Below are 71,452 nucleotides of genomic sequence, written 5' to 3' on the forward strand. Positions count from 1 at the left end.
CGAAAAGGGAGATTCTAAGAGAGCTGGAAATAACTGAAAATTAATGTTCATGTGATTATATGGAAAGTAAGATGAAACTAGGAAATTTTAAATGATTTGGTGCAACATAAATCAGTGGTTTCATATGGGTGTAACTGGATCTTTTAAAATAAGGATACATATGAACAAAAATTGCTATAATTTGAGGTTTAAAAGCCAAGGTTTTTATTGACAGGAGGATACAAAGGTGACAAAGATGGTTATGCCATTCCTGCTGGGACTGATATCTTTGTTTCTGTGAGTTTAACTAGTATTTGCTTCTTAATAAACCCTTTGCAAGTTTCTTTGCTTGTTTTGAGTTCTATATATGTTTTTATTGACATCAATTGCCCAAAATTCGATTCTTTCAGGTATATAATCTTCATAGATCCCCATATTTTTGGGACCGGCCCCATGATTTCATCCCAGAGAGGTTTCTGATACAAAAGAAGAGTGAAGGCATTGAAGGATGGGCAGGTTTTGATCCATCTCGGAGCCCTGGAGCACTATACCCTAATGAGGTTTCTTATCATAAGCTCCATGCTTCAATCAAAACACCATGCTCTAATTTATGTTTCTTATATCAGGTTTATCATTTCAATTATCAGATAATATCAGATTTTGCCTTCCTACCTTTCGGCGGGGGACCAAGAAAGTGTGTTGGAGATCAATTTGCACTCATGGAGTCAACTGTAGTATTGGCCATTTTGTTGCAAAAGTTTGATGTGGAGTTGAAAGGATCTCCCGAGTCTGTGGAGTTAGTGACAGGTGCAACAATTCACACAAAAAAAGGATTATGGTGCAAGCTAAAGAAGAGGTCTCATGGCCATTAATATTTTCCCTTTACCAGGAATTGAGCTTCCACACTGCAGTATCAACTTACAGAAAGTATATAACATATTCTTTCAGGGATGGAAAAAGAAATGTAAATTTGTGGATATGCTCTACAACTATTGAGACAGAAATAAAAATCCATATATTTCGGTCACCTTACCTTCACAAGACTTAAACTATCAGCAGGAAATTTCAACTTGACCTGTTGTCATTTTTTAATATTTGTGGTTGCCAGAGATGGAAACCCGATCACTAAAATCAAGAGTCTAGCGACTTTCCACAAATTTCAAGTTGACCTGTTTTCCTACAACCCTCCACTTGTATTCATTTAACAATCTATGAGATGAGATTGAGTAGACATATTGGGAAAGCATGCAAAGAAGAGGAAATCAATGGCAGAGTGTTGTTGAAGTTAAGGAATATATGACTATCCAGGGAAAAAGGGACAGGAACAGGGCTAAACAAGTCTATAAAACATTATACGTTATCGAACATCATTAACAGTTTTTGTAAGCATGAAGCCTCAGGAAGAGGCTAGTAATTCCACCGTTTATAAGGTGAGAAGTTAAAATCTAAAGGCAGCACGCTAACCTGGGTTTTCCATTTGTGCGACAACCTTAAGAATCTCATTCTACCTGAACGAAGGAGGTTAAGGAAAAGGTCCAGCCTGCTCCAAATGGCCTCAAGTCATTTTGTCATTGCTGTTAAAAGAAATGCATAAAAATGAAAGTCGTGCTTTATTTTTTCCAATCCTTTTTGGCTGGGGCATATCAGAGTTAGCAAAGACAAAAGTTGCCCGGATTTCAGCTCACAATGTACCACAGAAAACTGTAGATGACTTATATTTTGCTTTGGATATCGATGAAATTAGCTGATGTGAATAACAGAGCAATAAACTGTTTCTTGGATTCACTTTTCCTATTACTATATACAGCCCTGACTCTATTGTTAACTGTCTCAAGATCCAGTTCCAGGAACCATAATGGTGTCTCTTCATCATGGATGTCTTGAAACACCACCATGCAATTGTGTTGATCTCATTTGGGGCTCATCCTGCAATAGGGAAATACAAAAATGTATAAAGAAATGCCAGCTCAAAAATATTATCTGACTAATCTTTTCCAAACTACCTGCAAAGCATTACTGAAACTTGCTGAAGGCCGATAATCCAATTGTCCCTACATGAGAAAGCACAATAATGAAAATTTTAGCATCATAATCATTTTCATATAACCAAATTTATCAACAAAAAAAAAAATGGCATTACAAAATTTCATACCAGTCCATGCATGCTTTGTTGAGTGCCAAAAAACTGTCATGGTTGGGTGCTCTAGAGTTCAACTGTCCCTACATGCACAAAATGCAACCCAAACTATAACAGAACTATAACTACTTATAAGAAGCCTTGATGACTAACAGTTCAGGCTAGGTGCATCATTTTGGGTCAATCAGGTTATCATTGCCTGTTTTAGCCAATTTGGGTCATGCTGGATCAGGTTTTGAACAGCTGAGCTAGGTTATCTGGGTTCAGATTAGACCAAGTTCATGGTGTTAACTTCTCAAATAAATTGAGGTATATGATTTCGTTCGGGTTGGAAGCTTGTTTGGTTGTGTCAGCTTTTCTTCATTCCATATCTCCGTAAAATTTTCATGCTTCTCACAGTCCTAAACTCCAAATGTTATGGTTCCTTGATCTTCATTTTCCCTTTTGGGATGGAAGCCGACTACACCCAAGACCTCAACCTGGAACTTTTTGAATATTGCATGTGAATAAACAATTGACATCTGTTTTTCCCATGGTGATGCAGATTTTAGTGCCAACTGTTTCTGCCATGTACCAAAATCAGCTATAGCTTCCTCTTCATACCTATTTTGCAGAATTGCCCCATATTGTTTCACAAACTCTTTCAAAGTAATTTTCTTATGGATGTATTTATGAAAGAAGGAGTTCATTCTTTCAAAACGCTGACTTGGAGACATTCCGGCGAGAAACACATTGTCCATGAAAGTAGGTACCCATCTTTGCGGTCTTCATACAATGACTGAACCCACTCATCATCTTGGAGTTCAAATCGAGTTATCATTTTCCACCATCGCATACCAAAGTCTTCATCAGTCCAAGATTTGAAAATGCACTTAATGAATTTAGGCAAAAAGTTCTTATGCGGTCCAATTACATGTGCTAGAGATTTGGGGATCTTTTCTAAAATAGGCCAAAGAGCAAAGCAATGGCATGCAGTTGGGAAGACCTCTTCAACTGCGGCCTTTAATTCTTTGTCTTGGTCAGTAATTATAATTTTGGGAGCTTGTCCACCCATTGATCTAAGCCATGTCTTCTTCAGCCAAACAAATATGGGCTTAGTTTCATCAGCAAGCAATGCACATCCGAGTAACATAGACTGAAAGTGATGGCTAACCCCAACAAATGGTACAAATGGTAATTTCTCATTGAATTTCACATAGGTGGTATCAAAAGAAACAACATCATTGAAACTCGCATGGTCATTCCTACTTTTAACATCAACTCAGAACAAATGTCTCAACTTGCTCCTCATTTAAATCTATTGCATAGAAGCAGTCAGGATTCTGCTTCTTGATACGCTTAAAATACTCGACCATAATTTGAGGATCTCCCTTATCCACGACCAAGTGCCTACCCTTATCAAACTGATTTTTTATGTCATTCTGAAGGAAGCTTACATTTTGACATCCACCGGACTATCTAGACATCTCAACATAGTGACATACATCTTTCTATTCGGTTCACTAACAGCATTCAGAATGTCAATATTATTCTTTTCAGCCAATTTTACATTCCTGTAGATTCGAAAATGGTAAGCAAGGGTTGGCAAAAGCTCATGATTGTGCTCCTTGATGAATTCATGAATAATCCACTTGCCATCCGGCCTTCTTTTCACTTGCATGCTGGATATGCAGTCTGTCTTTTTCACACTTGATCTTCTACTGCTACCAACATCTGATTCTGGTGTGATTCCATATCTGGAACATGCAAATTTAGCATCAATAAATTCCTTCGATTTTTTTGAATGCCTAGTGTTTTTAATGCAGGTAGTAAATCCAATAGACTTGGCGTATTCCTGATAAAAGGCATATGCTGCCTCGTGTGCCATTACGTAGCTCAAACTCTGTATCCTCTTCAAATCCCATAACAGACCTTTTAAAGGAATCAACTATCCTACCATCTCTACTATGTGCCGCTTCAACCAAAATATCAACCATATTTTCATTCACTCCATCGTTACAAGGCAAAGCGTCTCTACAATCCACCATATTACTAATTGCATTTTGGTTTTTCCCAATCTTTAACATGACCACCAATTGGTAGCTTCCTCTCTATTTCCATGAGCTTGAAAAATCCACTTTTCCAACAGATAACTCTCAGTGGCACCTGGTAAACACCACAAAAGAGGACATCTTTTACAAACCTACTGTCAGTAACAATGGGAAACCATTTGATCATAGCACAGTAAACTAACCCGAATTATAACCCTATCACGACCTATTTAGGTTAATTTGGTTCGATTAGCATGCTTAAACCTCATCAGTACCTGGCAAAAGGGAAAAAAAAATTAAAAATTCATCAAATACAAAGTTCTTTCTAATGAAAACAACATTCAAAAACACGAAATGCTGATGAATTGAATAGCCATATTTCAAAAGAATATTTTTAAACTAAAATTAATTAAAAAATATTTTAGTTTGTATTAAATTAAATTAAATTTATATTTATTAAATATCTATGATATATAATTGCAGTTTTGTGTCAATTCATAAAAAAAAAAAAAAGTATACTAATAATAATAGAATATAGCATTAACCAGCAAAGGTTATACCAAAAGAAAAATATTAACTATTTAAAGTTATATTAAGGGAAAAATTACAACTAATATAATATATATTTTAAAATATTGTTGAGAAAAATGCATTAAATACTATTCAATGTGTTTAAAAATATTAAACTTAATTCTCAAAAATATATATTAAAATAATTAAGTTGTTATTTTAAAAAATAAAAATCATTTTAATATATATTTTCATTAAATTTATTTTTATGAATAGTTAAACTAATATAATCAAATTATCAAACACATTCTCTCATGTTCTTATTGAATTGATGAATAATTTTTAAAAATTTATAAATTTAAAGGACTTAAGCACCGACTTAAGCAGATAAAACTTGAGAGGATGAATGAAGATTAAAAATTAAAAAATATATATTTGCAAGAAAATGAAAACCAAGTGTAGAAAAATAATATTTATAAGTATTTATTAATTGATTACTGAAATCTTTAAATAAATGGTGCGTAGGCGCGGGGATCACACCCGCAACAACTGAAGGGGGTGGGTAGGTAAGAAGCAAAGTTGAAATGGAAGCTCATGCCATGTCGAGAATTACAGCTATTAGCTACCATTACCAACTACCCTTTAATCCTTGGCTTCTCTAATCTTTGTCTATATAACTGTTGATATAAAACTTCCATTTCCACCTTCCTTGTTCACTTCTCTAAAGGTAAGTTTCAATCTTCTTTTGCTCTTTTCTCCTTTTATTTCAAGTTTATGTAAATTAATGAACATTTCAATAAGCAACTTAATTTCAGACCTCAACCTCCTTCTCTTGCTGTATTTCTTAGGATTTGTGGGTTTCAAGTTGAATAATCTGTTCCAACGATTCAAATGGCAAAAGAAGTTGTTAACCCCGATGAACCTGTAATCTACCCTTTTAATGATTCAATTTTACCGGTATTTCATGGGTTTTTTTTCTTTTCTTTTCTTTTGGTCTGTGGATTAATGGTTTTGTTACTTATTAAGGTTGTTGTTGGGGAAGAATTAGACCATGTGCGACTGATCACTTTGAACAGGCCTCGACATTTGAATGTCATCTCATCCAAAGTGGTATGTAAATGTGCTGTTCAACCATCAAAATCAAATTAAAAGGAAAAAAAAACAAACTATTGGCTTGTTGTATGAATTCAATCTGCATTGTCTTTGAGCTTTTATTTAAGTTGGCGAAGTCAAATCTTCTGAAATTATTGTTTCTTTTACTGCAATAGGTTTCCCTGCTAGCTGAATACTTAGAAAAATGGGAACAAGATGAGCAAGCAGCGCTTATTCTAATCAAGGTCATTTCTGATGCTTCCTATTTCTGGATTTCTCATTCAATATGTCTCTTGCTTGCTATGAGTCATTAAAACTTAGCGTTTTTCATTTTATGCAGGGATCTGGGCGTGCCTTTTCTGCTGGTGGGGATTTAAAAATGTTCTATGAGGGAAGGACATCAAGTAAATACTCTATCCTGATATTGAACTTTTGCATATATTCTATTCTGTTTTAAATTCTATTACTTCCACCGCAACACCAATATTTATGACTGTGCTCAGATGCGTGCAAATCAATATGAACTTTAACTTGTAACTTGTAATGAATCATTCTTCTGGCAGAGGATTCTTGCCTTGAGGTGGTCTATCGAATGTATTGGCTTTGCTATCACATTCATACCTATAAAAAAACCCAGGTTCATTTTTTTCCACACTGTATTGTCATACCATTGCACAAGGAATTCACTGAATGTGGGATCTGCATCACTGAGGAATGTACCAATCAACTGTTTATATGATTGACAGGTTGCTCTTGTTCAAGGAATTTCAATGGGAGGTGGTGCATCGTTGATGGTCCCAATGAAGTTCTCTGTTGTAACGGAAAAAACTGTGCGTATCTAGTCGTCACCTTGATATTTCCATACATAAATCAATGCTTTCAACTTTACTTTTCTTTTCTTTTTTTTCTTTTATTCTTCAAGGGCAGGGGTTTATAAGAGTCTTGATATATGTTACTGCATTGACATTGTAAATCTCCTTTCCGGTGTGCTTTTTGAATATTTGTACTTAGGTCTTTGCAACACCAGAAGCAAGTATTGGTTTTCATGTGGACTGTGGTTTCTCATACATGCTTTCCCATCTCCCTGGGCATTTGGGTAAGCACAACTTGGCATAAAGATACTGACATCTATAAATGAGAAAATTTAATGTGTCTGAACTTTGGTGTTTCTTCTTCTTCCAAAAAGGAGAAGTATCTGACATTTTTTGGAATCACCTTTCCTGATTTCCTCAGGGAGGAATTTGATTATTTTATTTATGAAAAATGAAGTTTGTTTTTGTTTCTTTTGGAATCCAATTAAGACTATTTGGTCATTCGTGCAGGGGAATATTTAGCTTTAACAGGTGCTAGGCTAAATGGCAAGGAATTGGTTGCAGCTGGACTAGCAACCCATTTTGTCCCCTTTGAGGTGAGTGTAAATTGTATTTGGTTATAATGCTTTCTTTCCTGTAAACGTGTTTTGGAGTAAGTGTATAAGACATTTTGTGCACATGGTAATTAAAATGCATATGGTTATCGGTTTGTACCAATAAAAAATGGAAGGTTCCTCGTGTTATACTTGGTATGAACACATTTTTTTCTCATTACGTCCCTGTCTATTTAGCTGAGGTATGATGTATAATATAAAACATATTTTTATTAAGCTATGTATATATAGTGATACGTTAATCAATGGATTATCATAATTGTGAACTGGAATGGAGTGTTTTTCTATAAACAAGTTTCCTTCTGTGTATTTGGCTAGAAGTTGATTGCTTCTTACTGCTTTGGCGATTCAAGGAGGAAGGTATAAGGAAAAATATGCAATTCACAATGCAAAAATCTATTCTTGTTCAGATTGTTTTCAAGGGAATATATAATGGACTTATTTTGTGTACCACTATGGTTATGTAATAGCTATGAGATTGATTGTGCATGGAAGCAATTAGGTATGAAGTTCTTCATCTCCTGTCAAATTCACAACCCAATCAAATCTGAACTCAAGCCTGTTTCAAGAAATTTGATTTCTCAATTTAATCTACTCCCACGGATCACATGACATCTGTTCTCATCATATTTTGATCCATTTTCTTTTGGTCCTTCTGCTGGCGCTGGCTATGATGATTGACCTAACATTTCTCTTTATATCCTATTATTAGCATTCACTTTTGGAACAAGTTTTGTGAAGAAGTAATAGCTTAGGACGATTGAATGTTTGGGGTTCACTTCAAACAAAACATAAGCTCCATTTTCTTTTAATTGCAAGAAGTATCATACATTTTTCAGTTTGTAGGGCAGAGTGCCTCGGGTCGGAGGCTGCTTCCCAACTTTGTTCTGATGAAAAATTAAACACTATATGAAATCAGTTAACTATGCTGAAATTGGTAAAGTTTTGACTATTGAGGACATATGAAAGGAACAATAATCTACTAACAAATTCGTTATTGAACTTTCTTGATGAACTTCATTTTCACTCTCTATTATATGCCTCATTAATTTCAGTACCACAAAGATTTGACTTAAATTTGAGTTTTTCATCTTTTAGCATAGTTTATCTATGGACTGAAATTAATGAGGTGCTGTAAGTGCAATGAAGCAATTTGATGCTTTTGTATCATCAATTTGTTTATATATTCTTTCTTACATTTGAGTAATGTTGAACAATAACATATTAATTTCTATTGTAATCAGAGACTGCCTGAGCTAGAGAAGCGTCTGATTAGCTTGAACTCTGGTGATGAGAATGCAGTCAAAGCTACAATTGAGGAATTTTCTTTGCACGTGCAGCTCGATGAAGACAGTGTTTTAAACAAGTAAGGATATGTGTGTCTGCTAGAATATGAATTAGGATAGGACCAGTGACTTCAGCATTTGTGAAACCTGATAGTTTTTATTACTTTCAGGAAGCCGATAATTGATGAGTGTTTCTCAAAGGATTCTGTTGCAGACATTATAAAATCATTTGTAAGTTCTTTGTCTTTCTTCCTTTAATCTTTCACATAGAAAATATATATTACAGTTTCAATTGGCAAAATTCCTCATAATATTCTGTAGCCCCTTGTATTTAATTCACATAATTCTCTTGGTTTGAATGTACTCTAACAGGAAGTGGAAGCTAGTAAAGAGGGAAATAGGTGGATTGGTCCTGTACTGAAAGGGTTGAAAAGATCATCGCCAATAGGATTGAAAATAACGTTGAGATCGGTAAAAGTTTTTTGCTTTATTGCACCATTCATTCATATGTTCCACCGTTTGCAGAAATTGGCATATATTTATAAGCATTGGTAGAGATTTAAATTAAACTTTTGTAGAGGATTGAGGCTTGTGCTTCTAGTGCCAGCAACTCAAGTTAAATTCATTCTATGCTACATGTCTGAATTATGTTCATCACTTTTTCTACTAACAATATGTTGTCTAATCTTGACTTTTTTGCATAAAAGCATATATCTTTTATGTTAAAATTGATGCATTGTCTTAATCTTGAACATGAGATCAGTGATTTCATCAAAATCTTTCTGATGTCTATACACAAGAGTGTATGTGCTGTCTTTCCAAGTGGTAAAACTACTAGGTACTGCTTCAAGAATTTTTAAAGCCTGGTGTTTTAGCTTTACAAGGTAACATTTAATCTGTATGTTGCAATATTTGTGCTAGAAAGAAGGTAAAGCACTCAACTCGTCTATTAAATCTATAGGTGCTGCAAGAGTAGTCCATTTCGTAGGATAACTTTTCTGTGTTATTTTCCTTTTTTATTAAACTTTCTTTGGTTTTTCCCTTATGCATTGAATAGCAAGTAGCAACTCACTTGATAAGACACGGTGCTGAACCTTTACCTCTTGCTTTGTATAACTATGGAATTGGTATCAACTTAACAAAAAACAACTAGATGATTGGTTTTGTCCCAAATGGTAGTTAATTACTGGGTTTTATGCATGTCTCATTAGTTATTGGGTTCATATTTCCAGATTCATGAAGGAAGAAAGCAAACACTGCCTGAATGTCTGAAGAAAGAATTTCGACTAACCATGAATATTTTGAGGACCACAATATCTGAAGATGTATACGAGGTAATTGTTTTGAGTTTAACCACTTATGAAAACTTTTAATGGAAGAACCCTAATTTTAAGGAAAATGAGTTCCTTCTAACTTCCTGAATGGGTTTTCTTCTGTTTTTTTGAAAAAGGGTATTAGAGCTCTCACCATTGACAAGGATAATGCTCCTAAGGTACTTCTTTTTACCGCATCTTTATGTGTATCTTTGCATGTGTTTGTCTATCCATGTCAGCCTGGATGCTTGGTGAAATAACTTGTGAGATTTTTTGGTTGCTTGCTAAAATTTGAAGTTGGGAAGAATTTGTAAATCAATTATTATCACTGGATGAATTTTTCAAACCTCTAAAGTAGGTAAATTTTTCGGGAAGTGGTTTGCATTTAGCATGTCATTTTTATCACTTCTCCCATGTCAAACTACTGCAGTGGAATCCACCAGTTCTTGACCAAGTGGATGATAAAAAGGTAGACCAAGTATTTCAGCCATTTAAAGAGGATTTAGAGCTCAAAATTCCAGAACAGGAACAGTGCAGGTAGGTGTGACTTTGGGGCCTTGAGCACTCTTATGTCATATAATAGTATAAGGAGAGCTAAAATGGCTGATCTTTTATTTCTTTGTCTTTTGTTGAATTATCCAAACCAAATTATAGGTGGGATGGAAAATATGAGGACTCGCCATATGCAAACTGAAAGGATGACGGAGGATGTATGAAGCACAATAAAAATTTATGGTCAGGAGCTGCTTCTTTCCTGAAAATCCTCCATGCAAGAAATTATATCACTTTATAGTAGCTTGTATTATCCATCTACTGGTTGATTTTGTGTGTTTCACTAACGAATCTTTGAATAAAGGTAATTATTTACTAAAAATTCACACGCGTGTCAGTCTGTTAGATGATATGGTAAAATTTAGACTGTTCCATGTTTTTGTATAATGAATGAGTTGGGGTAAAGTTATATAGCTAGTTAGGTCATAACAAGATTGTTACAAAGGAAAGACCATGCAATGCTTGAAGTTTAATAATTCATTCTTGGCTTTTATCCATCAGAGTTCTCTATATGATAGGTTCCTTTGTACTTGATAATCAAGAGAATCACATTGCTGATATTGCCAATGTTCTGAAAAGTAAAAAGCAATTGGTGAGATGCGAAGAAGTTGTTGGTGTCCAAGAAGAATGGTCTCTATACATTAAGCTTATCTGGTACTATTTTTTTTTTTTTAATCATTTGGAGAAGTAGATTGAAACTCAATTGTTCTGAGTAACTAAATACAAGCAATTATTAAAAAAAAAAAAAAATCAAATGTTGGGGTACATTTATCTACTTTTAGAACTGGAACTGATTCTTTAAAGTAGCAATCGCAACTATTGAAAAACGGCCATTTTGTGGTGAATCTCTTGAAGAACTAATTTTGCTAATCCAATGTGTGATCAAAAGATGAATTAATATGAATTCGAGATTTAATTTAATTTGTTTTAAGAGATATATCTAATAAATTTGAAATTTAAATTTTAAAATTTATAAATTTTTAAAAATTTTATATTACAAATTTTTTGTAAAAAGAAATAAATTAATATTCAATAACATATGTTGAGCAAAGAATTTAAACCGAACGATTTATATATTTGTATTATATAAAATATTAAAATTTATATATTTATATTTTATTTTTAAAAAAAATTATATATCGTATTGATACAAAAATATAATAATTAATTTTTTTGATTAAATTATATAATTATTATTATAATTTTAAATTATTTTATTTTTATATTATATTTTAAATTATCAAATTTAATAAATTAGATAGTCAGATCTTGTTTTGTAAAAATGTATATAGGACAATTTTAGCAACAAAATTATCGTGTAATAACAATTTTACCGTGTAGTGAAAATTCCACTAGTCGTTGAAAGGGGGTTACTCAACGTGGGTTAGGTGGGTTAAGTGTGAACAGCTACCACCTTTTTTGTTTTTAAATATATATTTTGGAGGCCGTGACGAGAGTAGGGATGACATCGGATCGGGTTCGAGGTGGATTTTATTTGTATCGAATTCGATTCGATTTTATGCTTTATCAAATTCGACTCCGATTCGATCTGAATTTTTTAATACTCGAATCCGATCCGATCTGATAATCTGTAAATCGTATCCGATCCGATCTGAAATTAATAAAATATTATTTTTTAAAATATAAAATATTATTTTTTAAATATAAATATTTTAAAATATAATTATATATATATAAATAATTTATTAATTAATTAAAAAATAATTTTTTAATAATATCGGATCGAGTAAGATCGAATTTTATGTATACTTGAACCCGACCCAAAATCTAAAATTCAAAAAAAAATTTGATCCTATAGGATACGGATCGAAACCCGTTGGGGACGGGCTTCATTGCCGTCCCTAGGCGAGAGTGGTGGTATGTCCCCCACCCCCAGCTGTAGTGCACTGTCCTCGGCAATTCTTGCTCCTCTCTCGAAGTTGGCTCATCACGACTCTGAAAGTTACTTGTCGAGTCTACTTCAATTAAACCGTAGTATTTCTGGTGTTTTATCAAATGCGCCGAAACTGTTCCCACACAGAAGAATAATGCTTGTACTTTTGCTTCTCATAAACCCAGCCAAAGCATATTGTATAAGTAGCAATGTAAAGGAAACTTCTTTTTGGACCTCAATAATTGCTTATACATACAATTTTTTTATTATTAAAATACTTCTAAATAAAATTATTTAATTAACTTTTATTAAATTACGCTTCAACCCTTCTATACACCCATTTTTTTCTCTTTTTTATTCTTCTTCTTTTCTTCATCTTCGTCACAAACTCCAAACCATTAAAATTACTGTTATTATCTTATTTATTGGGAAAATGCATATTCAGAACATAAAAAAAAAAAAGAAAATTTTGCACTTCTACAGGCTTTCGGATTTATATTTTCAAGAATTTTTAAAAGTTTTTAGATGTATATTTTGAAAAGTTCTAAAAATTTTCAGAATGTAAATTTGAAAGCTTGCAAAGTCATATGAAAATGCATTTCATAAATTATATTTTTACATAAAAAAATTAATATAGTTTACGATATTCAATTCCGTTCAATTACAAAAAAATTAAAAATTTCTCTATGTTTGAAATAATTATTTAAAATCGCTAATTTCTTTTGAAAATTGAGATTATTAGTGTTGGTTCAATTAAGAATCGAATGAAAAAAGAAAATTAATTTAAAGTTTGGGAATAAAAGAATAAAGATAAAAAATGAATTATAAATTTAGTGATGAGAAGTGTAAAAAAATAAAAATAATTTTGTTGAATATGAATTTAGGACATAAAAAGCAAATTTTGGAGTGCAAATAAAAGCCCTCAATGTATATTATAAGGGGTTGGGGTGACAATTTTAGCCCTTGACCTCCCATAGTCCCATGCAAGCTTCAAAATTTAGCAGTCCATGGACCATGGATGCCCAATTTGGACATATTCTCCATGGCAAAGCTGATTCTCTCCCTTCCCCTTTTCTTGCCTAATGTCCCCACTTCCACTATAGTTGGTTGATGTGGTCCTAAAGTGTTCCCATTCAAGTGATAGTGTCAGCTTTTAGGATTAAAAAAAAAAAAGAAATAGTATAATTACATACAATTTATTCAATATTTACATAATAAAAAGGGTAGATTAAAAAAAGTAAGTGTATGTTTTTTTTTTTTTGTTAAATGGAGGAGTTCAAAATTCTCATTTTCTTTTAATCCCTGTATATTTTATCATTACTTAAATCAGGCAAAAAATGATTTTTCAACTAAATTATTAAAAAAAATAAATTATTTATTTTTTTAGTAAAAAAAATCTATAATAGATAAGTTATTTAGTTCTTTAAGTCAAGATAATATCTGTTATACTTGATAATCTAAAACAGTTGACTGTTAATCATACATTTAAGATGATTCCAACAAATGATTACTGACAAAACTCGAATTTAATATTTTTTTATTAAAAATAATAAACTTTAATAAATTAAATCAATTACTTATTGATAAATAAATAAATTATATTTACTTTATTAAGAACCCTTCACTGCCATATAGAATTCTCAATTTATAATTTTTAAAATAAAATAAAAATATTCACAATAAATTTTTGAGAGATTCAGGTGTCATGTTTATCAAATAAAAATAATCTATTTAAAATTTATGTATTAGTTGATCGATTATTTATATTTGAAATTAATTTATAATTAAAATTATTAATTCAAAAATCACAAATTATTTTTTAATAATATATGTTTTTTATTGTCAATTTGTTTCCTAAAATTTAGGTATTATAACGGTAAATAAATTTAATTAAATTGGTTTTAGGTTAGGTTGCCAATTTTAAATGCCACCGCACTAGCAAAGCACGAGCGCAAGTGCGGGCTTTGTAGCAGCCTCGGCCTCAGCCAACGCTTTTGGTTGGTCAGTCTTTGAGAGAACCAACAACCGAGGTATTGGTGGGATCCACCCATACTACACCCAAAATTAAACTACACTAAATTTTTTTTTTATTCTTTTTCCCAACATTTAACAAAAAGAAAATAAAAGTACTCTACCTAATGCACACATGCTTGCTTACTTTTGTTAGAGAATAATGTACATATTTTATCTTAAACAAAAAATAAAAGAAAAGTTCGTTTCTTTCTATTTAATCAAAATAAATTTAAATAATTTATGTATATATATTATATTTATTTTATATTAAATTATATAAAATATGAAAATTATTATATTATAAATTATTTATAATTTTTATGTTATGTTAAAATTATTAAATTAAAATTTTTTTATTGATTTGAAGAAGAAAAGGAAAATATTTCAATTTAGTTATTAGTTGGAAGATATTATTGCAAATAAAATAATACAGCACTGGCTCTATTACTCTCCGTCAACGATTTTCTCTTTTGTCCATTTCAGGTTTTTGTTCTTCTTTGTCAACAGTTTTTCGCATCCTCTTCTTTTCATCTCTCTCACCCTTTCCTTAAAGTATGGGCTCTGTTCTTTTTTTTTCTTCCTCAACTTTATTGCTTTCATTTTCTATTCATATACTAGCTCTGACTTCCTACGACTAACCGTTTACTATCATTCTCTCATTTTTTTCTTGTTTTCCCACTTTTTTTTTTGGGGGTTTTTAAAGAGGGAAACTCACTCTCTTTCTCTTTTTGTCTCTCTCAAAACTGTATTTTTTTTGCCTTTTTTATGAGAGTCTCTCTCTAGGGTCTTCTTTTTTTTGTAGTTAGGGTTTGGGTTTTCAGGGTAGGGTGGGTTGTGAATTTTTGGGGGGCAGTTATGGTGAGGAAACATGGATGGCAACTACCTGCTCACACCTTTCAGGTGATGGACCTTTTTATTTCTTATGCACCAAAGATGTTTCAAATTTTCTTTTTTATCCATATTTTCTATCTGGGTTTTGTTTCTTAGGTTTTTATTGCTTAATTTTATGAGAATTGCTTCCAATTTAATTTTTTTCCTCCAATTTAGTGGCAACATGTACTGCTGAAAATATTTATTTATTATGTTTTAGTTTGTTGAAATAGCACTGCCTTTCTTCTACTCGCTGGGTTAGCATGGCTCATTGCATGTTTTCTGGTGTATTTCTGTCTTAGCTCGGAGTAGTTTTTAATTAATGGATTGATATTGCGGGGGTTCGATTTTTATGAATTAATTCTGGGTTCTTGTAATTCAGTAGGGTAGCTTTGGATTTTAGAAATGTTCTATTTGATAATTGTATGGATGGGGAAAAGATAAAAACTACTCTCATTGTATATTTATATGGAAACATGCTGGGTTCCACAGTTCTGGCTTGTTCTTTAGAATTGCTTGTGGTCTTGAACTAGAGAATCGTACTTAAGAAAAGGGGGAAGAGAAAAGGTTGGTGCTAGCCAGAGAGCAGTATTACCTGTATTTTCAGTACGATTGTCAAGGTGTGTGCTATATGAATGGTTGATCTGTCTGGGGGTGTTTAGAAGGCTTCATTGTTTGCTCACAGTGGCTTATTAAGAATATTATCTTTAAGTGGATTGTGGATAGACTAAAATGAGGTTGGACTCACAAATGGTTCCCAACCTAGTCTCGCTTCTGGCCGCAGCTTTCAACCTGAAAAGAGCCCACCTCTATATGTTACCTTGACGAAAGGGGCCATTTCTGATTTAGGCATACTTCAATTTAATGTGTTAGGAAACTTGAGGAGTGGACCCTCTATCCAACACCTGGAGCATGATTGTTGGGGTATCCCCATTTTGAAGAGTTGGATCTGTCTTGAAGTTCTTTAGTAGTTTTCTTGAAGTTCTTTAGTAGTTTTCCCTGCCGTCCTACGGTGGCTTATTGTGAATATTACCTCTAAGCCTAATCAGGAAGGATGAAAATGAGGTTCAATCCATGTCTTATTCTCAAACTAGTCCCACTTTTTGCCAGTTTCTTTCAACTTGTACCACATTTTCCTCCAAGACACTTTCTGATTCTCTGATTTTGGCACACATCAATAGTTTTACCCAACCACCCTGATGGCAGGGGAAGAAGAAGACAAACCAAGGCACATGTTAGGTAAACCAAGGGTCAGCATTCAAGAGGTTCAGAGGTAGGCATGTTTCTCAGTTTTAAAATAGGTGACTGTTGGAGGGAGGCTTAATGAGTATATAATATCCTTTGAATGATGTCAACTCTTTGTCTGATCCTAATCAGTGGGTCTGACCAGTACTATTCTTGATGACTAACATGCTTCTAGGTTGAATTCATTCATTTGGGTTTTCAACTTTGTTATCTGATTTATTCGCTAGTTGAGGGATCAAGCCTAAATTTCCAAGAGAGGTCAGTCTCTTCTTAAGAGGAACCTCACTTGAGAACAGTAATAGACTAAATCTGATATCAGGAAAGGCCAAGAAGGCATTGGTTTGAGAAGATATCCATACTCTAACTTTCATTAAGCATTCAAATATTTAGAGTGTTGTATTTTGAAATTATCTAGTGAAACTTTTTAGGATAAAGGTGTTAAATAGGTTCTGCTTTATAATGAATTGTAATTTTAAATATCATTCCAACTAAAACTTAGGCTAGTGATCTCCTCCCTCAAACCTCTCCCCCCTCCCCCCCTCGTTGTTTCTTTTTTCCTCCCTTCTTTAAGGAGAATGAATCAAGTAACATTTCCACCTATAGAAGCTGGAAATGGTAAAACTATTTCATTTTCATGCAGCGCTGTCAATTTCATTTCTGTGACATTCTGTGTTGCAGTAACATGTAAATGGTACCTATCAGTTAGGCATGTTAATTTTAAATTTTTACATTTCAGACAAGCTATCTGTTTGATGACTTATCCTTTATAAATTCAGTGATAACTCTTTTGGATTACTTATTATTATCTTTCCTTGAAGTTGATCTTAACTTCTTGTTTTGATAGGTTGTTGCAATTACTGTGTTCTGCTTATTAGTGGTTGCATTTTATGCTTTCTTTGCTCCTTTCCTTGGAGGGCGCATCTGGGAATATGCTCTGGTTGCAACTTACTCACTGGTGGTATGTGAATTGATTTGTTTTCATTATGTTAGGACTACAAAAAAAATCCTTTATTCCTTACATTTTTGCATGAAAAATTTAAATGGATTACAAATTCAGAAATTTTTAGGGGCCTGCTACTATGTCTCAATGGAGTATGAATCATGCCAATATTTTTGATCCATGTTAAGATATAAGTTACTGCAATGAAGACTATATGGTGCTTGGCCTGCCTGCAAATAATTTTTGGTGCAAAAAAAAAGTGATTTCATTTTTCATTCTGCATAAAGCAGTTTACAAACATAACCATTGAATCTTATGTCACTACCATTATTCTTGTGATGGTAATGCAGGTATTCCTTGTTTTTATTCTTTATGTTCGGTCTACTGCAATTAACCCTGCTGATCCTGGCATCATGTCAAAATTTAATGGTGGAACAAACAATTTTGATAGAAAGCATGGGTTATCAGTGAAGGATTTACCCAGAAAATTTGATGAATTTGGCAGTGGGTTGCATTCATCCCCTTCAACTGTTTCCAGAAGTTCCATAGGAGCAGCAAACTCAAGTAAGAAAGGTTCAGTGGGAGATACTGGAACAGTAGTTGCTCCAGCACAGTCCGGAACCAGGAAATCTTGTTGCATTGGAGGAATCTTTTGTGCCATATTTGTTCATGAAGATTGTCGCAAGCAAGAAGGGGCTGCTGAGCAAGGCAGTGAAGATGCTTTGTTCTGCACATTATGCAATGCTGAGGTATTTTGGAACCAATTTTGACATTCTTTTCTATTATATTAGACCAGCTTTTTAATTTTCTTCATTTCTAGTAATTTTTCTCTCCTTGGTGTCCTTAACATTCTTTCCCCCCAATAAATTTGGAAACTTGCTTTTATCTTGTTCTTAATGCAATTATGGGGTAGGGGAAATTGTAAATTTAATAAAGCTTCAAAGCTGAAACAGGTGATAGTAATTGTTGCGTCCTTTTAATGGCACAATGGATGTGTGCTAAACTAGGAAGCATGGACACGGCATTCATCCTCCCGTACCGGGGTCATACCTGTTTGACATGGACATGCTGCCAACATGTTGGAATATACACAGCAAAAAAATAAAAAGCAAGTTGGGCACGGTTCCGACACGGTTGGGCATGAGTTAGGCGGGGAATATGGTGAAAAAATGAGATGAAGGCCACAGTTCTTTTTTAGATCTAGGCTTTTCTAATGGTTTTTTTTTTTTTTTTTTGTGGAAAATCTAGATTGATAGAAAGAAAGAAGAGGCTGAGAGGAGTTTTCTGGTTTTGGAGGAATTTTGACATCGGTGATGGTGGCCGAGGATGGCGGTCGGCGACTAGAAACTAGGTAAAGGGCAATGGTATGAGACTGTGTTTAGAGAGGGAAGGAAATTTTTTAGAGATAGAGAAACTGTAGGGAGAGAAAGTGAGAGGAAAATGAAGGAAAAAAAAAACTTCCATGCCATGTCAGCAATCTGTGTGCTTTAATATTATTCGGTGTGTGAGTCCTAAGCTTTTTCTTTCCAGATACACCTCTCTCTTTTGTTTGTTTTGTGCTTTCTCCTTTCCCAGGTTAGGCATTGGGTTAAATAACAAAATTCCTGTCCCCATCCCTATAAATAATTGAGATTTAATGGGCAGTTTCCCACCCAATCTAAGCCCAATCCATTTGCTTAAATGATTGCACTGCCTGCTTATACTATAAAAAATATTGTTATTTGTTTAAGCCCAAATGTTAGAATCTTTTGATTATGACTAAATTAATGACAAGAAATAGAATAAAAATTTTCTATTAATATTTTTTCTATTTCATAGTTTATCTAAAATATTCAATGGGCTGTTTATTATATATTTTGTGCAATGACAAGAGAATTTTGTGAAAATTTAATTAGAAATTAATAAAAAGTATTAATATTTACATTTATATCAAATATTTTTTAAAAAAATATTTAAAAATATTTTTTATTGTTGTGTCCTGCTGTACTTGTGCCCCTATTTTTTAAAAATTGTCATGTCACCGTTGTCCATGGCATGATGTACCTTATTGCGTGTTTATATCCGTGCTTCCTAAGTGCTAAGATATCTATTACTTCGATATCCGATAAAGCCTACAAAAATTCAAGGGAAATAAAGAAAAAAATAAAAATTTATTTTGGGTGTCAAGTTTGTGAAAGTCACATTCTCAAAATAACTTGAGAAGTCTATGGTTCACCTTACTAGGCTCTTGATCATCTTTTATTAGGTTCATCTCCCTTTCACTAGTTTCAAATATTTCTTTAATCACTATTCACATATGTAGTTCACACAATTTATGGTTGGCTCCTACACATGTGAATGGTGATGATGGATGTATCAGAAAGTTATTTACAAAAAAGTTATTTAGGGGATCTCAATCCCTTTCTCTTACAAGATAAAACTATGAAATCTTAATAGCATTTATATCTTTAATTCTAGATGTGCATGTTAACTGAAATTAAAATGAAACAGGACTTAAAGAAATTTATTTATAAATTCTAATAGTTTCTCCTACATCAAATTTTCTCAGCTTGGTAATATTCTTAGTCAGAATTAATCCGAGATCAAATAAGGGGAAAAGTAAACTACTTTTTCATTAGCATGTTAGTGGTTAGTTTTCTCATACTTATTTAAAATATCCTTCCCCATCACTTCGTGCTGCCTCAGTTGCATTCGCGATAGATGATGTGTATTTGTCCTGCCAGCAGCGCCATTAGTCCACTACTCTACTATATTTATTCACTACTCCCAGGATTTCCATATGACATGCTTAGCACGAATCTTATCAACCACTACAAATCCGTGTAACTACAGGCTATTACTTGTGTTCTTTTTTAATGCTACTGCCTGATGAATTATAAGGCAACAGTGACGAGTAAAGCAGATTGCAGAAAATTTAACACCCTAAACCAAATTTATATATACCAACAATTAAAATGAATACAATATATGGGAATAATATTGGGTTTTTTAGAGACTCAGTTTTTGTTCTTTTACATTGATTAGAATCTCTGGTTGGCTGTTTAACTAATATGTAATCCTTTTAGGCTGGATAAACATTTTTTTATATGATCTAGTCTTAAAGGGAGCACTTGAATAGTATATCCAAAATTTTTGCTGATATGAAAGGTTGGTAATTGTGTAGGACACAAAAATGTTTAGTAAACATTGTGCAGGTGTTGGCAATTTTGTTCTTTCTCACTTATGAATGATTTCAATGGTGCAGGTGCGCAAGTTTAGTAAACATTGTAGAAGTTGTGATAAATGTGTAGATGGTTTTGATCATCACTGCCGGGTAAATATTTTCATGTTGCTTCTAGTGTTCTTTACAGTCATTTGTGCAAGAATATCTTTCAACTTGTTTGGTATTGGCATAATCTGTTTATTTGTTTGTGGAAATTAATCTCCATATCATATGTGGCTGCAGTGGCTAAACAATTGTGTAGGACACAAAAATTATGTCACATTCATCTCTCTCATGGCCATCAGTGTTGTTTGGGTATGTTTTTTGGTCTATTGTTTGTTATTTAAAAATCATACTTCCCAAATTCTGATGATGCTTCTCGCCCTCTCTCCCCATGGTTCAGCTAGTTATGGAAGCTGGTGTTGGTATTGCTGTCCTAGTTCGTTGCTTTGTTAACAAGAAGGACATGGAGACTGAGATTATTGATAGGCTTGGAAATGGTTTTTCTCGTGCTCCATTTGCAACAGTTGTGGTACATCCCTGACCAAATGCTGTGAAGCTGATGTGTAACTTTGTGATTATATATTATCATAAGTACTTAAGTTGGATCCAAAAATTTTGTAGGCTGTATGTACTGCAGTTTCTATCCTTGCTTGTGTGCCTCTGGGTGAACTTGTCTTCTTCCACATGATACTTATCCGAAAGGTTAGTTGCCAATAAATTAAGCATTAGTTATTATGGTGCTCTAGTTGCTGATTACAAGATGACAAAATTTGAAGAGATTCAGATTTATAGTTAGGGTTGCAGTAGTTTTTAAATTTCCTACCTTTCAGTAACTGGATATAATGGAAAAGGTAAATAGAGTTGACTTATAGAGCAGGCACTAAGGCAATATCTATAGCAACCCTTTTGACTTTTATGTGGAATCAGGGTATTACAACCTATGAATATGTTGTGGCTATGAGAGCAATAAGTGAAGCACCTGCTGGAGCATCGGCGGATGAGGAACTGCAGAATGTGATGTATTCTCCAACTGGGTCAGCTACAACTGGCATGAGTGGTGGAAGTTCTCTTGGCCTGCAGTACAAGGGAGCATGGTGTACCCCTCCTAGAGTTTTTGTGGACTATCAGGTACTAATATTTAAAAGTCTTCTTTATTCATTTTGTTTGTATGGAACTGTGAGTTATCCAATCTAAGATTATGGAACATGCTTCAAAAACAGATCCTTTACTGAAATTTGAAATATTTTAGACTTTGAGTATTTATGAGTTGAAGGCTAGGTTATTTGGCCCTGCTGAGCAGTATATAAGAATGCATATGAAATTATAGAAAGAAAGAAATTTCAAATGAAGTCAGCTCTCATATGCTGAGGTGGCTACTCCCTTTAACATTAAACTTCTGTTAAGATCTTCCTAGAAGTAGAAAGAAAATCTCTTATCATGCCTGAGTTTCTTTTTCTATTCATTTAGGATTTTCTTTTAGGAAAAAGATTAAATTCTTCATGCTTCAATTATCAGCTTCTCTCCCCCTCTCTCTAGGTACTTGTTTCAAATTTTTACAGGAGTTTCTTATTATTTTCATGATAATGTTTTGAACCCCTTCTTGGGAGCATAATATGATGCACATGAGAATTTTGTGTCTTAGCTTCATATGGAATATAACGGCTGGCTTGAAGTGTCTTTATCAACATATCTATCACTTCTAAATGCTCTTGCCTACCTTGCATTACCTTAAGGTTTTATTTTTTGATGGTGTAAGTAGAGAGGGAACAAATGGGAGTAACAGGACCTCACTCTTTTTTCCTTTCATTTATTACTTCCCCTACTCCCCTAAGTACATTTTCATGAATGCTTTATCAAACACCCTTTTTTTTTTTTTTTTTTTTTTTTTTTTGTGATCATTAAATCGTTTGGGAGCCCCACCAAAAAATCATGGAGGATGATCAAACTTAGTTACCTTCCTTCCTCCCCTGCCTCTCCCATTTCCCTTAGTTCCCTTCAATGGCTAGGATAGCCTCGATTATTACACACCTATAATCCTTTTGATTTATTTTTCAACCGCTATAATCTTAATCTCCTTGCAGGTGTCAAGTGTTCACTTCCATATTTTAATCGCCAATAGTATTACATGTATTCAAAATTTTAACTAAGGTTCATTCCATTTTCTTGTCTTATGAATGGAATTGCATTGCCCCCAATAAGTATATCTATCAACTCAACCTTAAATTCTAATTATTCTTCCATACTACAAGGAAGGTTCATTAGCACTGAAGTTAGAAATAGTTTGTTTAAATTTGTTCATTTGTATGACAATTTCTTTCCATCACTTTTCACGACAATTAATTTGAACCTACCTTTGTGGAAGTAGATTAATCCTAAGTCTCTGGTTTGACTCCAGGACTTGGGTCAACTTTTGCATCTATGTTCTACAAATGATGTATATGATGACTTAAAACTTCTGTTGGGTATGAGTGCATCAGGATGAAGTTGTGCCTCATTTGGAGCCTGGAATGGTTCCATCTACTGTTGATCCAGATGCAGCTGGTTTTGCAGAAAGGGGAAACAAGGGACCCAAAAGAGCTGTTCGTATTAGTGCGTGGAAGCTTGCAAAGTTAGATTCTAGTGATGCCATGAGGGCAGCGGCCAGAGCAAGAGCATCTTCATCTGTTCTACGGCCTGTTGACAACCATCGTTTAGCTGATCCTGAACTTAGTTCCAGTGGCAACATGAGCGATAGAAGTAGTGTTAGCACTGATACAGGTGCAAATAAAGAGATAAAGAATGACCAGAGATTATCGCCTTTAGGAAACTCTTTTGCTCAAAGTCAAGGTAGCCGTGACGAGTATGAAACAGGAACTCAAAGTGTAAGTAGCTTCAGCAGTCCAAGCCACATTCATGAATCAGTAACACTTAGTCCACTACCTCAAACTCAAGGGGGTCATTTGAGTACAGCTACCTCAGTTCCTGGCATTCCTGATCGTACCTTTATGTCTAAGGGATCTTTTCCTGCTATCAACAATCCCATCAAACATGTCTCATCAGGATCTGATGAAAAGGTAATGCATAAGGGTGGCATTAGTGATCCATTGTTGCTTTCAGCTCCGGCTGCTTCCCTTCTTAGAGATGTCAAAAGAACGTCTGTTGTCTGGGATCAAGAAGCTGGTAGGTATGTATCAGTCCCTGTCTCTGCAACAGAAGCTCGGAACAGATCATCCATGCAAATAGGTTTGCCGAATTCAAGTGGAGAAACTAGCACACAAGGTAGAAGGGTGGTTTTTCCACCACAGGAGTCTTCTTTGGCTGCAAAGGCTCCAGTGCAACAGGCAGAGAAGCTATTGTATACAGGAGACTCTATTTTCTTTGGTGGCCCACTTTTGAGTGTTCCGGTTAGAGATGGTTTGAGAAATGATAAGGGTTTGGGTTCAAGGGAGGTTCAAGAAAGAGTGGCTCTGAACTTGCCTCGAGACTCTAGATTCAAAAGGGATTCGGTCTCAAACCAACTTCCTGTGTTTGTCCCTGGAGGTTTTGAAAACAACTCTGCATCTGTTTCTGGTTTAAAGTAGATATCAGTTTAACTCCTAACAAAGTTTCTCACAATTTTTCCTCAAATCATCAAGATCAATGATGAAAGATAATTATTTTGCATGGTTCAAGTGGTCTCTTCTCAAATGAATTATTTGATTCGACACTCCGGCTTGTGGTGAAATTTGTAAAGTGAAATGATGTCATGAGGTGAGTCTCTCTCCTCTCTCTCTTTGTTGAAACTGGCTAAAGGTGTTTCTAAATTCCAATTACTTGTTAGCTTTTTTCTTTTAACCAAGCTTTATTGGTGGTTTATGAATAATTTATCTGTCAAACTTTAGTTTACTCTGTTTATGTCGCCCTACTGGGATTTGTTAGTTTTAATGCTAAGTTGAGCACCTTGATTTAGGGTAGTACAAATTTTGATTGACTCTGAGTATGCTAATTACTGAAATGTAGTTGGTTCCAACCCTTCCTACTTCTACACAGCCCATTAGATGTATAGGATTATAATCCTTTGCTTTGAATAAAGTACTCTAAAGGAAAGGAAATTTTTAATTCCAAGGTTTAATTTGGTTCATGTAATTATCCGTAAGAGGTGGCATTTATAGAGTTTAAATCCTGGCACTTTGTAGTTTAAAAAAAAGAAACTTAAATAATAGGAGGATTTAGGCTTTTCTGATTTCCATATGCAGTTCATCCTGTAAATCAAGCTCATATAAAATGATTTCCATGTAAATAATGATTGTTTAATTGACTTTGTTTGTTAGCTTGAATTTTGAAAATAAATTGAAAGATTTGAGGGAAAGTGGCAGAAGCGTATGAAAATGAAGAACTCTTTGCCCCTGAAATGTAAAATGATTAGTTCCGGAAAAGCTCAAAAACTTGAATGTCCATTTTGGTTATTGGATTTTGTAATGTCTCTTAAAACATAATTTTCAAAATTATGGCTTATTGTTGGAAACGTTGTCATGTAACAATTGAGGCATTTTCCAATGCTTCTTTTCACTTAGCAGAGGTAGGCATGGTTTTGTGGCACTCAAAACTATACGTCCACAAAGCCTATTTCTGAAGGGAAACAATATCCTACAACTTGGTTTTGTGGCACTCCTCTTCAACCACATCGAGAGAGCTTAAACAGGTAGTGGTAGATCCGTTGTTAGCAGCTAATGTTAGAATGCATTTTTAAAAGATATATATATTTTTTTACAAAACAAAAACAAAATCAAAATTTAAGAAAACTTAGAGAAGGAGAATTTGAAAATATTAAGAATCAGAATCCCAATCTTTCAGATTTATACCTCAAAAAAAATGATCAAGTTATTTGAACTAAATCTGTTCTTTTCGTACTTTTTCTTAGAAACTAAAAGAGATGCTTTGGGTAATTTCATAATATTAAATTGTGAAAGGAGGATGACTCAATCAATTTAGTTTCATGTTACATTCCTAGTGTTTTCATGAAAATATATCAGTTATAATTTTTATAATATATTTAGTATAATTATTCAATTTCAATCAAGAGATCCAATAAAATTTACATGAAATCCTCAAATTACGGTGAATTCAACACTACAATTCATGATTAAAATTGAATAATTGTAATAAGCGTAGTAAAAAGTTTGTAGTAGATATGGTGTTAAGAATTAAGATACGGTGGTCGGTGGGTGGGTAGGGACAAGAGAAGAAAGGCTATCCCCACAATCCTCATTGGTCAGACCAAAGTGTATATAATAATTTGGTCTGACATTTTAACCACAAAAGGACAATGCCCAGGCCGAGGAAGCCACCATTTTTCATTCTTGTTGATAATGTCATTCATCCAAAAGCTAGTGGTCCTTGTAACTTCAAAATAAAAGCCAGTGATTGTAAGAAATTTGAAAATTGAACGTTTTCTTTTGCTTAAAATTTAAAATTTAATTGATTTATTTAATTATTTTTAAAAAAGATAATATTTAACAAATTTTAATTTTAATATTTATAAATGTCAAATAAGCTTTGAATTCTCGTATCACCGTGCATATTTGAATGTGTTAGAATAAATTAATTTTAATGCCTTCTTATTTGTTGTCAAGATCATAAGATTTATTATATATTGTTTTATTTATTGTTTCTTTAAATTAACCCAAAAAAATGTAATTAAAAGTGTAAAATGCATGCATTATGGTCTCGAGGGAGATCAGGTAATTCACTGGAATTGGAACGATAGCTAAACACTGATCCACCCATCTTTACCAGTGATGGAGGTCCAAATGTTTTTTATTTTTTTTAAAATAAAATTAAAAAATATGAAAATCTATTTGAAGATTATTTTAATCCTTTTACTTTTTTTATATGTAAAAAAAAAAAAAAAGTCTATAAATTTGTGGCCATAGATTCCGTCTGGTCAGCAGCGCTGCAGAGAAGATATTTTGATGTGGTGAAGAAGAAGTACAATTGGCATCCAAAAGATGGAAATGATTTTGCATCTCTAGACTCTACCTTAAACAATCTCTCTCCTTTAGCATCTTTCATTTATTTCGGCGGTGTCCAGCGGAGTCGGGACTTGAATTTTAGTACTGGTCATAGTCAGCCACTACTCACTCCCAGTACCACTACCATTTATCATTTTTTTTTTATTTCGCCGCTGCTCACAATTCTTTTACTTTTTAAAACCAAAATAAATTTTTTTTTCTATTGATTTGCATTTGCGACCAATATACTAAAAGACAAGTCCGTGGTGCAGTTTTATTTGCGAGGAGAAGAGACGTTTCAAAATTGAGGCGGCTTCCAAAACTTTCGCCTTCATGCTGGGTGGAATTTGATAAAAAAAAACAAAAAAAAAATGGTGAATTATCTTTTTATTTCCAACAAAAAATTTTATCTAGAGATTGCTCTTGTTTTGACTTAAAAATGAAGAGAGTTTCAAGATTTTAATAATAAACCCACTCTTATTTTATTAATTCCAACCAAGCCACTCTTAAAAATGTTATGTATGGTTTGAAGATTGGACAAAGTGGGTTTTGACAGGTTTGCAATGATATGTTAGGCGATATGAGGAACCAGGAACACAGAAGTTAAGAGTAATGAGATAAAACCTGCGATTGCTACGATCACATTTGTGCAACAATATCTGGAGGAATACTGTAAGATATATAAGTGAAAGAAGACAGATCAAAAGTGCACTCCAAGAATATGGCAAGCACCAGCTGATGGATGGATAAAAATCAACTTTGATAGGGCACTGGAAAAGAAGGAGGAGAGGGTTGGCATTGGTCGCATTGCTAGAAATCATCTAAGAGAAGTATAAGAAGTATTCTTCCTAACTATTAATGGCATAAGAGACCCAGACATTATTGAAGGAATGGCACTTGCAAAAGCTGCTAATTTTGCAAGGAACATGTGCATGCATAGAATGATACTAAAGGAAAATACGTTGGGGGTAACCTTATAGATTAACCTAAACAAGGTAACCGATCTTTCAAGAATTGGGAACTTCTTGGAGGAAACTAGAATGGAATTGTCCAATGTTGCAAAATGGATGGTGTCCCATACGTATCATGAAGTGAATGGGGTGGCTCACAAGCTTGCAAAACTAGCAGCCGTTGGGAGAGAAGAATGTTCTTGTTTAGAAAGGGTCCTCGCAGAAATCTATTCTAAAATTCATGACATCGTATTCCAAGAACTTTGTCTTTAAGTAAATGAATCCATTTTTTTTAAATAAAAAAATTTCAAATAATTTGAGACGAATAAAATATTATCTAATTATTGATTAAATTCAAATGTGATGTCTATTAATTCACAAATAAATCAACTCATAAATAAAATATTACAATCACACCAATAATTTATGTGAAAACTACAAAAATTTAAGACAAAAATAAAGGGATAAATAAAATTTTCCTTTTCTTTATTTACTTTGGTTACGTTAAAGACTCCTATGGACTCTCACTTTCCATTTTGACAAACTAGCAAATTATAGTTATTATTCTTTTTACTATATGAGACAATTAGAAATTAAATTTTCATCATTAAAATTAAAAAATAATCATTTTACCTATAGACTATGGCAATTATTAATTTCTTGTTGAAAAGTTGGATTTTGGATTTAAACCAAGAGTTTAGTCAGCAAATCACCATCTTAATTAAGTTTAGTTAAATATATACTAGGAGAATGTTAATTAATGGCTATATTAAATATTCATTATATTCATATTCATAGAAAGAATGTTTTATAATAGTAATGTCAATTTTAATTTAAAAATTATAATTTAATTAATCAATAAAATTTCGTTTAATTTTACTTTTATTTTTTTTTTTACTTTTTTTTTGGTAAAAAGTGGAAACTAAAAAATAACCAGAAATTCTGGCAAAAAAACCAAAAATAAAAGAAAAATAACAAAAAAAAAAGAGTAAAAGCAGTAAGGAGTTAAGTGTTCACAGAAATAGTAATATTTATATTTTAAATGCAGTAATCCAGCGTTAATGTGATGATTTGGGAAACAATAATATTTTTTTAAAAAAAGTTTAGTCTATTCTTAATTTTTTTTATTTTGTTATATATTTAATTTAAAAAAATATTATGCATTTGAGTTTTTTTGAACAAGTAATCTTTAATTAATAACTCCAACAACATATTAATTAATTAATCGGGAAACAATAATACTTAATACGGAACTTTGAAGACCCTTGATTAATCAGTTACCACATGGCATCAAAATAAGGTAACAGTTTTTTTTTTTTTTTACAGTAAAAAAATGGTAACAGTTATTGTTCACGACCCAAAAGATGGAAAGTTTCTATCATTCCAAAATAAAAGAGAATAGATTAAATATAATCTTACTAATTCAACAAATTTGATTGATAACAAATCACTAGATTTTGGCAAACAATATTTAAGAAATTACTGATAGATTTTTAGATTAGTTGACATGATATTAAAGTTAATGTTTAAAAATTATAAATTTTAAAAATTTTTTATATATAATGTTTTTTAATTAATTAAATATAAAAATTAAAAGTAAACATAAATTAAAAAATATTTTTAAAAATTAGAATAATGTCAAATAAAATTTATTTTTAAAATATATTAAAATAAAAAAATAATAAAAAATATATTAATCTTTTAATTTAATTTGTAAAATTAAAAGTTTTACTCATAATATATAAAAATTAACTCAAATAAATATATAACGTGATTGGATAATTTATAGAACTCAAAAAAAAAAAAAAAAAACCTGAAAATACTATGCGTTAGAATTAGCATTATAGAATGAAGAGGAAATTGTTAAGGGAGAGAAAACAGTAAAAATGAATCTTATCTTAATCTGACAGTTTGGTCCACTTGCTGACAGTAGCGTTGTCCACATTCACTATATATCAAATCAAGCCGTCAATAGAGCCAAGGCTTTAAGAGGCGTTTGAGAGTTTCTTTCTCACAACACTCTCTCCTTTGGCCTTTTATTCTTGGCATGTTTTTTCTTGGTTTCAGATTAAAAAAAAATGGTGCCCAATAGCCTTCTTCGATCAACTCTCAAAACCCAGGTTCTGAATTCTTCAACCCATAAACTTATTTTTTTGCTTCTGGACTACTGTTTGATTGACCCTTTTGTTTAAAAAAATCAGTCTTCATGTTTTTTCCCACATGTTTGGATCATGATCAGGGAATAAATTTTTCTGTTCTTCTGATTTAGCCAAATTTCCTACTTGATAGATTTTCTTATCTGGAGTTTTTAATTTTGTTGCTGACAAATGTTGTTAGAAAGAACAAGCTTTTATTACTTTTTCTCTTTCTTTCTTTATGTCGTTGTCATGATTTGTTTGTTTTGTTGGAGCTTTTTCACTGTTTCCTCCTTCATGGATCATTTGATGTTGTAAGGAATCATTCAGTATCATCTTTTAAACTATTTAGAATTGGAAAATACAAACATGTTGTTTCTTTTGGATCTAATTCTATGATCAGTTTCACTTTAGCATCTGTTTATAAAAAATGCTAGAAGGGAATATGATTAGATATATTCAAGAAATAATGGAATGAAATCCTCAATGTGGAGAAATTTGTTTCCTTACTGAATCTACTATCTATTTTTCAAGATTTCAACATCACTGGCTGTAATTTTAGGTTGTGTTGGCTTCTGAGAAAATACTAGCATACATAAGTGTTATTTCGGGTTAACATAATCATTTTATACTCAAATTCCATGTTTCTGGATCAGTTATTTTCTTCATGTCTTGTTTGTGAATACATTAATGTGAAACCTCCTTCCTCTGAATGCTCACATATGTAAAATACGGCAAAGAATAGGAAAACAATTCGTAATAGAATTTCTGAAGAGTTGGATGATTTCTAAATTTTTCATTTGGTCACTGATCTTTTATATTGAAGAAGAAGGTCAAAATTCATTGTTGAAAATTGTGGAGAGGGGGATTTGAACTTGGGATATCATTTTTGGATGAAGGTGTGGGCCGGTGGCTACCATTATGGAAAGTAGCAGCAACTGTTAACAAAATGACGTTTGGGTCTGATTTGGGTCATTTTAGATATAATTATATAAGAAACTTAGTCAGTAACACCCAGTAGATTTTTCTTCTTCCTTTTGTTTTTTTGTATTGATTTCTCAACCATCATATTTGTTTCTTCCACCCTATTTACAGCTTGGTTCATACATCAAAAATGCTGCTGTATACAGAGGTTTCATGGACCACCCACTTAAGGGTGTAGTACTGGCCAGATTATATAGTACTGAGCCATCTTTGCAAAGGGAAGATTCAAATTTGAAGGATAATAATGGGTATGTGCATTTCATGCGTCAGCATTTAAACCTTTGTTCATGTTTGTCTTAGTCCATATATGTGTGTTCCTTGTCAGTGGTGTTGCTCAGATTGCAGATACCTTAGTGTGTGAATATTCAAAAGAAAGGTGGAGAGATAACTTGATGAATTTTTTAAAAAATTTCATTTAATGACTTACAGTTTCTATTTGGAGATGCATGTTATTTTAATACATATGTGGTATTTATTAGCTTACCACCTTTATGTCAGGTTTAAGGGGCATGATATGCTGGCTCCATTCACAGCTGGGTGGCAGACCACTGACTTGCATCCTCTGGTTATTGAAAAGTCCGAGGTATGTGCCTAATGTGTCTTTCTTTTACTTATCCAAAATTGTTTAGGAGAATGAACTCACCTCAAGATATGTTCTTTCTTCTTTTTCTAAAGTTCCTCTTTGTTCCTGCTGTGGTTACAAATTCAGTTTTGATCTTGTGCAGGGAAGCTATGTTTATGATATCAATGGGAAAAAGTATCTGGATTCTCTTGCTGGTCTATGGTGTACAGCATTAGGTATTGCTGATGTCTTATAATTTCAGAATCATCTCTTCGCTCTCTTCCTCTGGCCTTTTCTTCTTTGTCTCCCCCTCCTCGTTGGATATCTCTTTCATTGCTTTTTTGCTCATCTTGACTTATACTAATATTAAAAATTTTGATTTGCTGGATGTTTAACTCAACTTGTACTAATAGCATTACTCGCAACCCTGTTTTTGTTTTATTAAATTATTGCCATGAAAATTTATTTTCTTGAATGTTGTTGCACCTAGTCTATACTATAATCTGTGATGACCAGTCAGGGATATATATGCATATCATATATGCCTGCATGATGTATGCATGCACATGAGTTCACTTGCATCTTTTAGATTGTGAAGTGTCTGGATCAAGCATTCTTGTTATTTGTGCATGCGGAAACAGTGCAAATGTGCCATAACTAGAGTTAGACCTTGTAACTTCTCTGTTGTGTTTATATTCTAGGATATGACTGTTAAATTAGTTCTACGCCCATTCTACACATCCAGTGCGTCTTTATGCGTACCTTATGCACTTTTATGCAACAGAAGGAAATGAACCTAATGCTATGATTTTAGAGCAGAAGAATTTTATAGTCGCTAATGATTACTAAATTTTTTCAGGAGGAAATGAACCTCGACTTGTGGCTGCTGCAACTGCACAATTGAATAAATTGCCATTTTACCATTCCTTTTGGAATCGTACTACAAAACCATCATTGGTATTCATCAATGTTCTTAATCCCATAGTTTCATCCACCCAATGCAGTTTTTTCTTTAAATCATTCTCTCATCAAGTTCATCATGTTGTCTCCTGCATAATACATATTAATGTTCAGATTCTACCTTTCTAAAATAGCCATTGCCTTTGTGTCTGTTATTACAAACTAATCAAGGAGTTATCTTCTAAAAATATTGATCTTACAGGATCTTGCTAAGGAACTTCTTGAAACTTTTACTGCAAGCAAAATGGCAAAAGTCTTCTTTACAAACAGTGGATCTGAAGCAAATGATACACAGGTTGTTTTTATAATCCATTACTATTTAAAATTTTTTGTCTTTACTGGCATTCATATCTGTAATGTGTATAATTTGATGATTGATATAAACTGAAAATGTTGTGAAGTTGGTGCTTGCTGATGTTTGACTTTCTGAATTAATTATATGTAGGTGAAGCTTGTTTGGTATTATAATAATGCACTTGGAAAACCAAATAAGAAGAAATTTATTGCTCGAGCAAAATCGTAAAATTTGCTACTCAATCAATACTGTTCTTCTGTGCTTCTCTTTGTGTTATTTATGGAATCCTTATCATCCTTTCTCTTTCTTTAAATTTCTCCAGATACCATGGTTCAACTTTGATATCAGCTAGTCTTTCTGGGTAAAAGTTACTTTATTGGTAAAAATTTTTTTACTTAGTGTTTGAAATCCTTGAGTTGTTAACAATTAGATTACCATTACAGACTTCCTGCGCTACATCAAAAGTTTGACCTGCCAGCTCCATTCGTGTTGCACACTGACTGCCCTCATTATTGGCGCTATCATCTAGAAGGTTTTCAATTTTACCAATCTTTCCTGAGATGTACTTTTGAACATTTAGAATGATAGCCATCTTTATTCATGTCTCAGGTGAGACGGAGGAGGAGTTTTCAACCAGATTAGCCAACAATTTAGAAAATCTTATTCTTAAAGAGGGTCCAGAGACGGTAATGCCACCTAAAATGTTTTAACTTGAAATGGGAATCCTATTGCAACTAGAGGGCACTTGTTTGTGTAGCTGACCTAGCAAGTTTGTTCATCTCAGATTGCTGCATTTATTGCTGAGCCTGTGATGGGAGCAGGAGGTGTTATACCTCCTCCTGCAACTTATTTTGAGAAGGTAAGCTTTTAATAGCTAATTATGATTATACACTTTGTTAACTATTTCTTTTTATTTCTGATCTCATGATCAGCATGTTTCTCCTGATTTACTGGAATACATATGCCAGTTGGCATGCTGGCACAACTTAGTTTGATGGATTCAAAAGCATTAATAATTTAATGCAAATTTTCTTTTTTTTTTCTACCATGGTTTCAGTCATCTTGTTTTGTAGGATTCTTAGCTACAACCTTCTGAAAGCTGTAGTTTTTCCACCCATGCTTGTCAGTCCTTGACCAAGCCTTATGATTGAACTTCACAGTTATATTCTACTAGTTTCAGGTCTAAGATTCTACAGTAGAACATGTCAAATCGATTGAACTTGCTGTAACCTTTAAATGCAATCCTTTAAATGCAATTTTGTTTTCTATGGTTCTACTTTAATCACAAAGTACCTTTCATGGCTTCAAAAATTGCTAGAACTACCCTTATGAGGCAAGACTCAAAGTTCTTGTATGGTACTTCAAGCTGTCTATAGCCCTTTCTCTGGAACAATAAGAAAACCAGTTTTACTGAGTATTTTTGAAATAGTGTTGAAGTTTATAATCTCTGGAGTCAGTTAGCTTCTTGATTATGACACTTCTATGTTGCAAAATAGGCAAAGTTGTGGTTTTGTGGCATTTGGACAATATCATAAATGTTTGTGTTGGCTTTCTGTTAGTTTAGATGCAATGTCTTTCCAAGCTTTTCTGCAGTTTTTACTAATGTAGCATTTCAAATATCATGCAGATACAAGCTGTTGTGAAAAAATACGACATACTATTTATTGCAGATGAGGTATTTGGCTATTCCTGTGTCCATATTAATATTACCATCAATGGTTTGAGAAGCCTTTCATTTGTTTGGTCTAAGTGCACTTTTGTGCTTGCTTTAGGTTATTTGCGCATTTGGAAGGCTTGGGACAATGTTTGGATGTGACAAATACAATATTAAACCAGATCTTGTTTCAATAGCAAAGGTGAAGTTGTAACAAAATATTCACGTGTAAAATAGGGAAGAATGTCACCTACAATTATTGCAATGCAATTAACCAATTATAATTCAACATTGTGTAGGGTCCATAAAAAAATTCTATAGAAGCCATACTTTAAAGCGGTGGCCCTATATAATTCTTTATTGTGATTGATTAATTAAGGACTGTAGTATAGAGAATTGTAGGTGAAATGCTCCCGTAAAATAGGCTTGGACCCTGAGATAATTCTCATTTTTCTGCTTATGCTGGTGTTGTGTTTTGCAGGCCCTTTCTTCAGGATATATGCCGATCGGAGCAGTTATGGTGAGCCCTGAAGTTTCAGATGTCATTTATTCTCAAAGCAACAAACTTGGTATGTTAATACTACTCAGTAAAGGGCATGTATATGTACATTCATTTTTTATTGCCTTGTCTAATTTCCTTATTTCAGGTTCTTTCTCTCATGGATTCACTTACTCTGGGCACCCTGTATCCTGTGCTGTCGCAATTGAAGCACTCAAGCTCTACAAGTGTGTTCCATCGTGCCTCTAAATAGAAAATATCGCATAATTTCAAATTGTCTAGATTGTAAGCATGAAAGTTTCTTTTTAGTGGAGTAGTTGAATTCAATGCCAAGTATCTTGGAGTAAGTATTGGGTTGAAACCTTAAGTTATCTTAGATGCACTTGGCTCATCCTAAGAATAAATAACAATAGGTCAAAGCTTTGTGTTATCTTGAAGGCATATGGGTAACGCAAATACCAAACAAGGAATACCATAATGAAAAGGTTACCAAGCTTATTCGTTCAAGTTGTTTACTGGTTAAAAAGTCATTCTAGATAAAGCCATTCTAAGGCTCATTTTGCAACTATACATTCACTATTTAGTCAATTAACCCGCAAAAGTTATTGGACATTTTCTTATATTGCGTCCAATACTTAGGGAATTCTATTTCACATCCTTGCAGGGAGAGAAACATTGTTGAGAAAGTGAAGAGCATTTCTCCAAGGTTTCAAGATGGCGTAAAATCCTTTTCTGACAGTCCTATCATTGGAGAGGTACATTATGCATTTGAAGTAGCCATTTTATACAGTTGATATTTAGTAACCATGAGGCATTAAATTGTAATCTTTCTCTGATTCTGCAGATCAGGGGTACTGGCTTGATTCTTGGCACAGAGTTTGCAGACAATAAGTCACCTAATGATCCATTCCCTCCTGAATGGGGCAAGTTCTGCTTTCTAATTACTATTTACTCTTTGTGAGAAAACTAATTATTTTTCTTATCTGCATGCTTAGGGATTTGAGTTGCCGGTTTATTATAAAGGCACTTGAGTATGAATCTTGATGGCTTTCTATTTTTGTGTTCCTATTAACAAATTATTGATGAGTTTCTCCACAGGAATTGGTGCATATTTTGGAGCACAATGCGAGAAGCATGGGATGCTAGTACGAGTTGCAGGTGACAACATAATGATGTCTCCACCATTTATAATGACTCCTAAAGAGGTTGATGAGGTAAAGTTTAAAGATGTTGCTTCTATCTGCTGAATTGTCTATAAATTCTAAAGATTTGAGAGGTTGATAAGTTCCCTTTTTTCACTTTTTTCTTAATTTTGATATTAAAATGGGAGAAATTTAATGACTTGTCTCTACTTTCCTTTTCTCCATTGCTCTCAATTCAAGCATAACGTCGGAACTCATTACCTTCTGCAGTTAATAAGCATATACGGGAAAGCATTGAAGGAGACTGAGGAGAGGGTGAAGGAACTCAAGTCCGAGCAGAAGAAACAGTGAGCTGTTTTTGTTGATGATGGTGAAAATTATGTATGCTTCATGCGAAGCGAAAGCTATTCACACTTTTACTCATGACATGTTACTTGTGAGATATCCGGTGCCTTAACAAAGCAACTTTTTCTATTTTGTTATGCCGTTGTATGTTTCTTCTAGTTTACTTTGTTTCTTGTTTTTCCCCATCTTATAGACACAACACAGGTATTAGTTTACTTGGGATCTCTGTCTGCTCAGCCCAGCTATTTGGTCATTAATCATTATTATGGCTGTAGAAAAGCAGAGTTCAACAGCTTATTACTACTAAAATTAGGCAGGTGAGGCCAACAGATTTGTGTGAACATTAATCGGACACATCAACTTATGTCCAGAGAACAGCCTCACTAGATTGTTTAGGTTGATCAGTCCAAGACTCCAAGTTTCCTAAATAATTGAGGAATGACGGTGCTTCCTTTGGTAACCCCTGGGAAACTTTCGGCTGAGAAACATCAATTTTGTCTTGGGTTTTAGTTTAGAAATTAGATTTATGACTCATGACATAGAAGCGTTTTATCCAGTGTTTGTGTTGAATAACAATAAGACTTGAGGATGGGTTACAAAATGCATTTGTTAACCGATTAGTAGACTTAATAATTTATGTTTTTAAGTCTTTTTTATTTCTAATAACATGAAAAATATGAAAATTTTTACGACATAATTTTTGCAAATTCATATACAGTTTTTGTCAATTTTAAATAATAATACTTTTAGGTTTTTTACATTATTTTCGTATCATATCTAAAATATCTAAAATTATCATGATTATTAATAATGTAGTAAATTTTGTATTTATCTCATATCGGTGGTACTTATATGATGATTAGTAAGTATTAATAATGTAAATAATATTTTATTATATTAATTAATATCAATTAATAAGTAATTATTGTAATATCAAGTTATAATATATCCAAATTTAAAATATGATTATTGTTAAATGTAATTCAGATTTAATTCTATATTTACCTCTTTACTAGGACGAATCAATTTTAACTAACATATTAAGAGAATTCTCAACTTTATATATTCATCGATCTATTAGATTTTGTAACTTTAATTTGAGAAGTAAATAGCAATTTTCTCTTCTCTTGCTCTATAGATCATGGATTAAAATCCGAAAGATGACATCAGAAAGCACAAGACACAGACCCCAATTTTTTTATTTTGAATTTAATAAAATTAAACTCTTGCCTACATCTAAATCAATTTTTACTTTAATTATAAATTGTGTTAGTGATGGATGCGCTTCATCTAACATTGAAAGTAAATAAAACTAACAGATACTTGGAGTGTGGATTATACAACTTACAGTAACCAAATCAAGTCTGTTTTGATGTAAAAAGGGCATGGTTGTTCGAATCCCATTAAGCAATTGTAAAATTTACAAATAAAAAGCAAAAGCAATTTTGCATTAGTGAAACTAGAGTCAAGTTTTGGCATCTTTCTCTGCTTTTCTTCTAGCACGCCTTTTCCTAGAGCTTAGAGAAGAATCGAATCCTCCGTTTTCATACTTTGAAGCTTCTAAATCTCTAAATGATTTCTGTACGTTTACAAATATAGTCAAATAATTTGTTCAACAAAAATAAACAAACAGATGAAACTAATAGTCAAGGAAAAAAGAACAGAAAAAAAAAAAAAAAGGGGAAAGGTAGGTACCTCTCTTAGCTCAGAAAAGCTAACGACATAAAAGGTAACAGCAGCTGCTGCTACAATTCCCAGCACTGGAAGCGCTAGTTGCTTCACCCCATCCATTTCTCTCTTTGCTCTTTGCTTCTGCCACTACAGATGCCTTTGCCACCAATGTCTTCTTTAATTTGCTTCATTGATGGCATTTGGGCTCGCTCAATTTTTTCCAGCCCATCCTACAAAAGGCCTAACAAGGGGTTAGCGACAAGGGTCAAAGGAACCATAGGGCCATAGCCTGCCTTGCAAGGCATGCATGCTGCGCTGCATATATAAGATAAATAAAAATTAAACGGCATGAGGGAAGCATATCCCTAAGCACATGCAATCATTGCATTATAATCGATTAATTATAATTTAAAATTATAAAATTTATCCTTATAAACGATAGATTTATACATAAATTTTTACTATAATTAAATAATTATAAAATTTTAATAGAAATTTTTTTAAATATTAATTAAAATCATGATTAATTTAATCCGAGTCCAACTCATAAACACTTCCTCCATGAACTGACATCTTCGTGTCAAAGCAATGCCTGAATGGGTCAAATCTAGCCTATTTGCATCACAACAAAGGAAGAAGGAATGACAAGGTTAAGAAGGAAAATGATAAAAGCATAGAAGTGAAAAAAGAAAGAAGAAAGAACAACAAAAATTATACTTCATCTATCACATGGCAAACAAAACTATGTAGAGAATTATGCCTGGTCGAATTTTAGTTCATAATATTATCTATATATAAAAGTATAAATTTCAAAAATATTAATAGTGATCAACCTAAATATTTTTATAAATTTTTAAATAAATAAATTTATCCTTAAATATATAATTTTTATTAATTTATTTAAGTTTAATTTAAATCAACTAAAATTAAAAAAAAAAAGAGTTTATGTGAAATTAAATTACCTAAAATTTTAAAATTTTAATTCTAAAATTACTAAAAGTGATTGACTAAAATATACTTAATAAATGTTTTTATAAATTTTAAATATTTTTTTATTATTAGACTAAAAAAGAGATTGATTAAAATACTTTTAATAAAATTTTATTTCTAAAAAATTTTAAAAGTGATTGATTAAAATACCATTAGTAATTTTTTTTATAAAATTTAATTTAAATGATTTTTTTATTATTATTAGACTTCTTTGTATTAGTAGAACGATTTTTCACATCAAATAAAAATACAAATAGAATAAGATAAAATTTAATGTGTATGAAATTTATTTATTTAATTGTTGAAAAAGCAATTCTATATGTAATTTATGTTGATCAATAAATTCATTAAAGATAATTATAGTTAAATCATTTAAGTATATTTATTTTTTCTAGTTTTTGCCTATCAATTTTTTTTTAATATATTAACTATATATATATGTTAATGATTTTATTATTTATATGTTTTATGAGTTAATCATTTGATCATTAATAACATAATTAAATTTTTTTACTCCCTTTAAACAATTTTTTAATATATCATTCTTACAATTTAATCTGACTTCTATAATTAATTTCTCTTTTGTATTTTTTTTCTAAAATTTTATAATTGTTATTCCAAAGAATAAAAACTAATATCAAATTGATTGCACCCCTTTTACCCAAAATTAGTACTATGTGATTCATTGAACACTTTAATTAGACTTTCTACATGTAGAGTTAGATGATTCAAGAGGCGATCAGAATTGGATCTCATCAAATTGTCATAAGAATTATTCATTTTAATTGAAACAATAATTAATTTAATTTTTTCTCAATTTTTATCTTAACATGCATATATATATGATTAATTTATATATCAAGATTATTTAATATTTCTCAATTGTATTAAAATGCTTACTTTTTTATCATTCAGATGGTTAAACAATCTAATATGAATTATTCTAAGTAAAAAATTATAAATGAAGTAAAATTAATTATTTTTGATGAATTTTGTTGAGGTGTGACAAAATTCATTGAAACTAATTGGAACTATTTTTTTAATGTGTTTATACCAAAGTTACATTCATTTATGAAAATTTATATTTGTACTACTAAAAATAAAATCATTATAAATTGTATAAGTATAGCAGAACAAGTTTGTTATTCTTAGAATTGAAATTTTCTTAAGAGAACATGACAAGTATCAAGGTTAAGAATTTATTTTGTTTTATTTTGATTCTAAAAATTATGTATTTAACTATTTTTATATACTCAAAATTTATGTATAATAAAATTTTTAAGTAAAAGAAAATTTAAGTTTTTAATTGACATAATGTACAATTACATTCAATTGATTGAAACACCGATCCATGATTATCTTAAATAGAAAAATGAGACAAAAGATTGATTAGTTATGTATAACTCTATTTTCTTCATATGACAAAGAATGATAATGTTATATAATGTTTCAATAAAAAATATACTAATATATTGATTTTAAATATCTTTATAATTAATATGAAACTCTTTTATTTGGAAAAACATTATATAGTCATCCATTTTCTCTTTTATGTTAGTTGAAAAATATTCACCGTTATATCAAAACTTTTAAGGTTGCCATATTAAGTAATATTTGTTGAAAATAATTGAAATTCATCAAATTAATTATCACTATTACATTTAACATAAAAATATTATTATAAATTATTATTTAACTAAACTTAAAAGTGATTCAAAGGCATTCATTAGTAAAATTCATTTGATAAATCTTTATTTAATTGTGTATTTAATATTTTAATTATTTTAAATTTTGACTTTTCATAATTTCAAGTTGGATTTTAGATTTAGAATCAGTGACCAATTAGGTCAAATCAAGTTTTATTATCTACTTCTATTAATAATGTACTCATTCACTTATGCAGTTATGTAAATTTGACTCAATAATTGGTGCATACTTTTCTTTGTTTCAAAAGCTGGATTCAAATTGTCTTAAATCAAATAAAAAGAAATAAATTCAATTACTTATAATTACAATTTTATTTTAGAAATACTCTTCAAATTAATTAATTAATTCAACCATAAAAATAATAAAAATAAGATATTGAAGATGAAAGGAAAAAAGTTTTAAATAAGAAATTTTTAAATTGTAATAAAAGATAAATAAGAAATACTAGATTTTGATTGGGTTACTATTTCAATTCGGATTTTGGTTATGTTCAATAATTTTGAGTTTTAAATAATTACTAAGTTGTTACTTTTTAAAATAAATTGAAATCAAGTTAAGTTAGTTTATTTTTATAAGTATGTATATTATATTATTTTTAATTAAATTAAAATTTAAAATGAGTAAAAAATTTATTTATACTCAATTTGAGTTTTGAATTGTTTCAAATTTGAATTTATCAATTCATATTGTTTTAGTTATAATTTTATGTACTAGTAATAAATTGTCAAACAGAATAAGAACACAATACAATAAAAATTTAAGTGCAAAAGTGATAAAGATACTAATACTAATTCTAGAAAAAAAATTTTATATCCAAATCTTACAAAGAGATTAAATGATATATCTTTTTTTTAGAATTTTAAAATTCTTATTACAAAAATATTAATCTAAATTAATGAGTTTATAATTACTCATATGTTGATCAAATTGCTATTATATGGGTTGAAAAAACAATTCAAATATTTCATTTAAAGAGATATCGTAATTCATACTCATTTAAGAAGATAATATAGAGTTAAACATTTTTTAAGTTGTTATGACACCTTATATTATTTTTTACTCTTTTCAAATAAAGAAGTTGATTGACATCAAAATATAAAAAAATCTTATTGAATTACAATTATAAAAATAAAGAAACAATTAAAAATATATCATGTTTTTGTTCAATAGAAGAAATTTTTTATGAGGAATACAAAGATAATTATTGTGAATTTAATATTTTTTAAAAATTATTGCTTGTTTAATTTTTATAAATTTTATTTAATAAATTTGTTCTCATTACTTTTATCATATATATAACAAAATTTTTACTCAAAATTATATACTTTAAAATAGAAATATATGTAAAGTTTATTACTTCCATTAATGATAGAGCACTTCAAAATTTTCAATCTTTTTATATGCAATGTATTTTGTTAACAGATATGAAAGCACATACATTAATAATTTAATCAAATCATCAATAAAACTTATCTTAATATGTACTATTTTATCATGAACTAAACAATTTTGAGAATATTTTAGAAATATTGACTTAATATATATTGTATATATTTATTATTTAGTTTTAATACTTGCATTAGTACAAAAAGTTATGATTTAAACTTATTATTACTTGCTAAACTATTGATAGTAAATTAAGAGTATTTACTCATACTTTTAAGTTATTTATATTTAAACTTTTTCTTTGAGAAGAAAATGAACGTAGTAAAAATAAAGATGCTTAGATAGATGTATGGTAATACTAGAATAGACAAAATAAAAAATAAAGAGATTCGAAAAAAATTAGGGGTTGTCCAAATTGAGGAAACGATGAGAGAAGGCTATTTGAAATGATTTGAACATGTGAAACATAGGCCTAACTATGCACCATTTAAGAGAATTGAGTCTCTAGATCTATAAGAGATCAAAAACTCTAAAGGTTGACCACAAAATACATGAATGCAAATAATAAAAAATGATATAATGGTTAAGAAATTAGATGACAAGGTTGTTGTTGATAGAAATAAATGGTGCAAGAAGATTCAAAGTACAACCTAACATAATTTCCTTTTTTGGTCTTTTAAACAATTGATCCCAGAGTATAAGATATAAGACTTAATGTATTGTTGTTATATTTGAACTTTTTCTGATTTCTTTTTCTTCCTTACAAATTGTATCATCTAGCATATATTTATATTTACTCATACTTGCTAAACTATTGATAGTAAATTAAGAGTATTTACTCATACTTTTAAGTTATTTATATTTAAACTTTTTCTTTGAGAAGAAAATGAACGTAGTAAAAATAAAGATGCTTAGATAGATGTATGGTAATACTAGAATAGACAAAATAAAAAATAAAGAGATTCGAAAAAAATTAGGGGTTGTCCAAATTGAGGAAACGATGAGAGAAGGCTATTTGAAATGATTTGAACATGTGAAACGTAGGCCTAGCTATGCACCATTTAAGAGAATTGAGTCTCTAGATCTATAAGAGATCAAAAACTCTAAAGGTTGACCACAAAATACATGAATGCAAATAATAAAAAAATGATATAATGGTTAAGGAATTAGATGACAAGGTTGTTGTTGATAGAAATAAATGGTGCAAGAAGATTCAAAGTACAACCTAACATAATTTCCTTTTTTGATCTTTTAAACAATTGATTCTAGAGTATAAGATATAAGACTTAATGTATTGTTGTTATATTTGAACTTTTTCTGATTTCTTTTTCTTCCTTACAAACTGTATCATCTAGCATACATTATGGTTTTTTTCTTTTTGGATATACATAAATCAATGATAACATAGTAGTTATTGAAAACTTAAATTTAATTAGAATAAATTAGTAGTAAATTGGTGATGACTTAATAGTAAATAAATTATAACTTAGTAGTTAATAACTAATAACTTTTTAATAAATCAATAATAATACAATAATAAATGCATAATATTTTAATAGTAAATCAATTATAATATAATTGTAAATGTATAACAATATAGTACTAAATCAAAGATAACTTAACAAAAAAATAAATGATATTTTAATAGTTAATTATTTATAACTTAGTAATAATCAGTGGAATCTTAATATTAAATTAGTGATAATTTAGTAGTAAATCAATTTTAGTTTAATAGTAATTAATTGTAAATCATAAACAAATTAATAGTAAATAACTGATAATTTAGTAGATAATTATTAAAAACTTAAAAGTAAATTAGTATAATTTAATAGTAAATCATGCATAATTTAATATAAATGAGTAATTACTTGGTAGTGAATTATAAATAATCTGTTGGTAAATTGGTGATAATTTTGTAATAAATAATAAAAATGAAGTAGTAAATCAATGATAAAATAATATTATAAAAATATAATAATAAATCATTGATAATTTAATAGTAAATTAATAACTTAGTAATAAATCATTAACAATGTTGTAGTAAATTACTAATTACTTAATTATAAATCAGTGATAATTTAATTACAAATTGATTAATCATTAATAACTTTTTAGTAAATTAACTTGGTTATAAATCAATGATAATTTAATAATAAATTGGTTAATCATTAATAACTTTTTAGTAAATAATATGTAATTTAGTAATAAATTATTTATAACTTTATAATAAATCATTAATAACTTAGTGGTAAATCACCAACAATTTAATGATAAATTATTCATAACTCAATCGCAAATCATTTATCAATTAGTAATAAATTATTGATAATTTAATTGTCAATCATTAATAACTTTTTTATACTTGAACTTACTAAGGATTGAACCCTAGTTACTAGCAAAATTAAAGTTAAAACTTTTATTTTGGAGTTAAGATAATCCTACCATGAACCTATTCAATAATAAAAAATTAGTGAAAAAATTTTAAATTTGAATAAAATAATAATGTTACTTTATAAAAAACTTTATCTAATATATTATTAGTGGACTTTTAAATTTCATGTTTCATAGTTGTAAATGCATAATAATATATTAATAAATCAATGATAGGTTAATAAAAATAAGCGACAGCTAAATAGTTAATTATTAATAACTTAATAACAAATAATAATAATTTAATAGTAAATTAATAATAATTTAATAATAAATCAGTTTCAGTTTAATAGTAATTAATTGATAAATTTAATAGTAAACCATAAATAACTTAGTAGTAAATCAATAATAATTTAGTAGTTAATAATTAGAAACTTAAAAACAAATCAATATAATATAGTAGTAGTTAATTATCAATAAATTAATAGTTAATCAATGATAACTTACTAGTAAATCATGAACAATTTAATATAAATCAATTATGACTTAATAATGAATCATGATTAATTTAATAATAAATGTAGGATGATTTTATAGTAAATAATCGAAAACTAAATAGCAAATTAATGATAACATAGTAACAAATTACTAATAATTTAGTTGTAATTAGTAATAATTTAGTAGTAAATTAGTTAATTATTGATAACTTTATAGTAAATTATCATAACTTAGTAATAAATCATCAATAATTTAGTAGTAAATCATTTATAACTTAGTAGTAAATTATTTATAAATTAAGTAATAAATCAATACTAATTTAGTATGTAATAAATCATTGATAATTTAGTAGTAAATTATTGATAATTTAGTAGTAAATTATTGATAACTTAGTACCAAATTGTTGATAATATAATAGCAAATAAATGATAACTTAATTTACAATCGTTGATAAATTTTTTTATACTTGTAATTGTTAAAAATTGAATTTGGGTTACTAACAAAAAATGAGTTAGAAATTTCAGTATGGAAGGCAATGATAAACTTACCATAAACTTATTCAATAAAAAAATAATAAAATTTTAAATTTGAATAAAATGATAATATTATTATATAAAAAATATTTTATACTAGAACTGAGCACTTTCCTACTAGAATCTATTGTTAAATATAGAATTATGTAAATTTTATCAATAATTATAAAAAATATATCATAAGTTATCAAAAGATTATTAAAATTATATCAATAAATTACTAAAATTTTATCAAAAATTACTAAAATTGTGTTAATGGTTATTAAAATTATATCATAAGTTATCAAAATTATATCGAAAAGTATCAAAATTTTATCAAAGACTATCAAATTTTACTTATATTACACCAAAATCAAATTTAAATTATTATCATTATTATTATAGTATCAAAAAATTTATTTATTAAAATGAATTTTTTAAAGTAACAATTATACGTTACGCAAGTATCAAAAACTAATATCAATATAAAAATTTAGCCATGGATTAATATATATGGCCATAAAAATAAAAATATGTATAAGTAAAATTTAAAAAAAAACAAACAAACAAAAACGAAAGGAGAGATTGCCGGGCCATGGCAAGCTTGTGGATTGGTTTGAATAAGCTTGCATTGATTGATGGGTTCCACACCCACATCATGAAGTTGATAAACTATACCCAGATACAATGAGAAAACCATGGCCATATTTTGAGGAATAGCCCTTCGGTTGACCATTTTGCGGAGCGGCTGATTTGGAAATTTCATGTCTTAAAACTTTAGTAGTCAGAAAGTCGTTTGGCGTTCGGCCGGCCATGACTTGGTCAAGAATTATAAACTATTTGGTTCCTAAAAATGCTTACTTTGTCTCATTTTAACCCTCTCGTGTTTCACTTTGGTGAGGCATTTTAAAAAAAAAACAGATAAAATTCTTTTGAAGTCGATGAAATTCTTTATATTTTGTGGTAGTTGAAAGTCTTATTCATATATTCCATGAAAAATGGGATTCCTAATGAATTCATGAAGATGATAAAACTTGTAACTAGACATGTGAGATTAAAAAATGATTAAAATTGATCAAACTAGAAATTTTTTTAAAAATTTATTAACAAATTTTCTTATCATATAAGAAGTCAAGATGTAAAGTGAACAAGTTGGCTATATAAATGTGCCTTTCAAATGCCACCCTCATTAATTTAAATCCAGCCAATCATTCAATGGATGGAATGGAATGGCATGGAAGGTGTCTAGACTTGACTCTAAGGTTTGGTTTTCATCAAAATATGTGAGATCATTAAATTTTGAATTTTAATTATTAACATTAAAATTTTAATATTTTATTAACAAATCGATTTTTACAAATTTTATTTTCTTTTTTTTTTGGGTACTATAAATTGAAATAATAATTAAAAATTATAATTAGTTTTTTTTTCATCCTAAATTCTTTTTTTTTTTTAATCCAGCCAACATAATTAATTGTTAAGAGACTAAAAAAAAATTTTACAAAGGTATAAGTAAAAAGTAAAAAAGGAAAGGCCCATAGGCATATAATTGTTTTATGCTTTTCTTTTATTCGAATTCAAATTTTTTTTTAAAAAATTCCAACTCAAAATTCAATTCTTTCAATTGAGTGATACAAATACTTAATATTATTATTTCTTTTTAAAAAATCAAAATTTACTACTATAAATTAAGCAACATCCAGGGATCCAATAAAATTATTTTTATTATCTAATAGATAACAGATTGAAAATAAAAAAGGAAAAGATCAAATGTCTTTGTCATCCAAAGCACGACAGAGTCGTCCTTCAACTTTGCATACATAGAAGGGCGGTTTGGCCGGTCATCTATGCCATAACTTTGAGACCAAAAAGCAGCCATACATTTTTCTATGTTGTCCAATGACCAATCCATCCTTCCTCATGTCTTAAGCCTCCTAAACACCATTCTTTTTTTATTATTATTATATTGAATTAATTTTTGAAATTTTGAATTATATTTTAATTTTTTAAAAGTTACCATGTTATAGAGACTTCTATGAAATTATTGACCGATCTATTAGTAAATAACTAAATGTACAATGTTTTCAATATTATTACTTTTAGAATTACCCATTTGCATTCCATCTAGTAGAAGTCGTTTAAAAAATCACCTCTTTTGGTGTTTTTGTTAATTATTTTAGTTTTGTTTCACTATGATAGTATCGGTTGGTATATTTTAATTATATTAAAGTATGATATATTTAAAAATAATTTTTGATATTAAATTTAGTATCGAATAATATAGATTATTTTTATTGATTTTGATATATTAATTTTTTTTTATCGATATATAAATATAAAATATTTTTTATAATTTATAATTTCTCTTTTATTATTTAATTATTTTAACTTAATCAAAATAAAATTAATGGATAAAATAACCCTTGAAATTTAGGTTTCTTTATTTTTTTTTACTACAACTTATTTTTTTTACGCTTTATTTTTTCAAACTAAAATTTATAAATATTTTAATTTCTTTAAAGAAAATATTTGTACTCTCTCACTAAAATTTAACAATCCTAAAACTAAAGTTAATTTTTTTAACTCTTTGTTTTTATTTTATTAAATTTTAATATGACAAAATATTTATTTTAATATCATTTAATCAGATTAATTACTTAAAAATATCGTGATAAATTAATTATATTATTTCTTACACTTTTAAACTTATTTATTTGTTTTTTTTAAGATATTGTATATTTATTTATGCAAATTATTAATAGTAGTATTATGTACAAATCCATTTATATTTATAAATATATTTGTACTTAATAAAAAATTTAAAATAATATATCAAAACAACTAATACCAATATATATAATTTTTTTAAAATGTTCGATATGATATTATTAACTTTTAATTTTTATGTTTTCAATTTTTACTTTCTCTCTCTCTCTCTCTCTCTCTTTTTTAATATGGGATAAGATTTTAATAGTAAAAGTTTCACTTTTTACTATAAATATAAAATTTAGCTATGATTCTCTTTGATTAAATGTTTTAAAGGTGTTAGTAGAAGTTGGTTAAGTTGATAAAGATTGAATTTTTTGTTTGTAAGATAACATTTTATTTTTGTTATCAATTATTTTTTTATGAATGATTTATAAGTTCAATGTAAGCTATCATTAAAATTTAGTATATATGTTGAATATCAAATAAGGTAATCTTCTTTCACCTAATTTTTTTTTTAAATTAAAAAAATGTGCCAATAATAATTTAATTTATTGATAGAGTATAAACTTTTAATTTTGGTTACCAAAATTCAATCATTGATAATTTTAAATACCAAAAAAATTTGAAAAAATTATTTTACTGATTAAGATTTAATTCTTAACTGTCCTAAAATCAAAAATAAAAATAAAACTTAAACTAAATTTTAAAGTGTTGCGACCTTCTTTAATTTTAGTAATATCTTCTATCATCCAGGCTGTAGCTCTAGCATATATCTATTAATGTGTTGCAAATACTACCTAATTTTTATCATTAAATAAAAGCTAAATATTCTAGCTCTCATTAATACTTTTTTAAGAACACAAATTAAAATATAATTAATTGTTATATTATTGTCTCATTTGCAGATGATTTTGAGCACTCGAAATCATATAATTAATTGTTGTATTATAATTATATTATAATGACTAAATAAATAATTAATTAAAATATAATTAAATAATTAAACTCACATAATATTAAGATTTGAACTTAAAATTTTAAGACCTCCTTTTTACTACTAAAATAAGGCAAGCCTATTAATGCTTTTAAATTATGATACTCTCATCGTCTCATTTGTAGATGGTTTTGAATACTCGAAATTATATAATTAATTATTATATTATAATTAAATTATAATTATTGAATAATTAATTAATAAATTAAAATATAATTAAATAATTAAACCCATATAAATTAAGATTTGAACTTAAAATCTTAAGATTTTAAGACCTCATTTTTACTACTAAACTAAGACAAGCCTCATTGATGCTTTTAAATTATGATACTCCCTTAAGGTCTTTTGTTGTCAATTTTTTATTGAGATGTCCAAAAATTATATTTTGCTTTTTTAAACAATTAAAATTTAAAATTTTTTATATTTAAAAAATTTTTTATGATTTTTTATTTTTTAACATTAAAAATTATAAAATTTTAATTTTATTAAAAAAGTAAAACTTAATTTTAAATATATTAAAATTAATTTTTTTTAAACTATGAAAATATTAATAATACCCAAATAATTTAAAATGGAGCTAGTATATGATTTTGTAAATCATATACCATAATAACCTTGTAAGAAAAAGTCGAAGTTACTATGATATAGTATATAGTATATATATATATATATATTTTTTTTTTTTTTAACTCCATAGATGCTTTTAAATTATTCCTTAAAAAAGATGGTGGAACCAGCTTAGTCACAAATTTCCAATTAATACCTTTTTTATTAGGGTTTTAGATCAAGAGTCAATGATTGCCTTATTATTTTTGGTATAGAAGTAGAGCTTTAGGGTTGAAATTTGAAATATATAATGCAATATATTTTTTGAAATGAGGAAAAAATGGAGACAAATATTTTCCTATAAAAAAATCATAATTTAAAAATAAAAAAAAGAGATTATAGATATTAAACTTTTTATCTTATATAAATTTGATTAAGTGAAGTTTTTTATTCTATTTAATTTTATTTTTTTCTAATAACCTAAATGACCATTTTACATTGCAAAATATTATCAGAAGGCATGGTTGGGTCATATAATAATATTTCTCTTTCATGGTTTCGTAGATGGTGTTACGATTCGAAAATTATTACATTTTACAATAAAAAAATAGGTAAAATGTTTGATTTTGTTCGAAAGCATATCACTTATTAATTTTTTATTATAATATTATAATAATTTAATTATAATAAAAAATTATATAAAAATTTATTATTTATAAATATAAAATTTACATAAAATTATGAGACATCTCATATAATTTTAAATTATAATTAATTAATTATATTATAATTGTTATAAATGAAATGCTCCGATTAAATTCATTAGCACCAGGCACTAGCCAAATGGTGGGAGTATTGTGGATTCTCCCGAAATTATTTGTTTATGTAATAATTACATTTGCTACAACTACAAAATCTGATATTCACTCAGGAAAAATCAATATATTCTTTTTTTTAAAAATAAATCAAGATATTCTTTTTTTTTTGTAATATCATATGTAATAGTGGAACTATTCAATTGTTGAAAAATAACATTATTATTCATAAAAATGATATTAAGTAAATTTAATATTTAATATTTACAATCATTTTTTATTTTTAAATTATTATTTCTTTTATACTAAAAATAATATTATTTAAAAAAAGAAAAAAGTTATAAGAGAGATCATAAGCGCATAAAATTAGAAAAAATGAAATGGTAATTAATAAATTGAAAAAAATAATAATAATAATTTTTTTTTTAAAAAAGATATTGGTATGGAATGCAGTTTAAGAGAAATGTATGGGCAAAATAGTAAAGGAAAAGGGGAAGCGTTCGGACTCGGTTGTTGTGGTTTTGGTTGTTAAAATGAGGCCCACTTATACCTCAGTGGATTCCTACTCACTTTAAATATCAAAGATTCTTTCTCTTGTCTTCAACAATACTTTCTTCTCCCCACATCATTCTGCTTCTGTCTTTCACCATTCTCTTTCTCATTTCTCAAATTTTCACCATTGTTTTCTTCTTAGATTCCTAAAATAGAACACCCTTAAACAAATAGTAAGGCAAGCCAAAGCAAAGCAAATCTCTCCAACTTTTCTCATCAGGCAAGAATCCCTTTTCATCTCTCTTTTGATGATTCTTTTCTATCATCAGTTGTTATGTACGTTAATAATTTTATATATTTTATGCGAGTGTTTCTGCTCTGCTTCTATCATTCTTTTTTTTTATATAATATTTAATTATTTTTTTTGAATTTGTGTTGTGTCCATGATTTTTATATGCTTTTGACAAACATAAAAACTCAATGATCATCATGATCTGATATAACTTAGATTATGTTTGGTGGATGATTTTCCACTTTCTATAAAAAAAAAAAAGTGGAAGAAATCAGCAACTCTTTCATCACTTCTTCGGACTACTGTGGAGTTTGGATTTTGATCATCACAAGATGATCCTGATCTTGATCTTATCACCAGTTTCTTCGTTTGATCATTCCGTTGGTTTGTTGCTGGAAATTAATTAGTTTTCTTTGCAAGTTAGTATTTAGAATAGAACTGTGTCAAAAACTATAAACTGTTCTAACTTTATTATTTTTTTATAATTTTCTAGTGTGAGTTGTTAAATAGTCTTCAAGTGGTTTAAACTTTGAAGTGTTTTAGATCTCAAAGGAATCTATAACGTATAGAATTCCTTTCTAATAATAATAATAAAAAAAAAAATTGTCTATCTGCAAACAATTTTTAACTGGTCTGGACAAAATAAAAAATTGACTTGTTGCACTCCACTTGCAACAGTTTTTGATTCCTTGAATTGACAATTTAACTTCTTACCAGGTTGGCAGAAGTAAAAAGGCAAAAACAAAAAAATAAAAATAAAGTGGAGGTTTCACCGTTGTTAATTTTAGGATTGGGTGAAATTTTTTAATTTCACCGACGGTTAGTATTTAAAAAAAAATCATATATTTTATTTCTAGTAAATTATGCAAAATTTTTATTTTTTATAAATTTTAAAGAATATATTTTTTAATATTTTACAAGCAGATCATTTCTAACGGAAACTATGTGATGATTAAGTCTTTCGAAAATAGGAAGTTTGCTTTGATAAAGCAATTCTCCTTCTTTTTGCGTAATTATCGGAAGTGATTATATTTGAGATTTTTTATTCAAAATTTTGAAAAATGAAAGCAACAGGAAGAGAGAAAGAGAGGGAGAGAGAGAGAGGCAGGGCCTAGCTCTTGAATTAGAAATTCAGCTGGCACGCGTTCATTTTATTTTCTTTTATAGTTTTTAAAAAAAAAGAAAAGAAAAAGTTTGATGATAAGATATGATATGGAAAAAAAAATTAAGCTAAATTGATGGGCTGCCTACTTTGATGGGACCACTCTCTCATTGCTTTTTTTTTTTTTACTTTTTAGGTAATTTTGTGTTGTTTGAATTCGAGAGTTTTGCTTCAAATTATTCCTTTTTTTGCTATTCTTGTGATGCAGCCGATAAGTCAAATTTAATTTACTCTATTCATACGAAACACATTAAAAAAGTAGTAATATGTATAAATAGTTTAAATGGATTAAAAATTGAAATTTCGATTCAATTTTTTAAATCCATATTATTAAAATGGTTAAAAAAAAAACAATTTGATTATATTACCATAAATTAATGAAAATTTGATTTATATTTGGATTCAAAAAAAGGAAAAAGTTGCTTTTTTGTTCATCCCTTACCTGGCAATCATTAAAGCATTTTGTTTTATTTGGAAAAGGCGGATTAAAGCCTTTCTAAAATTTAAATGATAAAGAATCTTAATGAGGGTTTTATTTGCACTTCAAAAGCTATTCAACATATTTTAAAAATTTTATTATAAATTTAATTTTTTATAAAATTATTTAAATACTTATTATCTTTCATACTTTTTTTCTTTTTTTTTTCTAAATTTGTAGTAGTTTTTTTTACTTCTTTTAGTAACAAATTATATCGTTGTTAAAATTTACAATTAAAATTTATAATATCTAGTATACTACCAAAATTTAAATAAGGGTTAAAGTTTTTCTAAAATTTAAATGATAAAGAATCTTAACGAGGGTTTTATTTGCATTTCAAGAACTATTCAATATATTTTAAAAATTTTATTATAAATTTAATATTTAATGAAATTATTTAAATACTTATTAATCAATTTTTTTTATCCTTCACATTTTTTTTCTTTTTTGTTTCTAGATTAGTAGTAGTTTTCTTTTTTACTTCTTTTTCGGTAACAAATTATATTGTTGTCAAAATTCACAATTAGAATTTGTAATATCTTGTATACTACCAAAATTGAAAGTGAATTTGAGAGGGATAATTGCAGTAATGACAATCAGGTAAATTGATTTTCGGAAATAGATGTTTAGAAAGTTTTAAAATTTTTTGAAAATTTATTTTCAAAAGCTTTAAAAGGTTTAGACATCTATTTTTGAAAATTTTTAAAAGTTTTTGAAAATTCATTTTTTGATTTTCAAAAATCTTTATTTCCAAAAATTCTTAAAGGCTTCTGACATTCATTTCTCTTTAAAAGCTTTCGAAAATTTATTTTCGTGAGTTTCAAATCACACTAAAATATTTAAGCCCTAACTTCAAATGGGGGAATTTTCCTTTAAATGTAACTTCAAATTTTTAAGATTTACAGTTGGGAAGAGAGAGAAAAGATGAGGTATGAGGGAGAAGAGATAGGATGTTTAAGTGTTTTGGTAAATTTTAATTTAAAGTGTGAGGTGAAATAAGTAAAAAAAAAAAAAGTGTCAAAATTAATAAAGTGTGTTGAGTAAATGTTAAGATGCAAATAACAACTTTGTCTTAAATTACAATCCTCCGAATAAGACACTTTAATATTTACATTATTTGCACAAAATACCATTATTTTATTCTCTATTCAGATTTCGAATAATCTAGCATGATTCTTTCATAAAAGAAATAAAATTAGCTTTGGCCTAAATCTCTTTTTGATTTATAATTTCTAATACTAACATCTTGTTTTTTGATATATCTCATGCTAGTTTCTTTTATTAAATTCAGAATCCATTTTCACGATGCCTTGTCTAATAGCAAGTGTCCACTATTTAAATATTCATTATTTTTTCATATACTTAATTAATAGTAATTTTAAAAAATACAACTTTCCTAAAAATTATATTTTAAAAAGTTCAAAGAATTATTTTTATTATTTATTTCTCCTTTTTCCTTTTTTTCTTTTTTCTTCTTTTCATTTTCTATTCTTTATCCTTCCAAAGAAAAAAAGAAAAAACATATTGGCAAATAACTGGACATCTTGAGTTGCCCCTTAATTAAGAAGTTGTCTCTTGAGGATAACTTTAATATTATGTATAGGGACAACTTTAATATTATATATATATAGGGACAACTTTAATATTATGTGTAGATGTATAGATTTGAAGAAAAAGTATTTGAATCCATCTGATACATGCATATGTGGACGGAACCTTATGGGACCTAGTAGCGGGCTTATCCTCCGTTGAGATAAAAAAATTTTAAAATGTTAAAATTAGATGTATTCTATATAAAGCTCAGAGTTTTTATTGATCAGTTTATTTGTTGTTGAGCCTAGTATTAATTTTACTAGTTGTCATTGTTATGGTAGGGAGTTTCTAACCATAAATATTTTAAAACTGATTTGAGCAATTGAATGGAAGATCAATAACTAAATGATAGCTTAAGTGTGATGTATTTAAAATTATTGATAACTAAACTATTATATAACATTTTTACAAATATAAAACCGTGTCAAGAACAATAGTAAAACTTTTAATAATTATGATTGGATATGAAAGTTTTTTAATAGTATTATAATTTATCATTTCTTTATAATTTAGTAAAATTGAATTAAACCCTTGCTAAATAAAATTATTGGCTCTGCACTGCATGCATCTGTTATTCAGTCAAATGCTCTGAATGCATGAAATTACCTTTTAGCATGCATGTAAAATGTTATGATGTGTTATCAACCATAAGGAACATGATATTACCTTAAACATCAAACGACATAATTTCTTTCAAGACTACATTTTGGAAGTGTTTTTTTTTTTTTTTTTTATTCTTCTGGATAATCTTCGTTAATTTTCTTTAAACTACTGAAACTCATTTCTAAATTAGTACATGCCTTCTCTCTTGTTTCATTTAATTTCTGAATTGTGAACTTCAATGATCACAGGTGAACAAGTGTTAAGAACAACAATTTTTAATTTAAATATGGAAGGAGAGAACCTAATAAGCACTGAAATCCCAGTGAAGGAAGCTGTTGAGGACACTGTTAAGGTGATAGCATATATCTATTTTCTGCAATTTTAATCAGTGATGTTGACTTTTTAATTTATTTCAACTCATTTCCCCCACATACTGACTTGGTCATTTCTTCTTCATTTATTCCAAGCTTTATAATGACATTCCAAATTAGAAGAACTTGAATTTATAAGTCAAATTAGCAGTTCTTTCTAATGGTGATGGAATGATGCATTGCAGGCCTCAAATGGAGACTTGCCGCAAGTAGAAAAGGACGGAAAGAAAGAAAAGGAAGAAACCACCTTTGATGGAGAGTTCATTAAAGTAGAGAAGGAAGCTTTAGATATGAAGGATGGTTCTAATGTGGCTAAGCCTGCATCCTTGCTGGATAATGAGCCAACAATCATGGAAAGAAGCTTAAGCAATTCAAGTAGAGAACTACTTGAAGCACAAGAAAAGATGAAGGAACTCGAGCTTGAATTGGAAAGGGTGACTGGAGCATTAAAGCATTCTGAATCAGAAAATAGCAGACTGAAGGATGAAGTTTTGGTCGCAAAGAAGAAGTTGGATGAAGGGGGAAAGAAGTACAATGAACTTGATCTCAGTCATAAAAAATTGCAAGAGCAGATCATTGAAGCTGAGCAGATATATAGTTCACAGCTAACCAATTTGCAAGAGGCTTTGCAAGCTCAAGAGGCAAAACAGAATGAACTCACTGAAGTAAAGGAAGCATTTGATGGTCTCAACATGGAGATTGAAAACTCAAGAAAGAGGATGCAAGAGTTGGAGCGGGATCTGCAGAGTTCCATAGAAGAGGCACGGAAATTTGAAGAACTGCACAAACAAAGTGGCTCACATGCTGAGTCTGAGACACAGAGGGCTTTGGAGTTTGAGAGATTGCTTGAAACTGCAAAACTTAGTGCAAAAGAAATGGAAGATCAGATGGCCTCCCTCATGGAAGAAGTGAAGGACCTGTATGAGAAGGTTGCTGAAAATCAGAAGGTCGATGCAGCACTTCAAAGCACAACAGCTGAACTTTCTGCTGCTCAGGAGGAATTGTCACTTTCTAAATCAGTAGTATTGGACTTGGAGCAAAGACTTACTTCTAAGGAAGCTCTTGTTAATGAACTGACTGAAGAGTTGCACATGAAAAAGGCTTCAGAATCCAAGGTGAAGGAAGATATGTCAACTCTCGAGAATATCTTTTGTGCAACTAAAGAAGATCTTCAAGCAAAGGTCTCTGAGTTGGAAGATATCAAATTGAAACTTGTGGAGGAAGTCAAAGCAAGGGAATTGGTTAAAGCTGGGCTGAAGAACCAAGAAATTCAGGCCTCGATTGTACAGGAAGAATTAAGTAAAGTGCTAAAAGAAAAAGAAGCTCTAAAAACAGCCATGGCAGATCTCAATAGTAATGCAGCACAGTTGAAGGAGTTGTGCAGCGAACTTGAAGAAAAATTGAATATTTCGAATGAGAATTTCTGTAAAACTGATTCTCTTTTGTCTCAGGCTCTGTCTAATAATGAGGAGCTCGAGCAGAAATTGAAATCTCTGGAAGAGCTCCATAGTGAATCTGGAGCCACTGCAGCAACTGCTGCTCAAAAAAATCTTGAGCTGGAGGATGTACTTCGGGTTTCAAATGAAGCAGCAGAAGATGCAAAATTGAAACTGAGGGATCTAGAGGCACGTTTTCTTGCAGCTGAGCAGAGGAATGTGGAGCTTGAACAACAATTAAATTTGGTAGAACTAAAAGGCTTTGAAGGTGAGAAAGAACTGAAGGAATTCTCAGGGAAAATATCTGAACTTACCACCAAGTTGGAACAGGTTGAGGAAGAAAAGAAACTGCTGAGTGATCAAATGCAGGAATATCGGCAGAAGGTAAATCAGCTAGAATCAGCCCTAAATCAGTCTACGATACAGAACTTAGAGCTCATCGAGGAGTTGAAGATTGCTGTGGAGAAAAGTGCTCAACACGAGGACCGAGCTAATATGAGTCATCAGCGCAGCCTTGAGCTAGAGGATCTGTTCCAGACCTCTCATTCCAAATTAGTGGGTGCTGACAAGAAGGTCAATGAGTTGGAGTTGTTACTTGAAGCAGAAAAGTACAGGATTCAGGAACTTGAAGAACAGGTAAGCAAATTAGAAAAGAAATGTGCGGAGGCAGAAGCTGAGTCCACTAGATACTCTGATAAGATATCTAAACTTTTATCTGAGCTTGACGCATTCCAAGCCAGAACATCAAGCCTTGAAATTGCAGTGCAAATGGCCAATGAGAACGAAAAGGAATTGACAGAGTGCTTAAATTTAGCAACAGATGAGAAGAAAAAGTTAGAAGAGACATCCCAATGCTCCAGTGAAAAGCTTGCTGAAGCAGAAAATCTGGTGGAAATCTTGAGAAGTGATTTAAGTCTGACACAACAGAAGTTGGAAAGCATTGAAAATGATCTTAAGGCTGCTGGCTTGAGAGAAAGTGGGGTAATGGAAAAGCTAAAATCTGCTGAAGAGCAACTAGAGCAACATGTAAGAGTATTGGAGCAAGCTAGCGCCAGAAACTTAGAGCTTGAGTCATTACATGAATCTCTAACAAGGGATTCAGAGCTTAAGCTCCAAAGTGATGGAGAACTTCACCAACAAGGATTCAGAGGTGAAATCTTTGTTTGAGAAACTTAAATTTTTTGAAGATCAGATAAAGGTATATGAAGAACAGGTTGCTCAAGCGGCTGGACAGTCCGCAACTTTAAAAGAAGAATTGGATCAGAGTTTGATGAAACTGGCTTCGTTAGAAAGCACAAATGAAGAACTCAAAAAACAGATATCAGAAGTGGAAAAAAAAGAGCTTCAGTCTTCCTCAGAGAATGAACTTTTAGTTCAGACAAACATTCAGCTCAAGAGCAGAGTTGATGAGCTTCAGGAATTGCTTAATTCAGCTGTTTCCGAGAAGGAAGTAACTGCTCAAGAAATTTCTTCACATATTTACACAATTAGAGAATTATCAGATCAGCATACAAGGGCCTCAGAACTTCGAGCTGAAGCGGAATCTCAAATTGTGGAAGCAGAAGCACAGTTACATGAAGCTATTGAGAAATACACTAAGAAAGAATCGGAAGCCAATGACCTGATTGAAAAGTTGAATCTGCTTGAAGGCCAAATTAAAACATATGAAGAACAAGCTCATGAAGCATCTACAATTGCTGTATCTCGAAAAGTTGAGGTGGAAGAAACACTTGTAAAATTAAAGCAGCTGGAAAGCTTGGTTGAGGAACTGCAATCCAAGTCAGCTCACTTTGAAAAGGAGAGTGGGGGACTAGCTGAGGCAAATTTGAAGCTGACTCAAGAACTTGCCACATACGAGTCAAAACTTAGTGATTTGGAGGGAAAACTGGCTGCAGCCTTGTCAGAGAAGGATGAAACAGCTGAACAACTTCACAATTCAAAGAAGGCTATAGAAGATTTAACACAGCAGATTACTTCTGAAGGGCAGAGATTACAATCTCAGGTTTGCTGAAATTTTACTAGTATCTTAAAAAAAAACAGTATGATGATTTTCCTTTTTGTAGTTATAAGTTCCTTTAAAAATTCTTTTGGATGTTACAGATTTCTTCACTAATGGAGGAGAATAACCTGCTTAATGAAACACATCAGAATACAAAGAAGGAATTTCAATCAGTAATATTACAGCTTGAAGAGCAACTGAAAGATGAAAAAGGAAACGAAGAATCTCTAAAATTGGAGATTAGAAATCTCAAGGCTGGGTTTGCGGAGAGTTCCTTGTTGCAAACTCGCGTCAAAGAACTTGAAGAACAGTTAGTGACTGTTGAAACTCAACCGAAAGAAGAGGTATTATACTCTGTTGTTAATAAAGAAGGAAACTAACTGTTGACTTTTTTTTCCATATTAAATGCCAATGATCTGTTCTGGTTATTTGGTTTGTTGCTTGTAGATTGAAAGTGTTAAGACAGCTGCTTCTCTAAGAGAGGCTGAATTAACTTCAAAATGAGGATCATGCTCAAAATATCAGTGATAGAGACGTTATAAATTAACAAGTACTTCATATCAACATTTGATATGATTAGGCTCAGACAACAATTGATTGGGCATCTTTGCAATGCTTTTTCTGTAAAATGAATTGATAATCAATACAAGTTCTCACAACTATCTTACATCAAGTTTAAACTGCTGAAGATATTTTCATACCAAAATTAATAATGAATTTGAATCAAGATTTATCATCATTGTCATGTTTGAAATTAACAGTACTAAGGAATCAAGAGTAACCATTTGTTGTTCTTTGTTAAAAATGTCAAACAAACAGAAAGAGGCAGATTCTCAGAAAGAGTTGGAACGAGAAGGGGCTTTAAAGTGTTCCCTTGAAGAGCTTGAAGCCAAAACTAAAGAAGCATTACTTCTCCAAAAGCAGGTCAAAGAGTTAGAAGATAAATTGCAACTGGCAGAAGCTAAAGTGAAGGTCAGTTCTTTTTTTAATCTCTTATAGCCCAGCCCTTTAACTTACACTTCACACACTCAAAGTAGGTCAGACAGTGCTCCTCAACTGGGCAGAGGAAGCCATGAAAGAAAAGCTAAAAATTGATAACTAGATGTAATTGTTTCTGAGAAGTATATTTTTTATTGTTTTCACTTGGAAAAGCTTTTGAGCTTTTGAGAAACAGGAGACAAACATGTTTTAATAGATTTGGAAAGTATGTCATTCTTGAGATTAATATGAATAAATATGTTTTAGAATAAGGAGAGGTTTTAAAGTTAAGCATGGAATTTTCCTCTTTAGTGATTAATGAAGGAAAAATTCACAAAAACCCAGTCTCCCATCTCTCTTGTTGCTCTGATTTGTGCTGCTGCCCTTTAATGAAACATCAAGATAAACATTTCCTGTCATATTGTTATTCTAATAGATTCTCTTAGTGGAGAAAAGCAACCAATATAGAGTGCTCTCTTCCTGACAATTTTTAAGCACTCAAAACTACACTTATTTAAGATCTTTTTGGTTACATTTTCTTGAAAATGTGAAAGTTGCTTACCCTAATTCATGTATTGCAGAGAGATGGCAATGCGGCCGAATTGAAGGATGGCGTAGAGGTGAAATCCAGAGATATTGATGGATTAGCTTTTTCAACACCATCGAAACGTAAGAGTAAGAAAAAGTTGGAAGCAGCATCTGTGCAAGCTGCCTCCTCTTCTTCATCAGTTACCCACACTGAAGCTTCACCTTTGACAACCTTAAAGTTCATTTTGGGAGTAGCCTTTGTGTCCGTGATCATCGGTGTTATTCTTGGAAAGCGTTATTAGTTTAGGTTTGTGTTTCTTGATTTTGCCCCCTTTGTTGATTTTTCTTTCCATTTTCCTTCATATAAGAATGCACAGCAGAATGGTAAAGCTTAAATTCGTGCATTCTTTCTTGCTCAGATTTTGATGTTGGTTGGGGAACTTGTTTTCACTCCTTCCCTTGCCTGTTTGTCAAACATAGTTGGTTTATGTATCATCATTCAAGTTTGTATTCAGTAAATTGATTGGATTGCACAAGTTTCTGGTTTTTATCTCCTCGCAAAGTTCCTGCATAAATGGATTGAAGGAAGATGCATGTAACTGATCCATTTCTGGAGATTAATTTGGAACAACAGAACAATTAACCTGAAATTTCTTCTGGAAAAACATTGCAACAGGTGATTCTTACTTTTTCATCTACCAAGATATGAAAAATGCCAGTTACAACGGGTGATTGCAGCCAGAATCAAGAAGGATGAGACTCTGCATTTGAAGCAGGCTTCAAAATATTTGGAAATTCCCAATGGAACAGTTGCCCCCACTCTAAAACTACCCATGACTGAAAGTCATCCTCAACAAATTGCTCTGGCCATGGTTTTCGTGTGACCAGTGAGCATGCATCTCTCAGGAAGTTCATCTACAACTTGGCATAATGAGCTAAATTCCCTTTTCTCGAACAATAACATGAACACTGCACAGCTTTACTCCTGCAATATGTTGGCAAGTGCAGAACACTGGACTCGAAAATAGCAGTTTCAGTTTTACGGGGAGAAAATTTTCCCAAACCTATGCTATTTATTCCCGAGCACCAGATTCAACTTTTTTCACTTCCTCTTCATTCTCTAACATATTTCTGAGGCAAAATGCTATGGCATCATCAGCCACAAACATGAATTCTTCAAACGAAGAAATCATTTTAAGCTATATGGAATCCAGTAAATGAGAGGGCGTCCACAGGATCCTTTTCCTGGTTTCTAAGAACCGTATAAAAAAATTAGTGGAAAATCAACATTTTCCTTAGCATCCAGTTGCTGAACACCTCCTATAGATGAAAGCCGAGTTGAGTATTCCAACTTACATTTCTGTCAGATAGAAGTTGTATTGAGCAAAGACAAGATCGCTAAGTCTTTGACGCTCAAGAAAATTTCTCGTGACATGTATTTCTTCAATGGAAATCTTATTCGGCTTACACACGATTGAACTGCAAGTTTGACTGAGAATTCGGGGGGCCAAATGTTGCAAATTTGGGCAACCTCCACCATATATAGACCACCATTCACCTAATAATATGGATGAATAAGACAGAAAATGCAATCAGATTCAGATACCGTTGCAAGTACAAGTCTTCTCTAAAGGTTTGGGCATATGGATCAAAAAAACTTAGATACACATCTCTCTCCTAATCTTTCAATCATTAATTCTGAAGTTAAATATCATAATTGTCTCAATTCAGAGAAAAGGAAGAAAACCAAAAGAGGCATATGAGTTATCTTTTAATGCATATCATAAATCTATACACAATCACACTAAAAAATAATGAAAACTTGGTAGTGGTTCCTAAAGTTCTAACTTCAAAGCATGCATCTTTGTGATAGGCATGTGTAGGGGGTTATTTTCTTGTGGCTTCCCCTTAATGGAACTATAATTCCATAATTGGTGGCAATCACCATAAAGTTAGCAACGAAAATAAGCTGGAAATAGCAATTTGAATTCCACTCTATATATGAACCCTTGCCAGGAAGCAAATTGTCTCTGCCTCTGACTGCTATCGGCCTTCCTAAATCTCCAGTAGCATTCTTGTATAAATGTATTTCTCTGACAATTTGGTCCTGGATGTTCATATCAGGAAGCAATCTCTCTATGCTATCAAACATTGATGACAGGATATCATTAAGTATTTTCCCTCAGTACTGTAGAAAAACTTGGGGTTAAGGAAGAAACCTGCAGCATAAAGTGGAAGATGCCGCTGCGGTTCCCATCTATGATCAATAACATTCCAGTAAACCATATCATCATCTTTCTTGACTGTTTCTTTCACTCGGTAAATTCCAGCATAAACGTATTGTTGGGAAATATCACAATACCCACGCGCAGCAACCACACAAAATAACAAGCTCAAATCAAGAATAAGAACACACAAATATATTTGGTTCGGCCCAACTCAAAATGGCCTACTCCAAATCTAATCCACTATCAAATAAATCTTTACAATTATGAGACTTTTAGAATGAGAAAAGTCTCCTAAAACTCCTTACTCAAAACTTAACCCAAAACCCAATTACACCCTTTTAATAGCCTACTCACTTAGCTATTCTTTTGGTGTCTAACTCTCTGAGGTTACTAAACTAAAACCAAAACATCTTATTTATAGGGGTGAAACCCTTTATACCTTTACTAAACTCCCGATGTGGGATACAAGACAAATTCAAACTTACTTAACTTTCGATGTGGGATTCTGAGATTCAAGGCAAATCCCAACAAATCCTCCCTTGACTTGAATCTCCAAACACTTCAACAGTATCTGCAAAGCTAACATGCTTACCTATCTTCTTTTCTTTCATCACAGGCATTCCAGCAACTGAGCCTCCATCAAACATGTACAAGTGATTGACCCTATTCCCTTGTAGAATCACACTACCATTCTTGTACACTTTCAACCAATCATTACTACCATAATATGTGTACCCTCGAGAAGCTAACTCACCCAAAGCAATCAAATTGTAGTGACAATTTGGTACATACCTTACATGATGAAGTGTCCTAATAACACCATTGTGAGATCTAAGGCGAACACTCCCAATGCCTTGAATCTGCACCTTTTCTTTGTTAGCAATCACAATATCCCCATACTTTTCATTCTCATTCAACTCCACAAAGCAGCTCCTATCATTGCAAACATGAACTGTAGCAGCTGAATCTAAAACCCAACCTTTATCACTTTTCAAAGTCTGAGTCTCATCCACACAAGTTGTCAAAACAACATCATCATCATCAGACACGACAGCAACAGTATCACTCTTTTCTTCATCTGATTTCTTCTCATCATTCGCCCTTTTAAAAGCAGCCATATCCCTTCTCAGCTTCCTACAGCGTACTTGGATATGTCCCTTCTCACCACAATAATAACATTCTACATCACTGTAATCTCTGTCTCTTGACTTAGATCTCCATCTTGATCCATCAATCCTCTTTTGAGTCCTCCCTCGATCAAAACCCTCTACAGCTAGTGTACTCCCCCCAGGTGATGAGTTCTTAGCTCCCATAAACCTTTCATTCTCACGCAACAGGGCAGTCACATCATCCAACTTCAAAGTAGACCTGCCTACCAACACAGTCTGAACTAAAGGCCTATAAGACTTGGGCAAAGATGACAGCAAAATTAAAGCCTTCTCTTCATCTTTTAACTCATCAACAGAAATCGCTAACAATTGAGAAACCAATCTATTAAACTCATTCAGGTGATTGTGAAGACTCATACCTTCTTCCATCTTCAAAGAATACAGATCCATCTTCAAACATAATCTATTAGTCAACGACTTCGAAGCATAAATACCTTCAAGCTTATCCCACAAACTCTTCGGAGTACTCTCAGTCAACACACTGTACTTTACTTCTGGAGCTAATGCCAATCTAATAGTACTAACAGCCTTCTTCTGAATCCTATTCCAATTAGCATCAGACATTCCCTCAGGCTTACTACTCTCTAATGCCTGATCCAACCCTTGTTGTACTAACAGATCTTGAATCGTACTTTGCCATAACATAAAATTACTCTTTCCATCAAATAACGGAATCTCAAACTTAGGCATAGACATACCAGACATACCTTCTTCAGACATCTTCAAACACTGCTTCACGATCTCTTGGACCCACGAACTTTAAACCTCGAACCTCGCTCTGATACCACTTGTTGGGAAATATCACAATACCCACGCGCAGCAACCACACAAAATAACAAGCTCAAATCAAGAATAAGAACACACAAATATATTTGGTTCGGCCCAACTCAAAATGGCCTACTCCAAATCTAATCCACTATCAAATAAATCTTTACAATTATGAGACTTTTAGAATGAGAAAAGTCTCCTAAAACTCCTTACTCAAAACTTAACCCAAAACCCAATTACACCCTTTTAATAGCCTACTCACTTAGCTATTCTTTTGGTGTCTAACTCTCTGAGGTTACTAAACTAAAACCAAAACATCTTATTTATAGGGGTGAAACCCTTTATACCTTTACTAAACTCCCGATGTGGGATACAAGATAAATTCAAACTTACTTAACTTTCGATGTGGGATTCTGAGATTCAAGGCAAATCCCAACACGTATCCCATTGTAGACCTCTTCTTGGTACCAACTATTTCTAGAAATCGCAAAAGGGGAAATGTTAAACACACAATCAAGATGAATGAATTCCAAAATGACCTATTTCTAATAATATCTAACATTACTAGACCCCCTAGTTTCTTTGCATATGGACAATCCAACCAATCCTGAGAGTTAATCATAGCCTGCAAATTTAGCTTAAGATCAACCACTCTTTTCAGTGTTCCAAAGTTTGTAGCAAAACGAGTAACTGCTGGTTCCACAATGTCATTGCCAAAAGTAAATCTCCTCATCGTATTCAGAATCACACCATCGATTGTAGACAAATCTTGTGACAGATTTAGCTTGTTGAATTGTTTCATTAATCCACTCAAGGTTACCCAAAATCCTGAACCATCATATCCACACAATGAGCTAAGCAAGGAGCCCAATAGAGAGAAGGAAATGACTCCATTAAACTTTTTCTAGTAAAAAAATATTGCTCTTCACAATTAGTGATCACTTGCACAACTTTCTCAACTCCTACTTCTTCAACTACCGGCTTAAGCAATTCATACAGATGATCTGCAGAATAAATAATATCAGATAGCATCCACAGATTTCAAAAACACAGTTGTTTGAGGACAGTATACCAAAAAATTTAACAAAGTTCTGCCAGTTTTCGAGCTCCATTGCTCAACTAAAATACAACACCCTGTCTTCCGCCACATTGCTTTTTACCGATTGATATCCACCACCTCTGGTCTTGACAGGAAAGTGGGTACAATCCGTGATCCCCCAGATGCAATAGCATCAATCATTGGTTGAAAATAAACCGAGTTCACTGCATCCAACTTCACCCCAATGTCATACACAAAACGCCCTATTGCCATATGAACTGGATCCTCAACCCCTTTTGAAACCAATGCAAGATCAGTTTTGTCACAAGAATCACCATTTGTTGGCAAACTTCTATTCCTTCCTCTTTTCCGACTAGCTCTACTTCCCTGACTGACTTCTCCAGATTAGAATCAAGTTCCAAAGAATTCACAATTGAAACGGGTTTGATCCCATTGCTAACATCATCAATGTAGGCAGAATTTTCTATCTCGCCCACATATGGACTACCACTACTACCACAGGCCAATAATCCAGGAATTGTTCTTTGCTTTGTTATTTTGTTTCACTAAAACCCCATTTAAGCTTTCCTGCGTAAGAGCGCAAACCCCCGTTGGAACTTGTTCACAACTTGGACTCTGACCTTTTCGACGGGCTAGATGTTCCTTAAACCTATGAAGCCCACCCCCTTTAAACATCTTGTTAGGATACATGCATTTAATTTGCAGTCTTTCCCCATTTTTAAACACTTGAAAATGGTTCCAAGCAGGATCTTGCTTTTCCTTTGTAATTGATATAGGCACCAAATTCAACTCCATCTGAGCAAACCCTTTTGTTTTTTCTACTAACAAAAGATATATTTCATTGTACTCGGAGCAATAAAATTTAGCTAGAATTATAAGAACTTGTTTTTGCTGGTTTTGGTGGTTCATCTAATTATATGAACCGGTTTGGGAAAGGGGAACCGGTTGTGTTGACCCAAATTTGACGAGGTCAATTTTACTTATATCAAATAAAAAACTTAATTTTTTTTTAAATGAAAATGAGAGTGAATATTATATTATGAATATGAGACGAAGATAAATATAATTTTAAATTATTATTAGATACGAAATTTGAGATAAATATTAAAATATTAATTTTATATTCATACTTTATATATATAAATAAATTTTTATTAAATAGTATAAATATTATTTTAAATTAATTAAAATAAAAATATTTTTATTAAAAAATATATTAATATATACTAATAAAAATAAATTTTAGTTTTTAATTTTTAAAAAATTTAAGAGTAATAAATATTATTCATATTTATTAAATATTCATATGAAAATAAAAATAAAATTAAAATATTCATTAAATATGAATAAAAATAAAAATAATATAAAAATTTAAATATAGAAATGAAAAATATTCTTCCGTCCGATACTCTCCCTGTTGACAAGTCAAAGTTGGGTTGGGTTTTCACTGCTGCCTGCTGAGTTTGAGGTTTCGTGGCGAGATTAGCCACTGTTTTGGTTTGAGGGAGATTTTTATTTTCAATATTTTTTCTTCTGTAATTGGAAAACAAATGGAGGAAAAGTCTTTTTTCGCAAAAAGAGTTTTACCTTTTACATTTTAGTCCCCGGATAACTACAAATTTGCTCTTTCAGAGTGTTTATAAAACTTTTTTAACACTCAACTCAAGAAAATGATAGACTTAAAAGGAAAAACAAATTGAAAATAAAAAGAAATTTTGTATAATTATTTTGTGATTTCATGAGTGCAGGATATGAATTACTGAGCTGATATCTCAAATTTAGTCACATACCCATAGTTAATAAAATTCTCAAAAACAATTGAAAGTTAGAAAGTAGTATGTAAATGATAAAATTAAGAATATATATATATATATATGTATTGATTTTACATGCATATTTTTCAATGTCGTTAAGATTCAATTCACATTAATTAAGTTTCGAATTTAGATTAGAAAATTGGCTAAAATTGAAAAAAAAAAAACTCTTAAACTTTATAATTTTATTTAAATAAATTATTATATTTTTATTATACTTAAATAAATTTTTAATATTTAATTTACATTTAAATAATTTTTTAATTTTAATATATATGCAAATAAATTGTTAACCTTTTAACTTATTCTAAATAAAACTCGACGACTTTAAATCTTGTAAAGTTGTCCATATGCGGACACAGCAAGTGCCAACTCTAAACTCATTGCAAACCTAAAGATAACTTAAAATTAAATTAAATTAAATACTAAACAAAGTCAAAATTAATTCTTTTTTTTTTTTTTTTGGGTTTTGTAATTGACTCAAATTGAATTTATAATCATAAGGTTTACACATCATTAATAACATCTAACTTCGGAAGCCATCTTCTTTTCCAATTCCCATTTTTTATAAAATTACAAATATTAAATCTATATTAAAATTTTACTTAATTAAATTACTAAACAAATTAACTAATTAACTTGATATAATTAGATAAATTTAATATAAACGTAAACTAAACAGGTCACCTTGATTTCGAATTCCCAGGTGTTGGGGAAAGAAAATTTTAAATTTTAAATTCATAATTGTTATGTTATGGTTGCCAAATCAACACATTAATCGTCATATTAGTCCAATTAATGCCAATTAACCACCAAAATGGCGATCAGCTCAATTGGTCCCGATCATAATCATGTTAACATAAATCAACTATCAACCAACTTTTTTAATAAAGATGTATTATTCGTGAATATGTTTTATTTTTATTTTTTTATATTTATTTATTAAATTTAATAAATGATTTTAAATAATATTTTTATATTTATTTATTAAATGAATTAAATACAAATAAAAGATTATTTGATTTGTTTATGTTCATAAATAAATTTGTTTAAAGTTTGCTTGTTTATTATTTGTTTTATTTTTGTTTATTATTCGTTTATAATAATACTAATAAAATTATATTTTTATTTTTATCATAATTTTATTTTAAGATTCATTTATATTTATTTAAGTTTATTTATATTCGTTTAGAGTTTATTTATTTAAATTTGTTAGATTATGATTTATTTATTATTCATGAATATGTTCGTTTAAATATATTCATGAACATATTTATTTAATATTTACGAATAAATTTATTTAATTTAATTAAATCGAATATAAATAATTTATTATATAAATGAATAAATAAAATAACTTTTTTTTACAAAACACGAACCAAATTTAAATATTTTTAAAAATAAACAAACAAACTAAAATATATACTCATTCATTCGTTTATTTTGTATTCGTTTACAATCCTATACTTAAAAAGATAAAATTAAAACACATGTACCTCATTCTAATTCTACTATTAATTTTCGAATACATTTACTTCTTTTTTAATCTTTTTCCTTCTCTCTATTTTCCTTTTATCTAATACAAATTACCCATTTTGAGTGGGAGAACGCATCCCAAAATCTTAGACGAGAAGTTTTATGCTTTTTTTTTTAAAATTTTTTCAGGTCATTCCAACCACTAAAATTAGCTACTAAATCATTTTTCAGCAAAGCATTCAGCCACCGTACTTCAATTACCTCCGCAACAATAAGGGAGAAATCAACTGGGGTTAAAAATTAATAAATAGTTGATTTAATTAATTAAAAACAAATTTTTATGAAAAAATTTTAGATTTAAATTTTATTGGTGATTATTTATTAGAATTATTTTAAATATATAATTTATAATTATTTATTTTAAATTATTAAATACGATATATTTTATTTTGATTTAAAAAATTAAAAAAATTATTTATTTTAAATTTTTTTGTAAAAAAAAAAAAAAATAAGGGTAAAAAGATTGATGAATTAATCGACGCCAAATTGTCTCCAAGGATAAGGTTATTGTCTAATTTTTAATTTTAAATAAGTGATTTTGGAATTCGATTATAAAAATAAAAATTTTATGAAAATAACGTCCATTCTCTTGTCATGTTTGGTCGTTTTCAGTTGGTAGCTAAGCAAAGATGTCAGCATTTTCAGAAGCTTATATTTGATTTAATAATCAAGTAGCATGTCAGAACAAGAGGATAACCATAGCTCCCACTCTGTCGCCACCACCCAGACCCTTAAGTCCCCCACAGCCAAATCTTTTAGTATATCGTAGATTGTCCTTTTTCAAAGGAAAAGACCGACTTCCCCTTGGAACCTGCATGTAGTAGGGACATAGTCCTTCTCAGTAGTCAATGACCAATAATTTCACATTTTTGTCAGAGTTCAAAACCATAGATAAGAATAAAATATGTTACGTTCATTGCAAGATAAATTTTTTAATTTATAAATTATATTAAAATATATATTTAAAATTTTTATGTAATAAGTCTAAAATTCAGAATGGCAATATATTCTTTTAAATAATACTAGTACTAATCCTTTTTTAAATTGAAAAATTAAAAAGACTAATTTATACAACAAGAAAAAAAAAACAAATGAAGGAAAAACCCTAAGCCTAAGTTTTTTTTCGATAAAAAATTAAATGAAAAAAATTATCTCATTAAAATTAAAATATATAGTAAATTTAACGAAAACTTACATTAATTTATAAATCATTCATAAAAAGAATTGATTGAAAATAAAAATCAAATATAAATCTTATAAACAAAATATTGAATCCTTATGGATTCAATCAATTTCTATTGCTTTAAGCCTAATTTTCTGGAATCATAATAAGTGCTTCTAGTACTTAAAATTTCTCATAATGTCAGGATTCATAATAAGTACATAATGTCATAATTAAGGAGTAAAAGGAAAATTTATTCGGAAAATGCCAAGCATCCTCAGCTTAAAATAGTGCCCTTATAATAACTTGATATCCTATCACCATGTAACCAATTTTCCATATGATATTCCTCCACATTGACGGGAACCATGTTGGAGATATATGATATCTCCGTCGTCTTACCTTTTTCTTTTTTTCAGCTTTTGCTTTCTTTCCATGTTTCAAAATTGATGAAAAAAAAAAAGAAATGAAAAAACCTATTTAGAGAACATAGTTGTTTCTCCATTGTTTTTATTATTATGATGAATTTATAAACCAAAATCTTGAGAGTCTAGAATTTTTAGTTACACAAAATTGGTAGTATTTCAATCGGACGGCTGCCATGCTGAGGCGGTCAACAGAGACAAATCTTTCCACCCCAACTTGAGGCACCCGTTCTCCTCCACCAGGGTATATCCTTTCCAAGGGAACATCCCCAGCAAAAGGCTAGCTTGGGCGGCCGGGTTTCCACCCAATGATACGGGTTGGAATCCGACCCGTTTCAACTCTTCACCCCATCTCTCCACTTTAACTTCGCCCGTCCTCTTGGGCCCACCGACTGCCACGATGTTCCTGATCTCGCTCCCAAACAGCTGCTGCTCCACCATGTGCCTTTCGAGACTGTCCACGCCTAATCCATCCCCAAGCGCGTCGAACAACGCGCTGTAATAATGCAATGCCTCCACGAACCTCCCTAGAAAACTACCACCGTGACTCAGGTCCTGTTCCACGATCGTGATTAATTTCGGCCTCAACATGGTCAATAATCTTAACGTTCCTAAATCACTGCCCGTAATATCGTATAAGCAATGATGCATCCAATGAACCACCAAAGCTTCACTTGGTTGCACCCCGAGTTGACTCAGATCTGTTACATTTCCAATTTTGCCTTCCAACGGATGGAACTCGAACGGTAACCCTAAAGAAGTCGCGAAATCAGCGAGCCTTTTCCCTGTCAACTCGAGAAGCTCCGAGGAGGACCCGAATCCAGTGATTCTCATTGATCGGATCTTTTTGGACCGGGATGCAAGGATGTGGAACAATCCTGGCCATTGGAGACCTTGCATGATGTCGAGATCGATGACGTGGACACGATCCTCACCGTCCAAGGCTTGGAAGATAGCTTGATTGGCGGTAAAGTGAGAGAATTTGACCAATGGACTTATCGAATTGTAAGATTGCAAAGCATTGAAGATCTTTTGGGATTGAGTCAAGGTAAGCGACTTGGCATCAAGAGGAGAATAGATTCTTAAGCAAGAACTCACCACACGCGCCTGGAGAGCGTGTGCGAAGTACGCACCGACGCGTTCGGGAGATGAACCAAACGGAGAAGAGAGCTC

General features: G+C 30.6%; 6 protein-coding genes and 3 pseudogenes across 10 annotated transcripts in view; 5 read left to right on the forward strand and 4 right to left on the reverse strand.

Annotated features, from left to right (window-relative positions):
- Window positions 1–1,006, forward strand: part of LOC111305649 (cytochrome P450 97B2, chloroplastic) — an 8,168-nt gene extending 7,162 nt beyond the window's left edge. For both annotated transcript variants that reach the window (XM_022903356.2, XM_022903357.2), the window contains exons 12-14: window positions 215–276; window positions 390–539; window positions 627–1,006. In XM_022903356.2, the coding sequence (XP_022759091.2) occupies window positions 215–276; window positions 390–539; window positions 627–851 (437 nt within the window). In that variant the 3' untranslated portion in view covers window positions 852–1,006. The remainder of the gene's footprint in view (window positions 1–214; window positions 277–389; window positions 540–626) is intronic.
- Window positions 1,007–2,403: 1,397 nt separating this feature from the next.
- On the reverse strand, window positions 2,404–4,276 carry LOC111306521 (protein FAR-RED IMPAIRED RESPONSE 1 pseudogene; annotated as a pseudogene).
- A 918-nt stretch (window positions 4,277–5,194) lies between these two features.
- On the forward strand, window positions 5,195–10,647 carry LOC111305650 (ATP-dependent caseinolytic (Clp) protease/crotonase family protein). The gene is made up of 16 exons (XM_022903358.2): window positions 5,195–5,383; window positions 5,505–5,580; window positions 5,683–5,766; window positions 5,925–5,993; window positions 6,089–6,152; window positions 6,312–6,385; window positions 6,495–6,578; window positions 6,760–6,844; window positions 7,071–7,156; window positions 8,419–8,540; window positions 8,631–8,691; window positions 8,833–8,931; window positions 9,693–9,794; window positions 9,911–9,952; window positions 10,204–10,310; window positions 10,428–10,647. The coding sequence occupies exons 2-16, from the start codon at window positions 5,548–5,550 to the stop codon at window positions 10,465–10,467; spliced, it is 1,152 nt and encodes a 383-aa protein (XP_022759093.1). The 5' UTR covers window positions 5,195–5,383; window positions 5,505–5,547; the 3' UTR covers window positions 10,468–10,647.
- A 4,057-nt stretch (window positions 10,648–14,704) lies between these two features.
- Window positions 14,705–24,356, forward strand: LOC111305651 (putative protein S-acyltransferase 19). Of its 2 annotated transcripts, XM_089750859.1 has the most exons (10): window positions 14,705–14,784; window positions 14,936–15,132; window positions 17,192–17,305; window positions 17,638–18,036; window positions 20,532–20,600; window positions 20,733–20,804; window positions 20,893–21,021; window positions 21,114–21,194; window positions 21,420–21,620; window positions 22,970–24,356. In XM_089750859.1, the coding sequence occupies exons 2-10, from the start codon at window positions 15,088–15,090 to the stop codon at window positions 24,050–24,052; spliced, it is 2,193 nt and encodes a 730-aa protein (XP_089606985.1). In that variant the 5' UTR covers window positions 14,705–14,784; window positions 14,936–15,087; the 3' UTR covers window positions 24,053–24,356. The 2 variants fall into 2 exon arrangements, with proteins under 2 accessions (XP_089606985.1, XP_022759094.2); XM_022903359.2 differs by having other exon boundaries at window positions 14,705–15,132.
- A 5,034-nt stretch (window positions 24,357–29,390) lies between these two features.
- POP2 (Pyridoxal phosphate (PLP)-dependent transferases superfamily protein) lies at window positions 29,391–36,124 on the forward strand. Of its 2 annotated transcripts, XM_022903363.2 has the most exons (19): window positions 29,391–29,531; window positions 30,642–30,778; window positions 31,029–31,113; window positions 31,256–31,328; window positions 31,952–32,049; window positions 32,255–32,347; window positions 32,498–32,571; window positions 32,670–32,708; window positions 32,791–32,879; window positions 32,957–33,033; window positions 33,132–33,206; window positions 33,975–34,022; window positions 34,120–34,203; window positions 34,483–34,570; window positions 34,649–34,727; window positions 35,165–35,255; window positions 35,345–35,423; window positions 35,599–35,714; window positions 35,913–36,124. In XM_022903363.2, the coding sequence occupies exons 1-19, from the start codon at window positions 29,490–29,492 to the stop codon at window positions 35,991–35,993; spliced, it is 1,548 nt and encodes a 515-aa protein (XP_022759098.2). In that variant the 5' UTR covers window positions 29,391–29,489; the 3' UTR covers window positions 35,994–36,124. The 2 variants fall into 2 exon arrangements, with proteins under 2 accessions (XP_022759098.2, XP_089606986.1); XM_089750860.1 differs by lacking the exon at window positions 30,642–30,778.
- A 1,154-nt stretch (window positions 36,125–37,278) lies between these two features.
- On the reverse strand, window positions 37,279–37,821 carry LOC111306251 (uncharacterized). Its single transcript, XM_022904153.2, has 2 exons — window positions 37,683–37,821; window positions 37,279–37,566 (listed from the first exon to the last, which is right to left on the reverse strand). The coding sequence occupies exons 1-2, from the start codon at window positions 37,776–37,778 to the stop codon at window positions 37,453–37,455; spliced, it is 210 nt and encodes a 69-aa protein (XP_022759888.1). The 5' UTR covers window positions 37,779–37,821; the 3' UTR covers window positions 37,279–37,452.
- A 13,002-nt stretch (window positions 37,822–50,823) lies between these two features.
- Window positions 50,824–60,636, forward strand: LOC111305653 (uncharacterized). Its single transcript, XM_089751136.1, is given in 9 exon segments — window positions 50,824–50,957; window positions 55,054–55,157; window positions 55,362–57,727; window positions 57,729–58,614; window positions 58,713–58,955; window positions 59,059–59,111; window positions 59,113–59,205; window positions 59,421–59,583; window positions 60,171–60,636. Coding segments are annotated over 8 exon segments (4,119 nt in total). The 5' UTR covers window positions 50,824–50,957; window positions 55,054–55,091; the 3' UTR covers window positions 60,420–60,636.
- A 675-nt stretch (window positions 60,637–61,311) lies between these two features.
- Window positions 61,312–66,207, reverse strand: LOC111306522 (uncharacterized; annotated as a pseudogene).
- A 4,126-nt stretch (window positions 66,208–70,333) lies between these two features.
- LOC111306252 (scarecrow-like protein 23 pseudogene) overlaps window positions 70,334–71,452 on the reverse strand; it is a 1,906-nt pseudogene continuing 787 nt past the window's right edge. The window contains exon 1 of the transcript XR_016331217.1: window positions 70,334–71,452. This exon is cut by the window's right edge and continues 787 nt beyond it. The product of XR_016331217.1 is annotated as a scarecrow-like protein 23 pseudogene (transcript).

The sequence above is a fragment of the Durio zibethinus genome, chromosome 21 (assembly GCF_047325235.1).
Source record: "Durio zibethinus cultivar Kanyao isolate XHJ-2024 chromosome 21, ASM4732523v1, whole genome shotgun sequence".
Taxonomy (NCBI): domain Eukaryota; kingdom Viridiplantae; phylum Streptophyta; class Magnoliopsida; order Malvales; family Malvaceae; genus Durio; species Durio zibethinus.

Coding starts and splice junctions, on each gene's coding strand:
- LOC111305650 (XM_022903358.2), top strand. CDS start 5,548: ATGGCAAAAGAAGTTGTTAACCCCGATGAACCT. Junction 5,581..5,682: donor TTGTTAACCCCGATGAACCT/GTAATCTACCCT, acceptor TTACTTATTAAG/GTTGTTGTTGGGGAAGAATT. Junction 10,311..10,427: donor CCAGAACAGGAACAGTGCAG/GTAGGTGTGACT, acceptor ACCAAATTATAG/GTGGGATGGAAAATATGAGG.
- LOC111305651 (XM_022903359.2), top strand. CDS start 15,088: ATGGTGAGGAAACATGGATGGCAACTACCTGCTCACACCTTTCAG. Junction 15,133..17,191: donor TACCTGCTCACACCTTTCAG/GTGATGGACCTT, acceptor TTGTTTTGATAG/GTTGTTGCAATTACTGTGTT. Junction 17,306..17,637: donor TTGCAACTTACTCACTGGTG/GTATGTGAATTG, acceptor ATGGTAATGCAG/GTATTCCTTGTTTTTATTCT.
- POP2 (XM_022903363.2), top strand. CDS start 29,490: ATGGTGCCCAATAGCCTTCTTCGATCAACTCTCAAAACCCAG. Junction 32,050..32,254: donor GTACTACAAAACCATCATTG/GTATTCATCAAT, acceptor TTGATCTTACAG/GATCTTGCTAAGGAACTTCT. Junction 32,572..32,669: donor TTTATTGCTCGAGCAAAATC/GTAAAATTTGCT, acceptor AAATTTCTCCAG/ATACCATGGTTCAACTTTGA.
- LOC111306251 (XM_022904153.2), bottom strand. CDS start 37,778: ATGGATGGGGTGAAGCAACTAGCGCTTCCAGTGCTGGGAATTGTAGCA. Junction 37,567..37,682: donor GCTTTTCTGAGCTAAGAGAG/GTACCTACCTTT, acceptor GTAAACGTACAG/AAATCATTTAGAGATTTAGA.